Source organism: Furipterus horrens, unplaced genomic scaffold (genome assembly GCF_987537825.1).
Source record: "Furipterus horrens unplaced genomic scaffold, mFurHor1.1.pri manual_scaffold_6, whole genome shotgun sequence".
Classification (NCBI taxonomy): Eukaryota; Metazoa; Chordata; class Mammalia; order Chiroptera; family Furipteridae; genus Furipterus; species Furipterus horrens.
In genome coordinates this window covers 84,401,311-84,472,896 of record NW_028327176.1, presented here as the reverse complement: position 1 = coordinate 84,472,896, position 71,586 = coordinate 84,401,311, and the positions used below count along the sequence as shown (strand labels likewise).

The window sequence follows — 71,586 nt, the reverse complement described above, 5'->3', positions numbered from 1 at the left end:
CTGCCAATCTCCCTGTTTTTATTTTAATGTTCATATTTTAATCTTCTTTTTCTTAAATAACTCCCTTTAACATTTCACGTAATAAGGGTTTGGTAATGATGAACTCTTTTAGCTTTACGTTGTCTGGGAAGCACTTTATCTGCCCTACCATTCTAAATTATAGCTTTGCTGGATAGAGTAATCTAGGTTATAGGTCCTTGCTTTTCATCACTTTAAATACTTCTTGCTAGCCCATTCTTGCATGCAATGTTTCTTTTGAGAAATCAGCTCATATTCTTTTTTCCTTTTTTTCTTTTTTATCACTACTGCTCTTTATTGTTTAAGGGCACCTAGTTAAAGTAATTTATTCAGGAGAATGAAAAGAAGTACAATAAAATTTTGAAACAAGAGCACACAATATTGTTTGCAACTTATAAGGGGGAAATCCAAGAGAATTAATTGAATGGATTAGATGAGATAATAAAAAACTTAATCACTGGTTGAAAAATTAATATATAAAATCATTAAGCTGCAAATATGTAAACAATATCCACTTTTGTAAAAAAAGGAAATGATTTATTTTCAAGGACATGAAAAGCAAATATCTCAGATTTCTTATTTATTGTTTTTCTATTACAGTTGTCCCATTTTTCCCCCATTACCCTCCCACCTGGCCCAACCCTTCTCCCATAGTCAATCCCCACCCCGTTGTCCATACCCATGGGTCATTTATACTAGTTGCTTAACTAGACCCTTCCCCTTCTATCTCCCTTCTCCCTCTCACTTCCCTCCGCCCCCAGTCACTGTTAGTCTGCTCCTTGTTTACGAATAGCCACAGCAATCTTGAGGTAGAAGAACACAGTAGGAGCAATCGAAATACCTGATATCAAACTATGCTACAAGGCCACTGTAATCAAAGCAGTGTGGTATAAGCATAAGAACAGAATAAGATCAATGGAACAGAATAGAGAGCCCAGAAATAAACCCAGGTCTATATGATCAATTAATATTTGACAAAGGGGGAAGGAACATAAAATGGAATGAAAAGCCTTTTCAACAAATGGTGCTGGAAGAACTGGACAGGGACATGCAAAAAATTAAACTAGACCACCAACTTACATCATACACCAGAATAAACTCAAGGTGTATCAAAGATTTAAATGTAAGTCATAACACCATAAAAGTCCTACAGGAAAACATAGGCAGGAAATTTTCAGATATCCCATGTAACAATAGTTTTGCTGATATATCTCCTAGAGCAAAGGAAATAAAGGAAAGAATAAACAGACGGGACTACATTAAACTAAAAAGTTTCTGCTCAGCAAAAGAAAACATCAGCAAGATGAAAAGGGAAACTATCATATGGGAAAATATATTTTCCAATGATACCTCAGACAAGGGATTGATCTCCAAAATACATAAAGAACTTATATGACTCAACAACAAGAAGACAGCCCAATGAAAAAATGGGAAAGGACCTGAACAAACACTTCTCCAAGGAAGACATACAGGGGATCCATAGGCATATGAAAGAATGTTCAACATCACTAGCCATCAGAGAGATGCAAATAAAATCCACAATGAGATACCATGTCACACCAGTCAGAATGGCCATCATTAACAAATCAACAAACAGCAAGTGCTGGCGAGGATGTGGAGAAAATGGTACCATAGTGCACTGTTGGTGGGAATGCAGACTGGTGCAGCCACATGGAAAACAGTATGGGATTTCCTTAAAAAACTAAGTAGGGAACTGCCTTTTGATCCAGCAATTCCACGCTATGATTATACCCAAAGAATCCTGAAACACTAATTCAAAAGAACCTATGCATCCCTATGTTCATAGCAGCCATATTTACAATAGCCAAGTGCTGGAAAGAGCCTAAGTGTCCATCTGTAGATGAATGGATCAAAAAACTGTGGTAGATTTACAGAATGGAATACTATGCATCAGAAAGAAGGAAGGAACTCCTACCATTTGCAACAACATGGATGGAACTAGAGAGAATTATGCTTCATGAAATAAACCAGGCAACAAAAGACAAATACTATATGGTATCACCTAACACAGGAAACTAATGTATAACACAAACAAATGAGCAAAATTGAACCAGAGGCATGTAAACAAAGCAGACTAACAGTGATATTTGTATAGGAACCCCTTTCTAGGTAACTGTCTTCTCTCGCTGCTTTTAAGATTCTCTCTTTATCTTTAATATTTAGCATTTTATTTATTTTTAAAATTTTGATTTATTGTTTTTCTATTGCAATTTTCTCATTTTCCCCCATTGCTCCTCGCCACCCCCGCCCACCCCTTCTCCCACAGTCAATCCCCACCCCATTGTACATGTTCATGGGTCATTTATACACGTTCCTTGACTAGACCTTCTCCTCTTTTTACTCCCCTTCTTCCCCCCCCCATCCTCCCTAGTCATTGTTAGTCTGCTCCTTGTTTACATAACCTTTGGCATTTTAATTATGATGTGTCTTGGTGTGGTCCTCTTTGGGTCCAACTTGTTTGGGACCCGGTGCTTCTTGGGCTTGTTTGTCTATTTCCTTCCCCAAATTAGGGAACTTTTTTCGTTATTTTTTCACACAAGTTTTCAATTTCTTACTCCTCCTCTTCTCCTTCTGGCATCCCTATAATTTGATGTTGGCCTTTTTGGAGATGTCCCAGTCTTCTTATTTTTTCCTCCTGTTTTTGAATTCTTGTTTCTTCATTCTGTTCCAGTTGACTGTTTATTTCTTCCTTTCGTTTCAAATTGTTGATTTGAATCCTGGCTTCCTTTCCATTCACTGCTGGTTCCCTGTGGGTTTTTCTTTATTTCACTTAGTGTGGCCTTCATCTCTCCCTTATGCTTTTGCCATACTCAATGAGTTTCTGAGCATCATTATCACCAGTGTTTTTTACTCTTCATGTGATAGGCTGGCTATCTCCATTTTGTTTAGTTATTTTCTTGGGTTTTAGTCTGTTCTTTCATTTGAACCATATTTCTTTTTTTTTTTTAAGTATATTTTATTGATTATGTTGTTACAGTAGTGCCAATTTTTTCCCCTTTGCTCCGTCTGCCCAGGAACCCCCTTCCCTCCAGCAATCCCACCCCCTTTAGTTCATGTCCATGGGTCATGCATATAAGTTATTTGGCTTCACCCTTTCCTATATTATTCTTAACATCCCCCTGTCTATTTTGTACCAACTGATTATGCTTCTTAATCCCTGCACCATTTCCCCATTTCTCCCCCTCTCCGCTCCCGGCTGATAACCCTCCAAATGATCCCCATACCTATGATTCTGTTTCTATTCTGGTTTGCTTAGTTGGATTTTGTTTTTATTTTTTTAATTCAGTTGTTGATAGTTGTGAGTTTGAGCTATATTTATCTGTCTCCTCAATTTAGGCAGCCTCTCTGTGTTTGTTTCTGCATATTAGGTAGAGCTGCTTTGACTCCTTGTCTTAGCACACCTGTTAAGTTGTATGGGGCGGAGCCTTAGGTATTCCCCAGGGCAGGGCACCCATTTTGCTACTTTGTGGCTCTGTGTGTGGGTGAAAGATTGGAAAGGAGAGAATGCCACTGACTGGCTACTGGAGCTTGGTCAGCACTTGCCCATTTCCCATAATTGACTTCACCCACTTTCCATATGTGACTGGCACCCTTCTAGCTTTTGCTCTGGTGGTGGTTTCAAGATTGGGTGGATTTGTGTACATTCTAGGACTGCGTGGGCCCTTTATATGGACTTTTCTGTGAGATTGGCAGTTTCCTCCGCTGCCACAACCCCCACTGGTTCTTACAGCCAGAAGTTATCAGGCTTTATTTTCCCAGTGCTGGAAACTTGGGCTTTGCAGTCTGGCCTTTGGCTGGGATCGCTTACTCCCAAAGTGTCTCTCCTGATTTTTAATCACTACATACAAGTGTGGGACCACCTGTTTTACCAGCTGCTGCCACCTTGCTGCCATCACCTAGCTGCTGCCAAATCATGTCCTCTCCACTCCAGCTCCTCATCTTCGCCTCTTCTACCTGTCCGGATGAATATAGCTTCTTTAAATGCTTGGTGGTTGAACTTCCATACAACTTGATTTTCTGGTAGTTCTGGGTGTTTTTTGTTTTGAGGTTAGTTGTGATCCTTCTTAGAGGTGCAAAGAGGAGAAGTATGTCAACTTCCACCTCCATCTTGACTGGAAGTTCCATCTTCTTCCATTTTAACTAATAGCTCTACTTGGTGAAGTAGACTTGGTTTTAGGTCTACGCTTTTTGTCACTTTGAATATTTCATGCTCATTCTTTCTGGCCTGAAATGTTTCTGTTAAGAAAAATGCTGACAGTCTTATGGGAGGGGACTCACTTGTAAGTAATTAACTGTCTTTCTCTTGGTGTTTTTAAGATTCTCTCTTTGTCTTTAATCTTTGCCATTTTAATTATGAGGTTTCTTGGTGTGGGCCTCTTTGCGCTCATTTTGTTTGGGAATCTGTGCATCCTGAACTTGTGTGTGTTTTTCCTTCACCATGTTAAAATAGTTTTTGTCATTATTTTTTCAGATAGGTTCTTGATCTTTTGTTCTGTCTTTCCTCTTTTTGGTACCTGTATCATGCGGATGTTTTACATTTCATGTTGTCCCCAAAGTGTCTTGAATTATTTTTTTTTTAATTCTTTGTTTTTCTGTTCTGATTGGATGTTTTTTCTACATTTTGTTCCAAATGGCTGATTTTATCCTCTGCTTTATCCAACCTTTGGTTATTCCTTCCAGTGTATTCATATATCCTTCATTTCAAATAGTGTATATTTCTTTTTCTGTCTGGTTCTTTTCAATTTTTTTTTTAATGTTTTTTCCCTCCTTCTGTGAAGCATCCTTATAACCATTACTTTGAACTCTATATCTGATAAATTGCTTGATGCTATTTCATTTAGCTGTTAATCTAGAGCTTTCTTCTGTTTTTTTCTTTTATTTATTATTATTTTTTATTCTCAATTTTGGCCACTTTTTAAAATCCTTACCTGAGTGGGGAGGCAGGGGGAGAGAAATATTGATGTGAGAGAGGAACATCAATCAGTTGTCTCCCATATGTACCCAACTGGAGATTGAACCTGCAACCCAGGCATGTGTCCAGACTGGGAATTGAACCCACAATCTTTTGCTATATGGGACAACACTCCAACCATCTGTGACACCCAGCCAGTTCTTGGCTGCGTTTTTGTGTTAGCTTCCATATTAAGTACATCTACTATGTCTTCCGCCGCTGTTGCTGCCACCACTACACCACATCCTCTCTGCCCTGGCTCTGCCCCGGTTCTGCCCCTCCTACCTGTCTGGATGAGTATTTCTTCTTTATATCTTTGTTTGCTGGACTTCTATGCAGTTTGATTTTCTGGAACTTCTGGTTGTTTCTAATTTTGAGGTAGTTGTATTTTTTCTTAGTTGTGGCGGGAGACAGTGTGTCTGTCTACACCTCCATCTTAGCCAGAAGTCTTAAGATTATTTTCTTTCCATGAACATTTTAATTTTGTATCTGAATTGTGAACTAAGAAATCTAAAGCCTAGAAATGTTTGATGGTTGGTTGGTGGTAATGTTTTAAAAAGTTGTACCATTAGCTATATACAGCCAGTAATCTTAAAGCTCCATTAAACTGCAGATAGAAAGAGATATTGATCATCTTCAGCTGACAACACGGGATCCACTATCTAATTCCTGATTGTACTAGACTCAGTTTTTTCTCTGTTGACACAAAACAACACTCACCAAGGATAACTCAGATATAACTCAAGATAGTGATATTTGATCATCTAATACAGCAGCTTTCTATCACAGAAATTGTAGTATTTCCCCAACACAAATGCTCCTAAAAACACCAAGGAAGTTTACTGTCAGTTTTAAAGGAGTAATTTAGTACTTTGCTCTTGATAAGTCAAAAGTTCCACATAGCTCAACATATACTCAACAAATTCACCCAGAGTCAAATTCTATTTGGCAAGATAGGGTAATTATGATACTTTAAAAATTTTATCATGACTAAAATACCTTCACATCTTTAGAGGAGTTATTGTTTTTTAACAATTCCAGATGTTTATTAAAAAGTTTCAAGAGAAACAAAACATCCACATAGAACTAGCACATTTAAAAACCACCATTATTAGGTAACAATTTATAAAGAGTTGTAGTAATCCTTACTATTATTTCAATGTATTAAGATACAAAATAAATAATAGTTGGATTCTCTAAATTATATAAAGCAATCAATATCATATTTTTCTTTTTGCTATTTCCATGTTTTGAGGGGAGAAAAAACATTTTCAGGAAAGCACAGATCAATGATTTATTACTGGCATAAATTCAGACACCACGTACTCATATTAAACAAATGGAACATATGCCAAAGTTCTGTATGTAAGTTTCAAATCCAGACAGCATTTAACTCTGGAAACAATGTCATAAATGCAGTGTTGGTTTGCTTTTTTTTTTTTTTTTTTTTAAATCAAACCCTCAAATTCTATTTACACTATAGCATTACACTAACCTAAGCATTAGCCTAGAATTCTGGGTTCTGGAAACAAGGGTTGGGCCATTTCCTTCTGTTTCTGAATCATGAAAAAAAGCCTGAGTCCATTTTTGGAATATGTTGAGGTTCTGCAGAAATAGAATCCTCAGAACTCAGGGCCCCTTTCAAAGTCTTTCCTTCTTGACACTTTTCCTGCTTCATTTATACAAGCGAATTTCTGCTCTGAATCCCAAGTTTTTCTAGTCCTCTTATTGCATTTCTTCTTTCTTCCTCTTGTTATAATTATTTGTATAATGACCTTGCTCTCCCCTTCCCTTCCCACTAGAATCCTCCTATTAACACAAACACACACACCACAAAACTCCTGGACTGCAAGCTCTGTGTTTTAACTCATTTTCCTCATAATAGCCCCAATAGAAAGGACAACAGCGCAAGTAGAGCAGGTGTAATTATCTTCTATGTTGGCTATATTTAGTCCTGGCTGGTTTGGCTCAGTGGATTGAGCGTCGGCCTGCGAGCTAAGTGTCGCTGGTTCGATCTTCCAGTCAGGGCACATCAGAGAAGGAAAACTCTGACTCCAAAAAACCTCCGCTGCCTTGCGGCATACCTCTTCAGGGGAAAGGCTAAGGGAGTAAACCCCGACAGAAAATCCGGAGCCGGAGTCCCTAAGGCGGTTCGACGTTGTAGTCAACACCGGCAACTCCTGCGGCGCACCTAAAGCCAAGCTGTATTGACTCCGTCTTTCCCTTGGACCCTTCAGCTGCGAAGAGAGGGGGGGTCTGCTGCATGGGCAACAGCAGACCCTCCATATCACTCTGCCCAGGCTCTGTAGCTTCAGCTTCACTGGAGAGGACACTCCAGCGTCATCGCAAGATGTCGATTCAACACGGGAGGAGACAGATACTGTGTCACTCCCGAGTCGGACTGCACAACCATTCTCGGCGGTGCAGATAGACTCTTAGGAAGCTACACCATCGTCTCTCGAGACGGACGGCTGCCGATACGATACGATACTATGTCTTCCAATCTAGGTAGAGTGGTCTTTTGTACTAGTTGTCCTGTGGGATCCAGTGGTGCAGTCTCCTTGATCACCTGAAGTGGGTACTTTAAGAATGTTTGTTGTGTGGCTTATGTGGGCCGTTCTATTGTAATTGAGTCTTGATTACCATTTGTGCTTGGGATCAACCCTCAGGCTGGCTGACTGTGAGGCTGAACCCTGACCATGGTGTGCAAGCCACTGTGCAGATGCAGTATCAGTGTGGCTTCTTCCGTAAATTTTTTATTATAAGATTTCTTTTCATTTATTTTTCAGTTGGTTATTCAGGATGATTGTTCTATAATTTACTCGTAATTCCACTTTGTTCCTGGGAGGAGGTGAGCATAGCTTTCACCTACTCAACTTCCATCTTGGATCTCCCCATAACTGAAATAATTTTTTAAGTATATTTTATTGATCATGCTGTTACAGTTGTCCCAATTTCTTTTCCCTTTGCTTCCCTCTTCCCAGTAACCCCCTTCCCTCCAACAATCCCACCCCCCTTAGTTCATGTCCATGAGTCATGCATGTAAGTTCTCTGGCTTCACCCTTTTCTATACTATTTTTAACTTCCCCCTGTCTATTTTGTACCTACCAATTATGCTTCCTAATTCCTGCACCATTTCCCCATTTCTCCCCCTCCCCCCTCTGTGGGAGACAGGCAGGCATGGTTCAAAAGACTTTGACAACCGTGGAGCCTGGCCCTGGGTCTTAACCGGGTGGTTTTTGTCTTTCATGCTTACTATGAATCCCACCCTCCTGGGGGCGGGTGGGGTGGGTGGGTTTAAAGGTAAAATATAAATGCAAAGTGATTTTTAAAGAAAAAGGAACCTGCTCTGTTTTTCTCTGAAGAGCTCCAAATTCTTGTCAGTAGAATATGAAAGACAGAACAATTAAGTAAGAGGAAATGTTTTTGAACTTGTGTAAAATACATGGGCGTTTCAACCCTGTATTGATCTGCATTTTCCTTTGTTATTACTTCCAACCATTTGGTGAAGGGCTGCATGTTTTTCTTATGCATTTCTGCATGTAGAGAGTTGATAAAAACCCTGGCTAATAAAGAAACTGGGACGATTTTCCCCAGAAAGGCCCCCTCCCTTTCTTCCTCAGATGATGAGTGTCTGAGTAGTTTCTTCATCCATTCTGAGGGACCCAGAGTCTCTCACACCCCTCCCAGCTGATAACCCTCCAAATGATCCCCATACCTATAATTCAGTTCCCACTCTGGTTGTTTGCTTAGTTTGTTTTTGTTTTTATTTTTTTAGGTTCTGTTATTGATAGTTGTGAGTTTGTTGTCATTTTAATGTTCATTGTTTTGATCCTCTTTTTCTTAAATAAGTCCCTTTAACCTTTCATGTAATAATGGATTGGTGATGATAAACTCCTTTAGCTTTCACTTGTCTGGGAAGCACTTTATCTGCCCTTTCATTCTAAAGGATAGCTTTGCTGGACAGAGTGATCTTGGTTGTAGGTCCTTGCATTTCATCACTTTGAATACTTCTTGCCAGTCCCTTCTTGCCTGCCAAGTTTCTTTTGAAAAATTGCCTGATTTTCTTATAGGAACCCCTTTGTAAGTAACTGTCTTCTTTTCTCTTGCTGCTTTTAAGATTCTCTCTTTATCTTTCACAGTGGGCATTTTAATTATGATGTTTCTGGTGTGGTCCTCTTTGGATTCAACTTGTTTGGGACTCTCTGTCCTTCCTGGACTAATATACGTATTTCCTTTGCCAAATGATGGAAGTTTCCCTTCATTATTTTTTCACATACATTTTCAGTTTCTTGCTATTCCTCTTCTCCTCTGGCACCCCTATGATTTGGATATCAGCATGTTTAAAGTTGTCCCAGATGTTCCTAAGTCTCTCCTTGTTCTTTTTCAATTCTTGTTCTTCATTCTGTACTGACTGACTGTTCATTTATTCCTTATGTTCCAAATCATTGATTTGAATCCTGGTTTCCTTCCCTTCGCTATTGATTTCATGTGGATTTTTATTCATTTTACTTAGCATAGCCTTCACTTCTTCCCTTCTACATTTGCATACTCGAGAATATCTGTCAAGTCTGTGAGCATCTTTATCACCAGTGTTTTAAACTCTGCATCTGTTAGGTTTGCTATCTTCTCGTTCTTTAGTTCCCCACTGGAACCTTGATCTGTTCCCTCTTTTGGGCCATACTTCTCTGTCTCAATTCACAGGCTCTTGTGTTTGCCTCTGTGTCTTAAGTAGAGCTGTTGAACCTGTTATGTTGTAAGGGGCAGAGCCTTAGGTATTCATCAGTATAGGGCAACACATTTTACCATGTTGTGGCGCTGTATGTAGGGAAGGGGTCTGAAAGGGAACAATGTTGCTTGCTCAGCACTCATCCCTTTTCCAGGCACTTCTCCCACTTCCTGTATGGGACCGTTGCCTCTCTAGCTGTTGCCTTGGCTACGGTTTTCAGAGTGGGTGGGTCTGCAGATGTTCTAGAACCATAGGGGCCCTCTAAACAAGCAAGTTCTGCTGAGAGACTGGCAGCTTCTTCCTCTGCCCTAACCCCCACTGGTTTTCATAGTCAGAAGCAATGTGGCTTTATTTTCCCTGGTGCTGGAACCATGAGCTGCACAGTCTGGTCTGATATTGGGAGTGCTCCCCAGATGTCCCTTGCTACTTTTAAAAAATGTGTAACTGTGTTTTCCGCCGGTCTGCCACAGCTGCTGTCACTGCTGCTGCCACAATGCATTCTCTCAACCCAGGCTTCACCCCTCCTACCTGTCTGGATGAGTATTTCTTCTTTATATATTTGTTTGTTGGATTTCCATGCAGCTCAATTTTCTAGAACTTCTGGTTGTCTCTAACTTTGAGGTAGTTTTCTTCCTTTTTAGTGGTGGAGGAAGAAGCAGTGTGTCTACCTATGCCTCCATTTTGGCCAGAAGCCCTGGAATAATTTTCAAAAGGGAAATAGAATATTTCTTTACTTACATATGGATAAAATAAAAAATTCAAAATACTTCTTTTACTGGAAAACCAATTCGCTGATATATTTCAAATCTGGAGACCAGTTGCGTTTTCACAACGTCTAATGTGTAGATGTTATCAGACAGGGACTGACCCAGAACATGTCTGCCTCAGGCCAGCCTGTAGTGTGTGGGTTCTTGACTTAATGTAGGAAAGATTTCATAACATGAGTCCAGATGATTTTGAGAGTACATTTATTAAAGCTGAGGACAGTGAGAGAAAGGAAGGACTTAGGGTTGAATAAGCAACAGGAGAGAGCCTAGGTGGTGCTCTGCTTTGCCCAGGGTGCAACTGCTGTTAGCTCACTGGGAAGTGAAGGTCACAGTGACAGAAGTGAGCCAAGGCAGGACCATGTTTAATTTTCTTGTTTCAATGTCCTCATTCCACTGTCCCAGGAATTTTCCTAGCTTTTCATTGTACTATCCTGTCACATAGGTGGGATACTAACGTAAACTGATATTTTTGCCACATACCTAAGAGTAACTAAAGGGAGAAGGGATATGAGTAACTCAGCCAAAAGTGGTGACTGAGCCTGGCCAACTACTTTAACTAGCCAATCGTCGTTCCCATGCTGAGTAATATTTTCCAAAGAGGATGCTCTTGTGCAGTAATTCTGGAACTGTATCGTATTTGATAGTCTAACATGAAATTGTTGATGAATATACAAGGTCTTTTCAGAAGGTATCTAGCCATTTAACTTGAAGAATAGAGACATTTATTGAAGATGCAATATAAAAGAAATGTTGTACATGAAACAATGACACCTCAGACCCCTTCAATGTAGGCACCTTGGGACCTCACACAGTTCTCCCAACCACTATCAGCTGCCTCATTATATTTTCCTGAAACTCATTGAGGGTCTGCAATCTCTTCCTTTCAAAGGTGATGTTAGTTTTGGGAGAAGCTGGAAGTCATAGGGTGCTAAATCTGGGCAGTAAGGGGTTGAGTCACCTGAGTGATTTGGTGTTTTGCCAAAAATCTCTGCACAAGACATGATGCATGAGAGAGCATGTTGTCATGATGAAGCTGCCAATCACCAGTTGCCTGTAGCTGTGGACTTCTGAATCATCCAAGTAGTTTCCAGAGGAATGTTAAGTTTAATGCAATATTTGATACAGATTTGTTGCTCTGCTTGCCCAGTCATTTTGAATGTGATGACCACACAGTACACATGCTCACTCAATGACATATACTGCCCTCACTGACTAGTAGAGTGAAATTTTTATTGTTCACGCATGCACATTCCTGTCGACCCTCCTTGGCTGCCAGGTTACATCGATATCATGCAAACTGTTCTTGTTATATTAACAATGGCTGGCTTTTTTCTAAGCAGACCTTGTAAATGGACATATGAAAACTTCTTTAGAGGCTAAACTATGTTATTGAGTAAACTAAAGGGGAAATAATGCTAATGGCTAAAAATATGTTAATTCCAGAATAACGAGTGGAATGTATATAAGGAAAGAAGCAGCAATTCCAATAAAAGGTACAGAAAATAAAGGCAGCAAAAGATTTTTCCAAACTTATATTATGATCAGAATCATGAGATAGTGAGTTTTAAAAATTTTGTTCAGGGTCTTATTTTAAATGTCTAGAAACTACAGCCAGGAAATTTTTTTTTTCACTTCAAGGAAAGTTTTTATTGCTAATGATAAATTTCAAGCTTGAGAGCTTCCTGGTACTTCAAGACTTTTCTAATGATTTTGTTGATGATTTTGGAGTACATTTTAAAGAGGGTCAATATATATATATTTATAATTTCTTTTTAAATTGTTGTTCTATTAGTTGTCCCATTTCCCCCCACTGTTCTCCCCTGCCTCACCCATCCCTCCTCTCCCACAGTTAAGCCCCATCCTGTTATCTGTGTCCATGGGTCAGTTATACTAGTTACTTGAAGAAAATTCTTTTTAAGTAACACAAATGATTCTGATGATCAGCCAAAGTTGACATTCCTATAGTGGAAGGTTACTGCAGAGTTTTAGAATTCAGTATCTAATTTTTATAATTTAATATGCATTTTTAATCATCTAATTTTTCTATTTTTTTAGCAATTAGTTTAAAAAGTTTTTATTTATTTATTTATTTTTAGAGAGAGGGGAAGAGAGAAAGAAAGGGAGAGAAACACCAATGTGAGATTGAAACATCAATCGGTTGCCTCTCATATGCACCCTGACCCAGGCCTGTGGGCTGACTGGGAATAGAACTGCAGACATTTTGCTTTGAGGGACGATGCCCACCAATGGAGCCACACTGGTCAGGGCATCATTGCTATTTTTTTTTTTCAACAGTGAATAATAAGAAGCTTGGCAAGGGAAGGAAATAGAATCAATTGGGTGGCCAAAATGGATTCTACTATGTTCAAACCAGTTATGTGCATTAATTGGATAAAAGAATATCAGTATACTGTTTAAGATTCTAATATCAGGCAGACATTTCTTAACTAATGTATTTTAAAGGAAGGTGTTTTCTTACTCAATATGAATATGTAATACAAAGCAATTCTAAACACTAATGATATTTAATAGTAAGAAAATTTGTGTAATTCTTCAAAATAAATTTGTTTTTTAAAAATTCAATGTTCAAAAAAATATTTTATTTTTAAAGTATATTTTATTGATTATGCTGTTACAGTTTTCCCAATCTTTTTTCTTTGCTCCCCTCTGCCTGGTAACCCCTTCCCTCCAGCAACACCTCCCCACTTAGTTCCTGTCCATGGGTCATGCATGTAAGTTCTTTGGCTTTACCTTTTACTATACTATTCTAAACATCCACATATTTTGTTCCTACCAATTATGTTTCTTGATCCCTGCACCATCTCTCCTTCTCCCCTTCTTCCCGCTCCCAGTTGATAACCCTCCAAATGATTCCCATACTATGATTCTGTTCCTGTTCTGGTTGTTTGCCAGTTTGTTTTTGTTTTTATTTTTTTAGATTCAGTTATTGATAGTTGTGAGCTTGTTGTCATTTTATTGTTCACAGTTTTGATCTTCTTTTTCTTAAATAAGTCTTTTTAACATTTCATATAGTAAGGGCTTGGTGATGATGAACTTCTTTAGCTTTACCTTGTCTGAGAAACACTTTATCTGCCCTTCTACTCTCAATGATAGCTTTGCTGGATATAGTAAGTCCTTGCATTTCCTCATTTTGAATACTTCTTGCCAGCCCCTTCTTGCCTGCAAGGTTTCTCTTGAGAAATCAGCTGATACTCTATGGGAATCCCTTGTAGGTAACTCTCTGCTTTTATCTTGCTGCTTTTAAGGTATTCTCTTTATCTTTAACGTTTTGTATTTTGATTATGATGTGTCTTGGTGTGGTCCTCTTTACATCCAACTTGCCTGGGACTCATTGTGTTTCTTGGACTTGTATGTCTATTTCCTTTGCCAAATTAGGGAAGTTATTTTCATTATTTTTTCACATATGTTTTCAGTTTCTTGCTCTTCCTCTTCTCCTTCTGACACCTCTATGATTCATATGTTGGTACATTTAAAATTGTCCCAGAGGTTCCTAAGCCTCTCCCCCCTTTCTTTCAGTTCTTGTTTGTTCTTTCTATTCTGGATAAATATTTATTTCTTCACTTTGTTCCAAATCATTGATTTGAATCCCAGCTTTCTTACCATCACTGTTGGTCTCCTGTATATTTTTCTTTATTTCATTTCATATAACCTTCACTTTTTTCTTTATTTTGTGGCTATAATCATTTTTATGATCATCCTTATCACCAGTATTTTGAACTCTGCATCTAATAGGTTGGCTACCTCCATTTCATTTAGTTCTTTTCCTGGGGCTTTGTTCTGTTCTCTCATATTGGCCATATTTCTTTGCCTCTTCAATTTGGCAGCCTCCCTGTGTTTGCTTCTATGTATTTGGGTAAAGCTGCCTTGACTCTGTGTCTTGGTAATATTGTCTAATGCAGTATGTGTCCTGTAGGGTCCAGTGGTACAGCCTTCCCTAATACCGAAGCTGGGTACTCAAGGTGCACCCCTTGTGTGGGCTGCGTACACCCTCCTCTTGTAGCTGAGCCTTGGGAGTGAGCACTTCCTCTCCTTCCCAGGGCTGCATGTGCTGAACTTATCAGGGAGCTTGCATATGCTTCCTCATAATGCAAGCAAAGGGCCCAGCACATGCCCATCTGACTCCCCTACAGAAATCTTCCTGGGAAACAGTCATAAAAATCCATCTCTGTGTGGCTGTCTGGCACCCCAGCACCACCTAACCAAGCAGCAGGTATAAAAAAATCAGCCACACTTCATACTCCAATCTGTCTGCATGGCCATCCACAAAAGGCAGGGCCAAAACTCCTGGCTCTGCTGAGGTTCTAAACAGGTCAAATGTTCCACTCCCCAACGTTGTCAAAATAAGCAGAGTGCACCCAAATTTCCAATTCAGCACAGTACCCTTCTACCTCAAAACACAGCAGGAGGGGAGATCCAACTAGTTCAACAGGTGTGAGGAAAGGCACCACCTGTACGGTTGAGGTGGACAAGACTGATCCTGTTTCCCAAGCCACACAGTCCTGTTTCTGACTGGCTCTCTGCCCAAAGTCCTTCTAGAGAATAGAGGGCACCTCAAAGTCACTGCTGTGTGTACTGAGCAGAACTTTACATCTTCCCTGAACTGCCATGTGGATTCTTCAGCACTCACAGACTGGAGCAAACTTTATAGGCTAGTGTTTTAACAATGAGATCATTCCTTCCTTGGAACAGTGTGGTCTGAGTCTCCAAGGTGGAACAAATCCCCACTGATTCCCACTACCTGATGCATTAGTTGCTCCTCTTCCCATCTCTGTTGCTCTGGATTGAGGATTCTTGCATGGGGCTGAGGTTCGATACTCCTAGGGGAAGGTAGCTCTGCTGCTGCAATATCAATTTGGCTTTCTAGTCACTAAACATGCACAAGGGGGATCACCCTCTCCATGCTCCTTTTTATTAAATTTCAGATTAGCTACACTTCAACTGGTTTTTCAAGTTGATTGCTCTGCAACTCATCTGCAAGTCTGGTTGAGGGCTGGAAGCAAGTGGATGGTGCTTTCAGCTGTTCTGCAGTCATCTTGGAGTCTTGTCCCAGCAGAGGAATTTCTTCTGCCATTTTAATTCCTCCCTTGTTAAGTACTGGTTTCCTATCTTTTCTGCCTGCTTTGGAGACTTAGAAGCCCTGTAGGAAGTGTGTGAAGCTCTAGTTTCTTAGTGGAGAAGGGAGGCCCAGTGTCCAATTCAGCTCACTAGCTTATCATGCTTAATAATTTCTGATTCTCTTTGCTTCTCTTTTAAATTAATATATAGCTACTTACACTAATGGAAGGACAAGCTTTCCAATCTCTCCAGAGTACACTCACCCAGAATATGGGAAAAAGTAATAAAAAATAAAGTGAAAATTCCTCTGCTGGTTGCATGCCCAGTAGAAGCTGTGATGGTCCAGGAGGAAGTGCTTCTACTGTAAGGCATGCATGGTAGAAACTAAGATGGCAACCATAAGGATCAGAGCCTAGCTTGGGAAACAAAATAGATTGGATAGGGGACAAAGAACCCCAAAAGACCTAGGGAATGGATTGTTTAGAGGAACAATCTAAACAATCCATGAAGAACTGGAAAATTGGTTACTTTGAAAAAGCTCCTAGTCCTTCCCAAACCCAAGAAAATATAACCATCCTCACAAAAGCAGTCTCTCTCTCTCTCTCTCTCTCTCTCTCTCTCTCTCTCTCTCTCTGTCACTCAGAAACACATGCTTACCTTGTTTGTTTCTGTTGTTCCTTTCTCCCTTTCTTCCTTCCTTCCTTCCTTCCTTCCCTCCTTCCCTTCTTTCTTCTTAAAAAGATTTTATTTTTAGAGAGAGGGGAAGGAGGGAGAAAGAGAGGGAGAGAAACATAAATATGAGGTTTCCTCTCACATGCCCCCAACTGGGGACCTGGCCTGCAACCCAGACATATACCCTGACTGGGAATCCAACCAGTGACTCTTTGTTTCACAGGTCAGCATTCAATCCACTGAGCCACAACAGCCAGATGTTTTTTCTTATAGCAGCTATGTGGTCCTAGCAGCCACTTGGGTTAGTCAGCCATGCAGACTTCAAACACATGCTTCAATTGTGAGTCTGGGTAGAGCAATGCAGTGCCAGTTGGACTGCAGCCAAGAACAGACCGGGCTAGCCAGACAGAAACAGGCATGAACAATATCAATGGCACAGAATTTCTGGATCTTGACATTTGTTCTGGGTTTGAAGAAGTCAAGGCTGGACTTATTTCATAGCAGGCCAAAGCTAAACCCAGGAAAGTCCATTGTTTTTGTTCCAGCTCTACCGCTAAACTGTATCCTTCCAGAGAGAGCAAGATGGCAGAGGAGTGAGTAGAGGCTATGCTTGCTCCTCCCAAGACTAGTCTGGAATTTTGGCTTAATTGTGGAGAAATCATCTGGATTACCAACTTGACACTGGCTGGAGTTAAGCCTTGTAGCCATGGGAGGGCAGAGGAGGTGGCTTCATAGCGACATGTCTGGTGCAGATCACATAGGGGACATGGGAGACTCGAGTGCCACCTTGGCTCCAGTGGGAGGCACCTGGGTGTTTGGAGAGATTTTTCCAGTGTCTGAGGATTCCTCCTGAGAGGATTCAGGGGTGGAAATCAGGCTGGGCCCACTGACAGAGATGAATTGAGCCAGGTGGTGCCTGGCTCTAAGAGGCAAAAAACCTCATTTTTTATTTTGTTTTGTTTTGTTTTTTTGCTGACTGGGGAGGAATGGATGCAGATGGGGTGAGATTATTGAGGGGAGCACGTGCAGGATCACATTCATGTCCACTTGCCCTATGCTGCAGCCGAGGGAGGGCGAAGTGGTCTAGAGATGCTTGGGGAGAATTTGGGGTGGTGGTGTCAGAGAGAACAGCTGGAAGAGCAGCAGTCAAAATCCTAGTGCAGACTCATCCCTTGTGCTGTCGGAGAAGTCTTTTAAGCACTCTATTCCTATCCAAGTGGCATCAGCTGGAAGGAGAGCAACAGCTCCAAATGAAGAAATTACTCAGCCCCGCCCCATGGTGCTTAAGCTTGACTGCAGATTACAGAGGGACTAGAGTAAAAACCAACTGAGAAAGAGAGACTCAGGCAGTAGAATGCTGGTAGTCTCAAACAGGGTGCTTAGATCCAGACTAGGACATGATCTGATGTCACCAGGGGTGGATCCAGAAAGAGAAAAAAGTGGAAAAAAAACCCAGATACTATGGGGACAAATTCCACTGTGATCTTCTACAGGAGTTATTTGTCTCCTGCCTATCCTTTCAACAGTCTTTTCTTGTCCACCCAGTCTGTGCATTATAAGTAACTAGTCTTTATATTATAGTTTATTTCAAATCTCATATTTTGCTCCTCCATTTTTGTCATTTAATTTTACCATCTGATTTCCTCTTTTTTTGTTTTAAATTCTGTCTTCTCTCTTGCTATGACTCATTTTCAATCTGCATTCATTATTTCTCACCTCTCCAGCAACTTCATACCATTTTCCTTGTCATTAGTCACCTCACATTCTTTTTCCCATAATAAAATACACTTACTCTTTCCACCTTGATCAATCTGTGCCCACTGAGTTTGATATGGTGGTAGTTGTGGCATTCCTGCAACTTTATTTATATATAGATCTTCACTATTTTGGTATTTCAAACCTCAAGTCTTACTGTCCCCATCTCCTACTCCATTTGTACCTTTCTCCAGCCATTTCCTCCTTTCATTTTAAATTTGAATTTTTCCCTGTTTGAGCCTGGTTTTTATTCCTCACTTATTATTCCTTCTCTATCATCACAAAATCACTTTCCTTTCCTCTAGACACCTCTTAAGCTTCCTTTCCTTCTTTTTTACTTCTTACTCCCATCCTAGCTATATTAATCTTATCTCAAAAGTTGTTGATAGTGCTCTGGTGAAAACTTTTCTCTAATTTGGTGCCTAGTTTTTCTTCTTATTCATCTTCCTTATATTCAATAACTCTTGTTTAAACATAATACTACATGCTTCCCCTCTCTTACTTCATTCTGCCTTCTTCCATCCCTTTTTTATATACGATAAAAAGGCGGTAGTCATTTTGGAGAGAGTGATCCATGTGGTTTTCTAAGAGGAGATTCTCTCTTTCTACCTTCTTGCAAACTGTGTGGAACTCTCTCTGCAAACTACGTGGCTCTCTCTACTCCCCAAAATGTCTGCTGCCTTATTTTTAAATCCCTGACTGTGGCCTGTGATGCAGTGGGTGTGGTAACTTGTTCTGATCATTCACAGAACCTTGCACAGGTCCCATATGCTTTTCCTTCACCATTCTGTAGTCAAAACCCCTCCCATCTCCTTGGGGCCTTGGAAGAACCAAATCTATTTGCATAACTAAGACACTAGCTACCAGCCATAGACATGCAAAGGCATCTTGAAAGCTGTCCCCTTCCCCCATTCTCAAACCACAGCCCCTGGGGATTTTGGGGGCCCTGCTCAGTAACAGTAGGGAGAGTTCCATGCAGCTTTGAAAGGAAAGAGGAGAGAACCATGCATGATCCAGTGCAACATGGCACATGTTTTGCTGGACTGTTATATGGAGGCTGATGACATTGTATCCCGGATCCTGAAGGAGACAGCTGACAGATAAGGGATGGGAAACTTCTGGGCATGTTTTTGGCTTCTAGCTTTTTGGGGAGCAAGGGACGTGCTGGGTCCTGTGGGAGACTAACTGCCTTTCCTAGGTTGGAATATTTTAAATAAAGACCTGTTTTCTTCAACATTAATTATTGGGTTTTACACCAAGGCCCCATGTGAAAGAAATCTTTTTCTCTATGTAACCAGCATAGTTGTGCATTAGTGTAAGAAACAAGGACATAGTGACTCCCAAACCAGTAGAAAGTCATTAGTAACAAAGGGCAAATGTAATTAGAGGGTCTTAAGGGGACATTCTGAAAGGGAAAGGTAGTTATCACCAGACAAAGGGAAACTGGGAGAAGGGAGTTGACAGTAGTAACATATTTATAAATCACAATAGGGGCATTTAGATAATCGCGTTAGATTGTAACTCCGGAGTAACCAGTAATGGAGAAACGGGGGAGAAGGAGAGGGGAGGGGGAGCTAATCACATTACTATAAAACCAGTTTTCTTCGTCTACTTGGGGTGCACATTCTCCTGGCTGAGGGTGCACCCGACTCTGCAGACTCGAGAATAAACGCCTCACTTTGCTGCTAAAGTCCTGTGTCCTGGTTTTTATTGTAAGAATTTCTCACATTAGCACAGCCAAGTCAGGCTCTGGGAGAAGAGGAACAGGATTTAAGTTATTGTTTTCAGGGAGACACTGAGTGTCGGGAAGAATGACTTGGTATTTGCCCACTCTTCCAGCAGTGAGTCATAAATTTCCCTTTTGCTCCAGCAGGCTCAACTCTTGATGGGGTGCATAAATAGTGATAAGCTGTCCCAAGAAAGATTTTTAGCTTCCTATAAGAGTTTGCATGTGGCTGGTACGGCTCTCAAGCAAGGTGGCCATCCTTGGACAGTATGATCTAGTTTCCTGGACAAATAAGTGATGGGTTGTGAAATTTGGGTGAGAATTTTTAAGGCAATGCCTTACTTTCATGAAGGTATAACTGAGAGGGCTTTAGTAGGTTTGGAAGCCCCAAGGCTGTTGTAGAAGCCAGGTGTGTCTCCAGGGACTACAAAGCCTAGGTACACTCTTTCATCCATTCCAAAGGGATGTACTACAGTAGATATTTTAACACACTGATTTTTTATAACTTTAATTCTTACAGTAATTCCTCTCTATATCACAGTTCATTTATTGCAGCTTCACTGTGTCATGGGATTTTAAAAAATATTATATTTAATTATTTATCGTGGATTTTTCACTATATTGAGGGATTTTGTGGTACTGTATACGTATGTTGTTAAAGTCACGTAGGTTTAAGAGTGTAGAATATGTTTAAGAATATAAGTAGTGTTTATGTGTGGAAAAGGTTAATAAGGGAGTGGGAAATGTTAATAAGGGACTGGGAACGGTTTATAAAGCTTTAAAATATATATAAATACTAAAATAAATGTAAGGTTCCTACCTCGCGGATTTTCACCTATCACGGGGGCTCTAGAACATAATACTCATGATAAGTGAGGGAATACTGTACTCTGGTCCTTTTGTTACAGAGTGAAAGGGGGTTCTTTCACATGGCGCCTTGGTGTGAAATCCAACAACTAGTGTTGAGGAAAACAGGTCTGTATTTACAGTATTCCACCCTGGGGAGGACAGTGAGCACTTAAGGTCAGAGTCCTGTTCTCCCCACAGGACCCAGCACTTCCCTTGCTCCCCCAAAAGCTAGAAGCCAAAAACATGCCCAGAAGTTTCCCATCCCTTATCTGTCAGCTGTCTCCTTCAGGATCTGGGGTATGATATCATCAGCCTCTGTATAACAGTCCAAGAAAACATGAGTCATGTTGCACTGGATCACACATGGTTCTTTCTCTGCCCTTTCAAAGTCGCATGGAGTTCTCCTCTGCCCTCCTTGCAAACCGTGTGGATCTCCTTTACTCTTCTCAAGCTGCATTGAGATCTCCTTTTCTCAAAACCGCATGGAGAACTCAGCTAAAATGTCTGCCACCTATTTTTAAACCCCTGACTGCGTTCTCTGGTGCAGTGGGTGTGGTAACCAGTTCTGACCATTCACAGAACCTTGCTCAGGCTCTGTGTGCTCTTTGTACCATTCCATGGTCCCAAACCCCTCCGATCTTCTTGGGGCCTTGGAAGTATCAAAGTCATTTGTGAAACAAAGACACTAGCCACTAGCCACAGGCATGTGAAGGCATCTTAAAAGCTGTTTCCTTTCCCCTTCCCCAATCTGCAGGCTCTGGGGATTTTTGGACACTCTCACTCTGTAACACTTTCAGAGTTTTTCCAGTTTAACAGATCGGATGGACACAACAGAGTATGTGCCTAGTAATATCTGGCAGGCTGCCCTCTGGCCCTACTCCCATGGGGAAGTTTTCGCAAAGGGTATTGCCCTGCCCTGGTAGGAACTTTTCCTCCACTGAATTTGGTTCCCTGGAGGGTTCGAGATCAGTTGAGGCTCATTTTACCCAATTTTCTCAGCCAAGTAAGGATGAAGGTCCCCCAGGGCTGGAGGGGTTGTGGGAACACTGACCATGCTCATAGCAGCCGTAAACTCTAGATCTTCCTGGTCCCTCTCCTCTGAACTTTTGCTGTCTGTCACAGGCAAGTTCCCTTTTCTCTGTGCCATTAACGTAATTCCCTTTAATCCTGCATTTTATTATGTAAATTTATGCAAGTTTCTAGTTAAGACATTTTGTCCAACTTCCCTGATATTTGACAAAACAATTTTAGTTATAGTATAATAGAGTAATTTAAAGACCCATTCAGCAGCCAGCACTCTCCTGAGTCTAGATTATACAATATATAAGCCAAACAGTATTATAATAAAAGAATTTTCTTTTTAGTCATAGGTTTATAAGCATAGGTCAACAAATTAGCCAAAATTTACCCCAAGGGCTGTTCCCTGGAACAGAGGCTCTTCTCTCCATTCCACAAAAAATATCACAAAAAACAGAAGGCACCGTTTAACCAGACAGAGCTCTGTAAACCAGATTGTCAGGGCTGCCTTGCTTTGAGAAATTGCCAAGACTGCTGTGGGAACAGATAACTGGTTTATTGAGGAACCAAAGGAAGGGGCAAGGGGATTAGGGGGAGAGGCAATTTCCTGGACTGACTCAACGGTCTGTAGGAGCAAGGGAAACAGCGGTAGAGGGGGTGCGGGTAACTCTCGGTCCTCCTCGTGGGCCCATAGGAGCAAGGGAATAGGGAGAGGGTGATTCCCGGTCCTCCTAGTGGGCCCATAGGAATCGCCCCTGGCACTTCTGTAGGCACCTTTTTTTATAAACCTTTCGGTAAGGGGGAGTTTGCTTATTGACATATTCAGTAGGTTATTTATATCTCATTGTTTTCCCCCTCCCACACCAGCTTAGTTAACATATCGGGCTAAGTCTATTACCATTTCCTCTGGAAACAAGTTCAATGTATTGACATATCCTTTGGGAATGGCTAAGTCCATTAGAATTTCCTCTGGGAAAGTTTCAGTCCATCAACATATCTTTTGGGAACTGGTAAGTCCAGGGTCAGGTTGATTAGCATATACCAAAGTCCAGGTGTACACAATCTGACACAGATGGCACCTTATGGCACTTTAAACCAGAAGACGCCTTTTTACCTAATAATCTTAGTTGTGACTCAGGATTGGAACCTGAACCTGAAAGTGTGAGAAATGTTCACAATAAAAACTGTGACACAGGACTTGAGCAGCAAAGTGAGGCGTTTATTCACGAGTCTGCAGAGTCAGGCACATCCTCAGCCAGGAGAATGTGCATACCAAATAGACAAAGAAAACTGGTTTATAGTAATGCGATTTGCTCCCCCTCCTCTTTCCTTCTCCCCTGTTTCTCCAATACTGGTTATTCCGGAGTTACAATCTAACTCGATTATCTAAATGCCCCTACTGTGATTTGTAAATATGCCACTACTGTCAACTACCTTCTCCCATTTTCCCTTTGTCTGGTGATAACTATCTTTCTACTGGTTTGGGAGTCACTATTTCCTTGTTTCTTACAATTCTCCCTGTCTTCTCTTGGGAAATTGACTACTCAAACCATTCTATTTATCCCTTCAAATCTAAGGAGGATTTCTCAACTTTCTTCCTCATAGTTAGGATTCCCTTTGGCCTCTAGGAGGAGGAGATTATGAAAAGTTGCTGGCATTTGTTTAGTTAATGCAGTCTCAATTAGTCTCTGAACGAAACCTCTGATGCAGGGAATAATACAGCAGCCTAAAGCTGTGAGGACGCCTGCTACCACTACAAGAGATATGAGAGCTGATGAGATCATTCCTTTCCAGTTGCCAAACAAATTTTTTAACCATCCTGTTATGGGATTGTCAATACCTGAGTTTTCCTCTAGTTCATTTGCTAAGGTAGTTAGTCCCTTCAGGGCCTTAGTGATAGATCCATCAGGGGCTGTATTATTAGGGATAAAGGTGCAACACTGCCCCCCGAGCATTATACATACACCTCCCTTTTCTGCTAACATCATATCCAGTGCCATCCTGTTCTCCCAAGCCACTCGACCGGTGACATCTAGTTGTTGAGCAATTCCTTCTATAGCATTCCTAGTATAATTGATAAACCTCTGCTAGTTATAATAAATAAAATTTATCTAGTCAACATTTTTATTAATAATCGACCACCAAAAGAGCACTGACTCAAACCCTGCTGCTATCTGATTTCTAGCTTTAAACTCATCTGGAACTCCTCTAGGGACCCCAATGGCATCAATATAGATACTCATATCTATATTGGGTCCACCAGGTGCCATTGACCTCTTTTTCCTAGCAGGGGCAGTCTGGACCAGTTTTGGAAATGTTAGGGTAAATGGGATAGCCAATTGAACCAGGGCACAGGTTCCATTCCACCTGTCAGGTAGGATTTTCCAGAGACTCCTCTGCCCACAATACCACTAGACATCTGCTCTGGGGATTTGGAGGGGAATATAGTTGCCGGCCCCACTGTGAAGGTGGCTCGCATTTCTGGTATGAGTGCGTGTTAGGAATTCTCCCACATGGGTACCAGAATTTGCTTCCCACCTAGAGAGGCAAGAAGAGTAATTCATGGGCCCCACTGAGTATGATGGGAGGGATAGAGTCCCATTACTCCTTATAGAGGGAAAGAGGAGAGACAAGCTTCTGCAAGTCTCATTTCTCCATGCATTCTCATCCTGGGAGACAGCGAGCATACAGGCCATTCCCGAGGGGTCAGAGTCCCAGCCTAGTGGAAATGGTACGACCTGAGCCTGGGGTCTCCCTGTGGTACAAGCACAACAGTTGCTTTTATTCAGGGATTTAATGGTAAATTTGAACCATTCTACCCAAGCATTTGCGTCCCCATACCCAGTCTCTATCTCTAGGGTTTGTCTGAGATCTAATACCTCAACAACTTTTACCTTGGCTGGATCATTCTGGGGTCTTTTCTGAGGTGTTTCTGGGGTCTGGCTGGGACAAGTTAGATTTCCTAGGGAAGGAGTAATTGTCACTAAGTGAAGACCTAGCCACCCTACTGGATCTATGCCAGATACGTCAGCTCCTAGGCCATAACTCTGGTAGCCACATGGGGTTCCTGACTTAAGGCCTGTGGCTGGTTAAGTGTTAGAAGAAGAGGGTTGCACTGGAGGCTGGCAGTTTGGGGGAGGAGCTCCTTTCCTTAAAGTTATTTTAGGCAGGAGCAGTTTTACTTGCTCAGGGGGAGTGGCCGTTTGCCCACCAGGTTTTGTTGTCCACCAGATATCTTCCCAGGTAGGACAAGGGCCGTTCACTAAATATGTAAGAATTCCATTATTTCCTAGATAGGGATAGAGATATTTTTCCTGAGACGACAGCCAGCGTTGATAAGTAAGATCCCCACAAGACAAAACTTGGCATGAATCAAACTTCAGAGTTTGGGAATTTGTACTTTCAGTTACATTAATAATTAGGGTTATTGGCCTGACCCAGCCCAGAGTGCCCTGGAAGGAGACTGTTATCCAGCAGAGCATTATAAAGGGCCTACACCCCCACCTAGGGGACATGAGTTTTTCCTGAGACTTAACTTCAGAGGGTCCCTCCCCTGCTCTGAGGTTACTTCCCACTTAGCCTCTGCCTTTTCTTCTAGGGGGTCCCTTTACCCTAGTGTAATGAGTCCACCCCTTTTCAGCAGTTCTCATGGCAGTCTCGGTGATCAGGAGCACCTGGAATGGTCCTTCCCACGTGGGCTGAAGTTTCTCTTCTCTCCAGGACTTGATCAGGACCTCGTAGCCAGGCTGGGACCGGTGAACCAGGAACTGGACAAGGAGACCTTTCACTTTGAGAGAGGCAAGGGTAGATGAAATAGCCAATATATATTTCTTTAAGAACTGATCCTTGGTCTCCAGGGTGGGGAGCTCAGTCCTCTTTCTTAGGTAAGGGAGTCCATATAGGAACTCATAGGGTGATATTCCAATATCCTTCCTAGGAGCTGTCCTGATCCTGAGGAGAGCCAATGGAAGACACTTGGTCCATGGTAACGTGGTCTCCAAGATCAATTTACTTAGCTGTTTCTTTAGGGTCTGGTTCATGCGTTCTACTTGGCCTGAGGAAGGAGGGTGCCAGGGTGTATGATATTCCCATTTGATGTCTAGAGAATTCATAATGCCCTTTAACACCTGGGAGGTAAAATGACTCCCATTATCTGAGTCAATATTGTCAATATTTTCAACTAAGCCAAATCTGGGGATAATGTGTTCAAGGATTATTTTAACCACCTTGCTTGCTGTGGCTGATGGAAGTGGAAAGGCTTCTACCCATCTGGAGAAATGATTTACTATAACGAAGAGAAAATTTTGATGTCCTACCTTTGGCATTTTAGTAAAATCAACCTGAATGCTCTGGAAGGGACTGAGTCCTGGTGGCCTTCCCCCAGCAAGCACCTTTCATACTGCCTGTTTGTTTACCTTCTGGCATATGAGGTATCCATGGCAGATCTGCTTAGCTACAATGTAAATTCCAAATCCCCCACATTGTCTGAGGACTGTGTCACAGAGGGCCTGAAGTCCCCAATGGCTGCCTTGATGCAGTGTTATCATAATTTCTCTGAGGACCTGCTTATTCAGCATCTCCCTCCCATCTGGGAATTTCCACTTCCCAGTCGCATCTTTCGAGGCTCCTATCTGAGTTAATCTCCTTTTTTCCTCCAAGGAAAAAGTAGGAGCTATTGACACAGGGGTGGGGGTGGGGGGAGGCATGGAACCAGATAGAGGACTTTACTTTTTCCCTCTAATGCAGCCGGCTTTGCTGTATTATCAGCCAGCCTATTTCCTCTAGCTTCATATGATTCCCCAGTCTGATGTCCATTAATGTGGACTATAGCAATTTCTGCAGGAAGGCCATCCAGGACTGACTTGACTAGTTTTTCATGTACTAGTTCTTTCCCCCTGCTATTTATTAGTCCTTGTTCTAGCCAAATTCTTTCCAAAGGTATGGGCTAGCCCATAGGCATATTTAAGGGTCCGTATAGATGGTTCCTTCCTGGTTCTTTAGTAATTTCAATGCCTGCCCTAAAGCATAGAGTTCACATGTCTGTGCAGACCAATTATTAGGCAGCCTCCCTCCCTCAGAAAGCACTTGAGAATCCCCATCAATAATGGCATATCCATTATGCCTTTTCCCATTGATTACTAGGGAAGAGCCATCAATGAAAAGGGACTGTCCACCCTGTAAGGGCTTTTCTCTCAAATCTGGTCTGACCTTAGTCTGGTATTCTATGACATCAAGGCAGTTATGCTCTAAAGCCTCCCGAGTCCCCTATTCTCCTGCCCAAAGGAAGCTAGCAGGGTTCAAATTTGGGCTTTTTTTTTTTTTTTCAGATTTAATGTGTTTTATTGATTAAAATATTACATTTGTGCCAATTTCCCTTCCCTCTGCTCCCCTCCACCCGGTGGCCCCCCTCCCTCCAGTTGTCCCCCCCCTTTTAGATTATGTCCATTAGTTGTGCATACAGTTCCTCCCAACCTCTCTCCGTCTATTCCATTCCCTCCTACCTTGATCCCCAATTCCTATATCATCTCCCTCCCTTTCCCCATTCCCCCTCCCTGTTGACCTCCCCCCAATATGCTTCCCGTACCCACAGTTCCTCTTCCACTCTCGTTGCCTATTTAGTTTGCCTTTGTTTCATCTCCCTAGCTTCTGTTTTTTTTTTTTTTAAACCAGTCCCTTTAACATCTCATATAACAGTGGTTTGGATCTAATGAACTCTTTCAGTTTTATTTTGTCCTGGAAACACTTTCTCTGTCCTTCTATTCTGAATGACAATTTCGCTGGATAGAGTATTCGTGGTTGTAGGTTTTGGATTTTCATTACTTTGAATATTTCTTGCCAGTCTCTTCTTGCCTGTAGGGTTTCCCTTGAGAAGTCAGCTGATAGTCTAATTGGGACCCCTTTGTATATAATTCTTTTCTTCTCTCTTGCTGCTTTTAAGATTCTCTCTTTATCTTTAATTTTTGACATTTTGATTATAATGTGTCTTGGAGTGGTTCTCCCTGGGTCCAGTCTCTTGGGAACTCTCCTTGCTTCCTGGACCTGCAGGTCTATTCCCTTCCCCAAGTCTGGGAAGTTCTCCTTTATTATATTTTCACTCAATTTTTCAAGTTCTAGTTCATCTTCCTCATTCTCTGGCAAACCAATGATTCTTATGTTGGGCCTTTTATAGCTGTCCCAGAGGTTTCTGATCCTTTCATTGTTGCTTCCCATTTCCTCTCGCTGCATTGGTTGACTGCTTGTTCCTTCTCCGTATTCCAGTTTGTTGAAATGAACTCTGGATTTTATTTCCTTTCCTTCTCTCTCATATGCTGTTTTGTTCTTTTCGTTATGAAAGTTTTTCGCTTCTTTCATATCTTTTTCCTGCTCTTTTGTGAATTCCGTAAGCCACCTGATAACAATGGCCCAGAACTGAGCCTCTGACAGGTTTCTTATCTGTTCATCTGTCAGGTTCTCTATCTGCTGCCTGGTGAGTTGTGTTACCGGTATTTCTAAAGTTGCCTGCCTCATTTTGACAGATGCGTTTTGTTTTCTTGGGCTGGCTGTCGGGGGCAGTGCCTGTGTACGCGTCACAAATCAGCGACCGGCCGGCGCCTGCCTGTCCGCGACCTATTTCGCAGCTCTGTGGTGTTCTTTGGGGGCGGGGGTCCAAGATGGATTCACACAGTTATTCAGCTAGGAGACCGGGATCCGTCCTCCCGCCCCCCTGGGCCTCACTGTTCAAGGCGATGCGGCGGCCGCTCTCCCCAGCTCCGGAGTCACGCACCGCCAGGGGCTTGGCCGCCGGGACTCCTCGCCGAGGTCGCGCACCGCCAGGGGCTTGCGCAGCCGGGATTCCTCGCCGCCCGCCGCTGTCCCAGGTGCGACCGCAAACAGCACTGCCCACTTTAACTCTTACCTGCCCAAATGGCACCGCTGGTTTATAACTTCATATGTTGGACTTCCGTGTAGTTTTATTTTCTGGAATTTCTAGTTATCCTTTGTTTTGAAGTAGTTGTATTCCTCTCTAGTTGTAGAGGGAGACCTAGCGTGTCCGTCTAAGCCTCCATCTTGGCCGGAAGTCTTCAAATTTGGGCTTTGAGAGAGAGAAAAATCATCCTTTTCTAGGAGGATGGCCTCATACTTAAGAATCCTGGAGTCGGTTAACCACCGCCCTGCCTTCTGGTTTAGACTTGTTCTGACTTCATGAGGGGAGGTTACAGTGAGAGGCCCCCCCAAAGGTTAATTTCCTGCTTTCTTCTACTAACAAAGCTGTAGTGGTCACCATCTTTATGCATTCTGGCCACCCTGAAGAAACAGGATCGAGGAATTTGGAGAGATAGGCAATAGGTTGTTTCTTTCTAGCCCACTCCTGAGCCAGAACCCTGAATGCCGTGCCCTGATCCACCATGACAAAGAAGTGGAAAGGTTTGATCTGTGGACTTCCGGCCAAGATGGAGGCTTAGACGGACACGCTAGGTCTCCCTCTACAACTAGAGAGGAATACAACTACTTCAAAACAAAGGATAACTAGAAATTCCGGAAAATAAAACTACACAGAAGTCCAACATATGAAGTTATAAACCAGCGGTGCCACTTGGGCAGGTAAGAGTTAAAGAGGGCAGTGCTGTTTGCGGTCGCACCCGGAGGGGCGGGCGGCGAGGAATCCCGGCTGCGCAAGCCCCTGGCGGTGCGCAACCCCGGCGCTGGGGAGAGCGGCCGCCGCATCGCCTTGAACAGTGAGGCCCAGGGGGACGGGAGGACGGATCCCGGTCTCCTAGCTGAATAACTGTGTGAATCCATCTTGGACCCCCGCCCCCAAAGAAAGCACCACAGGGCTGCGAAATAGGTCGCGGACAGGCAGGCGCCGGTCGCTGATTTGTGACGCCAAACGGCGCCCGCCGGTCGCTGGGTCATTACGAGTACACAGGCACTGCCCCCGACAGCCGGCCCAAGAAAACAAAACGCATCTGTCAAAATGAGGCAGACAACTATAGAAATACCGGTGGCACAGCTCACCAGACAGCAGATAGAGAACCTGACAGATGAACAGATAAGAAACCTGTCAGAGGCTCAGTTCTGGGCCATTGTTATCAGGTGGCTTACGGAATTCACAAAAGAGCAGGAAAAAGATATGAAAGAAGTGAAAAACTTTCATAACGAAAGGAACAAAACCGCATACGAGACAGAAGGAAAGGAAATAAAATCCAGAGTTCATTTCAACAAACTGGAATACGGAGAAGGAACAAGCAGTCAACCAATGCAGCGAGAGGAAATGGGAAGCAACAATGAGAGGATCAGAAACCTCTGGGACAGCTATAAAAGGCCCAACATAAGAATCATTGGTTTGCCAGAGAATGAGGAAGATGAACTAGAACTTGAAAAATTGAGTGAAAATATAATAAAGGAGAACTTCCCAGACTTGGGGAAGGGAATAGACTTGCAGGTCCAGGAAGCAAGGAGAGTTCCCAAGAGACTGGACCCAGGGAGAACCACTCCAAGACACATTATAATCAAAATGTCAAAAATTAAAGATAAAGAGAGAATCTTAAAAGCAGCAAGAGAGAAGAAAAGAATTATGTACAAAGGGGTCCCAATTAGACTATCAGCTGACTTCTCAAGGGAAACCCTACAGGCAAGAAGGGACTGGCAAGAAATATTCAAAGTAATGAAAATCCAAAACCTACAACCACGAATACTCTATCCAGCGAAATTGTCATTCAGAATAGAAGGACAGAGAAAGTGTTTCCAGGACAAAATAAAACTGAAAGAGTTCATTAGATCCAAACCACTGTTATATGAGATGTTAAAGGGACTGGTTTAAAAAACAGAAGCTAGGGAGATGAAACAAAGGCAAACTAAACAGGCAACGAGAGTGGAAAAGGAACTGTGGGTACGGGAAGCATATTGGGGGGAGGTCAACAGGGAGGGGGAGTGGGGAGAGGGAGGGAGATGATATAGGAATTGGGGATCATGGTAGGAGGGAATGGAATAGACGGAGAGAGGTTGGGAGGAACTGTATGTACAACTAATGGACATAATCTAAAAGGGGGGGACAACTGGAGGGAGGGGGGCCACCGGGTGGAGGGGAGCAGAGGGAAGGGAAATTGGCACAAATGTAATATTTTAATCAATAAAACACATTAAATCTGAAAAAAAAAAAAAAAGAAGTGGAAAGGTTTATCTAAGGAAGGAAGGGCTAAAACTGGGGTGGTTACTAGAGCTTGTTTCAGCTCATTAACCATATTTATCCCCTCAGTTGTCCACTGAAGAGGATCTGGTTCTTGTTCTAACAGTTTTGAATACAATAGTCTGGTTTTCTGAGCATATGACAATCCAGAGCCTGCAATACCCTGTTATCCCTAAAAATTTCCTTAATTCTCACTTAGTCTGAGGTAGGGGAAGAGTTTTAATAGCTGTTGTCCTCTCAGGACTGATTTTTCTCTTTCCTGCATTTATTAGATGGCCTAAATATTTTACCTCTTGTTCTACAAATTGCAGTTTCTCCTTAGACACACGCAACCCCTTTAGTTCAGTGTTTCTAGTCCTTGCTTCCCCTGGATAACTTTCTCAACAGTTCAGACCATGATCCGGGCCTTCTGTTTCTCCTTCTCTCTTCTAACATACACTTTCTGAGCTTCCCTGAAGAGCTCCTCTATCGTTCTTTCATCCCATCCATCTACCTTCTGTAATTTCTTACTAACATCTGGCCAGCTTTTTGTTACAAAGATGACCTTTAAGAGTCCCTGCCCTACAGCGTCCTCTGGATCTAGACCAGAATACTTTCTCATCTGGTCCCTGAGCCTCTGTAGGAACACAGATGTAGCCTCATCTCTTTCTTGCTGTATCTTGAATGTGTTCTAGGGATGGGCTCTTTAATTCCCCTGATGATGAGACTCCTAAGGTCTCTCATCTGAGTCCTATCTGCTGGACTGTTATGATCCCACTCAGGATCTACACTGGGGAACTTCTGTTCAGCCGGGACAACTCCTAGACCAGGAGGGTGTTCTCTTTCCCATATCCTCATAGCAGCCCATCTGATCATTCCCCTCGCTTCTCCACTAAATAGGATGTCTAGAATAGACATTAATTCTGTCCATGTGTCTGTGCAGGGTTCAAGGAACTGGTCTAGTTGTTCGACCAGTCCAAGGGGGTCCTCTATCAAGCGCTTCATCTCACGCTTGAAATTTCTGACTTCAGTGCTTGTTAAAGGAGCATTGACATATCCAGTTTGCCCTGGACCTATGGGGACCTCCCTAAGGGAAAACATGGGCTGCTCTGAGGGAATGGGGAAGTTCTTTAGGTGTTGCTTACATTGTTCTAATTCCTTTCTTAATCTAGAATAAGTTCTCACCAGTGCCGTAGGTGTCATGGGGCTGGATACTGGTGGGGTATCTGCTAGGTGTTCCTGGCCTCTTCCATCTGCACTGTCTGTCTGCGGTGCCTCTGCCCAGTTGGCCATTGGCTGGCCAGGGCCATAAGGTGGCGGGAGACAGGACAGAGGGTCCCAGGCTTTATCTTTTTTTTTTTTCTCCGTTTATAGGGAGGAGACCTGTAGACCTGCTGGTAGGTTGCAACCAGCAGAGAGCATATTTCTTCTCTTCCTTAGAAGCTGATGCCTGATCACTCACATTTAAGACCAGGGCTTAACAAACCCAACAATCATCAGACCCAAATTGGGGCCAGAAGACAGATTTCCCTTAACGGGTTCCTTTGGCCAAAGGGGACAACAATATTTTACCATTGTCTGTTTTTCCTTACTTTTGGTCCGGGGATCTTCTCCCCAGTGCTCTAACATTCTCCCTAATGGACCATTGAGTGGAATGTCTATGGGGCCTTCCTTGGCCCCACCCCTTTTAATTTCCCTAGGTCTAGAATTTTAATTTCCCATTCTCAGCTGATTCCTGTGGTTGAATCTGGTTGTGTTCTCAACCTCCTTTACCAGAGATTTATTGAACACAGACCCCATGAGCTCAATCCCTCTATACCAGAGAATTTTTACCCATGCCCTGTATTCTCAACCTCCCTAACTGGAAGTTTCTTGTATACAGTCCTGTGTGCTCAACCCTCTTACCAGAACCTTTGCACACAGCCCGAGACACTTCATCCATCTCCAGCCGCTTCCCTCACAGGAGAACGGAACCGCGGTTCAGGACTCCACGCTCGCTTTGTGTCTTGAGACACGTCCCAGCCATACACACAATCAGCTTCCCGAGGATGCCCAAACACCAAGGCAGTACTTAAGTCCAATTTTCTTACCTTGGCCCGTGCACGAGGTTGCCTGGTTGCCGCAGTGTTTGCTCTTGTTTCCCCCTTGAGTCGATTTACTGCTGTCCCAACAAGAAGTCTCAGATCGTTTCGGACACTGTGAGGCGGGTGAGCCCTGGGTCAAGCGAGCCACCCAAAATCAAGTAGGATGCGTTTTCCCGCCTCGGCTCAGAGCCTCTTCCCGCACACAGGTGGAGGATCCCAGACAAGCCCCCAAATTGTGAGAAATGCTCACAATAAAAACCGGGACACAGGACTTGAGCAGCAAAGTGAGGCGTTTATTCATGAATCTGCAGAGTCGGGCGCACCTTCAGCCAGGAGAATGTGCGTGCCAATTAGCCAAAGAAAACTGGGTTTATAGTAATGTGATTAGCTCCCCCTCCTCTCTCCTTCTCCCCCATTTCTCCATTACTGGTTACTCCGGAGTTACAATCTAATGCAATTATCTAAATGCCCCTACTGTGGTTTGTAAATATGCTACTACTGTCAACTACCTTCTCCCATTTTCCCTTTGTCTGGTGATGACTATCCTCCCCCTTCAGGATGCCCCTTTTGTGATTTGTAAATATGCTAATACTGTCAACTCCCTTCTCAGAGATCCTCTAATTACATTTGCCCTTAAGACCCTTTAATTACATTTGCCCTTCCCTACTACTGATTTTCTACTGGTTTGGGAGTCACTATTTCCTTGTTTCCTACAGTGGTCCTTGTTCCCTGGGCAATGGTCTTTGTGTCCTGGGCAGTGGTCGTCTCACCCTGGAGTACAGTGTGTCAGAACATGGAGGCAGCTAGAATGCACACCTGGACTCTTGGTATATGCTAATCAACCTGGCCCAGGACTTAACTGTTCCCAAAGGATATGTTGAAGAACTGAAACCATTCCCAGGGGAAATGGTAATGGACCTAGCCCAATATGTTAATTAACCTGGTGTGTGTGTGGGTGAAGCAACAAGATGTAAATAACCTACTGAATATGTTGATAAGCAAACTGACCCTTACCAAAATGTGTGGTTGACAAGTATAAAAAAAGTCCCTGCAGAAGTGCAGGTGGGACTCCAATGGGCCCACGAGGAGTACCAGGATCCCCATTCCCCATTCTCCTTGCTCCTACAGGTCCTTGAGTTGGTCCAGGAGCTGCCTTCCCCCTTCCCTCCTTTTCCCTCAATAAGCCCATTGTCTGATCCTACAGTGGTCTCTGGGTGATTTCCCAGAGCAAGGCTGCCCTGACACAATGGCTCAGATACCTTGCAGTCCTTCTGAGGTGCAAAGGTGGAACTGGAGTCAAGGTGGGTCACACTGCCAGTTCCTGAAACAATAGCTTTTTACATACATTGATTACTAAGCTTACTAGCTGTTACCTGAAACTAAAATTTCCCAACATTTGAGTCCCCCATCACAGGGGAAAGAACAGGGTATAAAACATGGTCCTGGGTTTCTTTTGAATACCTCACCCCATCTATGACCACACAATAAGTATTGAGTATTCACTTCAAATTCCTCTGCCCCTGTCAGGGAAGGGTGGAGGCCAGGTAGCTTTTCAGGGTTTAGGTGAGCTCATTCTGTCATATATACTCGCCCCAACAACTGCAACTTCCCTCCCTACCCCCAGCTAGGAGGGTGACCTGTGGCCCAAGGTGGATCTCCCCTCCACCCTTAGGGGCTGGGAACTAACTGAGCTAGAGAACCTTCACTGTCCCTTCCCAGCAAGCCACCACCCCTCAGCTCCACAAAGGGTCTGAACTCCAAGAGTCCCACAGGCTGGGCAGACTGGGGTACTGTAAAAAGAGACAGGGATTAAATCTTTGTGGGCACTTTATTCAGATGGCCTGTGATCTGAGAAGATGGTGTGTTTGCACCCTAACAAAGTGTCTTAAATTCCATTATAAATGGACCGTGTAGGTAAGGGGTTTGGAATTCAGGGACAAGTTAATCAGATGAAAGCTATAGTATTCTTTCATCTATGTTCTAGGCATTGCATTGGTATTTTTGTCCTGAGTGGTGGTGGTCATCTCATCCTGGAGTACAATGGCTCAGATACCATCTTGATTGCTTGCAGTCCTTCTGAGGTACAAAGTAGAACTGCTATGGTCTCCTGGAATCAAGGTGGGTCATATCTTCAGTTCTGGAAATGATAGCTTTTTACATCCATTGATTACTAAGCTTAATAGCTATTACCTGTAACTAAAATTTTTTCAACATTTGAGTCCCCTATCAGAACTTTTGCATGGTCAGTTTCCCCGCCAGGGGGCGGCAAGGATGCAGGGGAGCTTCTGGAAACCTTCCCTACGACCCTGGGAACTGGAGTCTGGGCCTGCTTTGTGGGCTCTGTGATTTCTGAATGCTACGCTCAGAGGGCAACTGGCCCACTGAGTCAGGCTCAGGCCCCTAAATTATTGGAACCTCAGTTCCCCATCTTTTAAATTGGGGACATTAATGTGTGCCTGGTTTAAGGATATTTTATGTAAAACCTCTTACTCATCGTAGGCATTTCAGAAATGATAGATAATTTTTGGAAATAGCCCACTGGGATAATATTTGCTTGCTAAGATCCTGCTTACACCAGGAAGCAAATTTAGGCCACCTAGGGGCAGGAAGTCCTATTTCATTGAGCACCCTGGGAGCGCCCACCCACCCTGATAAGCCGGGCCGAGAATTGGGAGGTGCGGGGTCGCGGCTCGAAGGGAGGAGACTCTGGTATCCCAGAGCCCCACAGAGCGGTTTCATTAGACTTCAGCTCCGGACTCTTCCACCGGGTAACGCCACGGCTCGCACTAGAACTCCGGCGCGGAAGCCAGACTTCGGTTTCCTTTTCTCAGGCTTACAGCCCGAGCCCCGCAACGGCCAAGAGAGTTGCCCCGTGACCAGTGACGTAGACGATCATAAGGTTCCCATTGGGAGGCGGAGCTCGGCAGGGGCCAATCCGGGCGCTGGTCCCGCAGAAATCTCGGTGGAGGGCTCGGAAGAGCTGGTAGATTACCGGCAGGGGACGCGCAGTTGTTCTGTGTGCTCGCGGAAGACCCAGACCCGGAATTGACCGCCGCGGGAGACAAGCGAGGGCAGGCCCCGACTCGCGGTCCGGAGCTCGGCACCGGTGAGTAGGGGTGTCGGATGAGAAGTGCAGCAGAGCAGCCCTTACACACGCGCCGGGGTCTGGTTGGCTCGGGAGAGGGCGTGGTGTTCCCGGCCTAACCCGCCTGCGTGCTGGGGCCCGGTTCGCTCCTCGCGGGTCTTCCTCGCTGCCCCTTGCCTAACGCAGGCACCGCGTCGGTAAAGCCAGAGGGAAGCGGGGTCCGATGGCGATCTGGTAGCTTGGAGCCGAGCAGGCCGCGAATCCTTTACCGTGACCAAAGTCCTGTGTTCGTTCATTTCCCTTCCCCCCGCCTTTTGGTCCTTTAGAATAAACAGGTTTAGTCACTTGTACTTGAAGCTATGTTGCTCCTCCCTCTTTCGACCTGTTAGAATATTAGTGTTTTTCCTGCCGTTTTTCTTCCCTGTTTTGACTTTAGAAAGAGTGAGGAAATGTATCTGTGGAGCAGATGGGTGGCAAACACTTCCAAATTCCCAGTACATTTCAATTTTTTTAAAAGTATATTTTATTGATTATGTTGTTACAGTAGTTCCATTTTTTTCCCCCTTTGCTCCCCTCTGCCCAGTACCCCCTTCCCTCCAGCAATCCCACCGCCCTTAGTTCATGTCCTTGGGTCGTGCATAGAAGTTCTTTGGCTTCACCCTTTCCTATATTATTCTTAACTTCCCCCTGTCTACTTTGTACCAACCGATTATGCTTCTTAGTCCCTGTACCATTTCCCCATTTCTCCCCCTCCCCCTTCCCAGCTGATAACCCTTCAAGTAATCCCCATATCTATGATTCCGTTCCTATTCTGGTTTGCTTAGTTGGATTTTGTTTTTAGTTTTTAGATTCAGTTGTTTATAGTTGTGAGTTTGTTGCCATTTTAGTGTTCATAGTCTTGATCTTCTTTTTCTTAATTAAGGCCCTTTGACATTTCATATAATAATGGCTTGGTGATTATGAACCCCTTTAGCTTCACCTTGTCTGGAAAGCACTTCATCTGCCCTTCCATTGCAAATGATAGCTTTGCTGGGTAGGGTAATCTTGGTTGTAGGTTACTTTTCATCACATTGAATACTGCTTGCCAGCCTCTTCCTGCCTGCAAAGTGTTCTCTGCGAAATCAGCTTATAGTCCTATGGGCACCCCCTTTAGGCAACTCTCTGCCTCTCTCATGCTGCTCCCAGGACTCTTTATCTTTTACCTTTGGTACCTCAGTCATGATGTGTCCTGGTGTGGTCCCCTCTGGGTCCAGCTTGCCCGGGACCCTCCATGCTTCCTGGACCTGTATGTCCATCTCCTTTGCAAAATTTGGGAAGTTTTCCTCAGTGTTTTCAATTCTTGCTTCCTTATTCTGCACTAGTTAACTTTTTTCCTTCCTTATGTTCCTAGTCATTGATTTGAACCCTGGTTTCCTTCCCTTCATCATTGGTTTTGTGTGGATTTCCCTTCGTTTCACTTAGCATAGCCTTCACTTCTTCTCTTATTCGTTTGCCGTACTCAAGCATATCTGTCAAGTCTGTGAGCATCTTTATCACTGTGTTTTGAATTCTGCATCTGTTAGGTTGTCTTATCTCCTTATCTGTTAGGGTGGCTATCTCCTTGTTGCTTAGTTCTCCCACTGGAACCTTGGTCCGTTTCCTCTTTTGATCCATACTTCTCTGTCTCCTCATTCTGTCTCCTGTGTTTCTTTGCCTCCGTGTCCCAGGTAGAGCTGTAGCTCCTGTTACATTGTAAGGGGCGGAGCCTTAGGGATTCGTCAGTACACGGTGACCTGTTTCACCACATTGTGGCACTGTATGTGGAGGAGGGATCTGAGAGGGAACAATGCCGCCTGCCCAACACTCGCCTCTTTTCTAAGCACCTCTCCCACCTCTGCACCGGACTGGCACCCCTCTAGCTGCTGCCCTGTCCATCATTCCCAGAGTGGGTGGGTCCACGGACATTCTAGGATCATGGGGGCCCTTTAAACAATCGGACTCTGCTGAGACCTGCAGTTTCTGCCTCCACCCCAACCCCCATTGATCTGCACAGTCAGAAGCAATGAGGCTTGATTTTCCCTCCGAGCTGGGACTGTGAGCTGCTAGGTCCGGTGAGGAGCTCCAACACTCTCCAGGTGTCCTTCCTGACTTTTTAAAACATGTGACTGCGCTTTCTGCTGGCCTGCCGCTGTCGCTGCTGCTGCCACCACCACACCCTGTCCTCTCCCCCCAGCTGCACCCCTCCTACCTGTCTGGATGAGTATTTCTTCTTTATATCTTTGTTTGCTGGACTTCCATGCAGTTTGATTTTATGGAACTTCTGGTTGTTTCTAGTTTTGAGATAGTTGTATTCCTTCTTAGTTGTGGAGGGTGATGCAGTGTGTCTGTCTACCCCTCCATCTTGGCCAGAAGTCCTCCATTTCAATTTTGACATCACAATTATTTGTGTTTTTTCAGACGATGGGAGGACAGTCCTTCATACATGCAACAAATTTCAGTGTCAGGGACCCTGCCCAAGCCCTCTGTTTAATTTAGCCAAAGTCATAATCCCTAGAATATTTTCCCCAAGTTTAATCAGATTTTTAAAAAATAAGACTATTTTTTACAACAGTTGTATATTTTCAGAAAAATTATGAGGTGAGTAGAGAGTCCCCATATACCCAAAACCTTTTCCCCTTTTATTAATATCTTACATTAGTATGGCACATTTGTTACAGTTAATGAACCAATATTGGTACATTATTATTGACCAAAGTCCATAATATTCAAGTCTCCTTAGTTTTTACCTAAGTACTTTTTCTGTTTCAGAATTCCATCTAGGACACCACATCACATTTAGTTCCCCATCTCCTTATGCTCCCCTTGGCTGTGGCAGTTTTCCAGGCTTTCCTTGTTTTTGATGACCTTGATAGTTTTGAGGAACACTGGTCACGTATATTGTAGGATGCTCCTCTACTGGAATTTGTTGTTTTTCTCCCAAGACTGGGCTTATGGATTATTGGCATCCCAGTGCCAAAAGATAGTTTCCCATTTTCATCACAGTATATCAAGGGTACATACTATCAGCATAATTTATGACTTGATGCTGGTTTTGATGTGGCTTAGATACTGATTGTCAAGTTTCTATGTATAGTTACTCCCCCTTCCCCCCCATATTGTACTCTTTGGAAAATAGTCCAACTATATGCAGCCTCTGCCTAAAGCTTGGGGAGTATATTTCCCCTCAAGGGCAACTATAATCATATATTACTTGAAATTCTTTTGCATAGGGAATTTGTCTCTTCTGCCTTACTAACTTATTCAAGGAAGAACCTCATAGACGAGGGGGCATATCTAATTTAGGTGTTCAGCATGAGCTGGGGCTGGAAAAAGAATATGTACAAGGGCAAGGGGTGGGTAGTGGGGGCTGTGAGGAGGGGGCTATGTTCTTGGTTCACTGTATCTAGCAAGAGGGTGAGGCAGGGTGCAGGCTGGATGGGAAACTGGGGGCCAGATGAGAAGGAACCTGTGTACCCTGCTGTGCAATTTTGACCTCATTTAGGAGTTTTGAAGCAGTAGAGTAATGCGATGAGGCCTGTGTGTTAGACCACTCTGACAGCACATTTCACCAAATCTAAGATGCCGTCAGTTTATGTTCTGCATAGGAAAAAAATCTTGCCAGTCAAACTGTGATATACCATTGATCACACTCATTTCAGAGATACCTAATGCGATGACATGGATATCAAATTTGATGAAAAATGGTAAATCCATAGCTGATGGCTTAGATCCTTCCTTCGGGGAATGATTGGTTAGACTACGTCCACCTCACTAACCCATGCTTTCACTGACTCCATTTATGATGTAGAAAAAAACTTAATTTGGTAAACTGGCTTTTTTTGTTGTTGTTGTTTGTTTTTTGGGCCTGATATCCAAATTATCAAGCATCAGCACGATAAGACAGCATACCTGACCCAAAGATCTTGGCTATGTTTATTGTGCTCTGATTGCTCTTTATAGCAGTGACTCTATGTTACACATTAAATAGGCTGGTGCACTTGCCAGACCTTTATTTCAGTTTCTTCTGTTGTAATAGAAAAACTCAGTCCAACACTAACTTAAATTTACCAGTTTATTTAAAGATATGGTAAGGATTCAGATGAACAACCGGATGAAGGGTTATATAGGGCAAGGTCTGGAAGGGTCCCAAGTGCAGGAGCTTCTGTCCCTGTGGAGTTGGGGTGCATCACCTTCCCTCTGTGGATATGTTCACCCACCTGAAAGCTCCTGAACCTGATCCGATTGAGATTTTAAGGAGGCTTCCTCATGTAGGCATGATCAATTATAACTTCATTGTTAGCCCCTTTCCCCTGTCTTGAAATCAGGAGATGGGGCTGAAAATTCCAAGCTTCTAATAATGGCTTGGTGTGAGGACAGTGGAATGGAGTCAGGCTTTCTCACCCTGGATGTCCAGGGGTGGGCTGCTAGAGATAACATTAGATTCACTTGCACTTTGCACTCTCAGTTATATAAGCATTGATGTCATATTTTGGCTAGTAGCTGGCTTTGTCTATACATAATATGAAAGGGTCAAGAACCCCCATGGGAGTATTCGTGTTTGGTTGCAGCAAGGAGCAAGTTGTGGGCGCAGTGAGCGGGGCCTCCTGGCGCAGGAGTGCGGCTGGCAGCCCGTTGGTGGTCCAGTGCAATCCCAAGGGCGGAGGGCAAATATGAATGCTGTATTGTCTGCAATAAAGAAACTGTCAGAAATTCCAACCTTGCCTTGTCTATTCTTTTGAGTGCCAGACACAAGGAATCTGCATTCATTGGCATGACACTTGGCCTTTTTTTTTTTAAATCCTCTTTTTTTCCCATTCCTGTTCAGACAGAGAAGAAGAGAGGGAGAGAGAGAGAAACATTGGTTGCACCTTGTTACATGCCTCTACCCAGGACTGAACCTGCAACCTAGGTATGTGCCCTGACCAGGAATCGAACCTGTGACTTTTCAATTTATGGACAACACTCTGATTGTGCCACACCGGCCAGGGTGGCTTGGTCTTTTGGGTGATCAGGCCTCACCCAGGAGCCCACCCAGAGTTGCTTCAATAGAACAAAAGCTGGTCCTAGTGTTCTTACCACTCAGGAAATGGCAGGGGTTTCAGGAGCTCTGTGTCAGGAATGGGGGCATATATATTTTTCTATTATTTCATACCTCTGAATGGGCTGGATATTCCCTCCCACACTCATATCTTTGTGGTGATATTGTGACCTAGAAAGGTCAAGAAATCTATCCTAGGCTGCATAGCAGAGTAGAGGAGGCTGATTGAAACCCCAAACTTTAGTCCAAACCTAGAACTCTTCAGTTTAGACTTTGGTTAGGATGACACCTGGGGTGGAAAAAGATTCTGCCTGTGCTTCCTCACTCAGAATTTCTGTGAACTGTTGGGGAGGGTGCATGGTGGCTGAGCAATGTTGGGGATCTGTCAAGGCCTGTCAGGTAGTAGTCTTCAGGTGAGGGCCAGAGAGAGAACTGCCAGTTGGTATCTGTCTTTGTTACAAGACTGTTTAGATAAATAGGCCCATTTTTCTGCATAAGTCCTTTGTATATTTTAGCCTAGAAACCTTTAATAACTTTCTCTGCTGTGTCAGGATTCCTTTTCCTTTTTCCTTTCAGGTGACAGATGAGCCAACCTACCTGTGCCGAGAGGACATTTATTGGTTCACATGACAGAAAAGTTCAAGAGTAGGATAATTTCAGGCACAGCTTAATACAGGGATTCACATGATGGACCTGGTTTCTTTCACTGCACCTCTGGGTTGGCTTCATTTTCAAACAGGCTAACCCTTTGGTCAGCAAAATTGCTCTAGTAGCTTCTAACAATATGACATCAGCTCTTGCAAGTTCTCGAGAAAGCACAAGAATCTTTTTTTCCTCTGTCTCAACTAGGTCTCCTTGTGACTGGCTGTAGTAAGTCATATTCTCATCCCTGAAGGAAGCACTATGGCCAGGGGAGCTTAAGACTAATTCTCTTGCTCCACTCTTTAGCTGAGGAAAAGCTTCGCCTGTAGCACATGATCCCCAGAGAGGGATTGAAAGAATGAAAGCTGGCTGGACTTCTCTTCCCAAAAGATAAACATTTATAGCACTTATAAGTTGGATCAAGCAGCACCTGCTGTAGGATTCCATTGCCTGTTACTGGGCCTCTCTTTCCTTTTTTTCTTTTTTAAAGTGTTACACAAATGCACAGTGGGATTCTATTTCCCATCCACTAGATTGGCAGAAACTTAAAAGCTGAAAATATCAGGTGTGGGTGTGGCTGTGGAGCAGTGTGAGTGCTCCTTGCCTGTTGGTGGGAATGTGCATTGGTACAGACAATATGGAAACAGATTGGCCTGAGCTGCTCGAGGCTGCATCTACTTGCCTCTGTTGTACTAGGCAGAAATGAGCAGTGTTTGTAATTGTCCCAAACTGGAAACAGACCAGATGGCCATCAGAAATAGATTAGGTCAGATGTAGAATTCTTGAGTCATAAAGCAGTGAAAATGAACAAAAGCAGATCACAGTCAACATGACTGAACCTCACAAACATGATGTTGGTAGTACCCCTCCCAAAATGCAATATTCTTTTGTTAAGATTTTATTTATTTATTTCTAGGGAGAAGGGAAGGGAGAGAGAAAGAGAGGGAGGTATGCGAGAGAAACATGATCAGTTACCTCTTGTACATCCCCAACCGGGGACCTGGCCTGCAACCCAGGCCTGTTCCCTCATCGGGAATTGAACCAATGAATGACCTTTTGGTCTGCAGGATGACTCCCAATCCACTGAGCTACACCAATCTGCACAAAATGCAATGGTTCCATTCTGAAGCTTAAAATGAGAGAAAACGAGCTCTTTGCATACATAGGTGTACAGATAAAGGAGAAGGAACAGTGGCTATCACCAGTATAGTATATACCACAGCAGCCATTTTCTCCTCTCCTGATTTCTGTCTGTTTCTGTAGCCAAACCCTGGGCTCCATGACTGGTAGTGACTGCTCTTAATTGCTGTGAGGAGTATGAAGAAATCACCTCTCTAGTAACTTACCACCTTCCCGGAGAGAAAGGGCACGTGGCTAAGACTGCTTTCACAGGTTCTTAGATATTCAGGAAGCATTTTGTGGGCTTTGGTCCTCTGTGCCTGGGCTTCATCCACTTTCTCTTATGTCCTCAGTCCATTTCCTCTCTGCAGCATTGCACTGGATTCCGGGTAAGGTGGACACAGTCTGTGTGGCTTGGGAAAAGCTGGCATTAAATAAGTTAAGACTTGATGCAGAGAAGTACACTGTAGTTCAGGTTGCTCTGGGTGTGTAAGGAGAGAAAGATTTGCCAGAGGAGATAGCTTTCAGCTGAGACTTCAAGCTAGAAAAGGAGTTTGCCAAGCAGGAAAGGAACGGTGCTTTGTGCAGAGGAAGTAGCACCAGTGAAGGGCTCAGGCAGGAGAGAGTGATGCATTTTAAGGCTTGGAGATGGGTATGTTTTTCCTGTGGGGTGGAGTTTGAGGTGGGAAGTGGCAGAAAATGCATCTGGGACAATGACTGGGCCTCAGATCTGGGGCCTCACAAGCTTGGGAAGGAGATTTGACTATCTCTGGAACACTAGAGTGCCATTGAGGGGTGGTAAGCAGGGTGGTTACCTGAGTATACTCGCATTTTAACACACGGCAAGGTCTGTTTGAAGGACTGAAGGAAGACACCAAGCAATGGAGAGGGGAGGTTTAAGTAGATCAGAGACCCTTGAAGGTGGCACAGTCTCCACAATTAGCTCTGGTTTCAGCCTCTAAAGAAAAGTTTACATATGTCCCTAGATTTCGGCCCTGGGAGGATGGGGACTTTTCCATATCTGTTCCCTGCTGTATTTTCAGTGCCTGGCACATAGGAAGTACCCAATGCAAATATAGTAACATGTTGGGTGAATTAGGCCACCCTTCTACATCAGACCCTCAGTGTTACTCCCTTCTCTGGTGACTGCTGCCTCCAAGGCCCTCTTTGAGCCTGGTGGGGGTTGCCACTGGGCAGGGTATGGCTCAGCCTGTACTATGCTTCAGAGCACCATTGGTATTTGGTTCAGTAGGGAAGAGTAACCACATGTACCTCAGCAATGCAGTGTCCACAGAACTGGAATCTCCCGAGATGGCCTGGTGTCCAGCCCATAGCCACAGCCACGGTTGTAAAGTCTGGGGAGTCCAGGCCTTTGGTGTCATTAGAGGAGGGGTGTGCTTCCCCCCTCCCTCCCCCGCTGTGTCCAGATCCATATCACTTCCTTATTGCCGTGAAATTCCGTCCTCTGCAGTTTTGTTAGATGTGTCTCACAGAAGTTCACTTCTAGGAGAATTAGTTTAGTTTAGACTAAGAAATGGAGCATCACTGGGGCTCTCAACGCCCTTAAATGGGGTTTCTGTGGTCATGGAGCTCTCAGCCAATTGCTTTGGGATTACAAGGAAGAAGGGGCTCTTGTTTGGAGCTCCGAGGGTGGGTTTGAGAAGCACCCTGGGGGCTGGGATGCAAACACTGGCTCTCCACTTACTTCTGTGGGTCTCGGAGTCCATGTATGGGATTCATTGTCTTCTAAGGTTTTTTTTTGTGGCATGTAAGAGCCCAAGGTATCAGGAGGCAGGAAAGAAAGTGTGGGATGGCAGAGGCCACAGAAAGTTGAGAGGGAGTTTAGTGCCTGCTAGGGCAGAAGTTGGCAGCTGTTAAGAAGCAAGGGGCCAGAGTTGTGATCATTTCACTCTGGAACTTGTCCCAGGATAGGTAGGGTGGGGAATGCAGTTGTCTGCCCGCAGGTGTGGGCATTCTTGGTCGTGCCTCCCTCAGCGTGTTTGCAGCTTACAGTGGTTCTCATAGCCACAGATTGTTCATGGTGCCCACATCCTGAAATGTGCTGCAGGAAATTACATAGTGTCCCCTCAGCCATTCTGTTGATATGTGTCTAGGGGGTATTTATGAGATCCAATGGGTTCTGGGGAGGAGTGGTTTATGGGGAGAGGAGAACTCAGAAAGGTGGGGAGTATCTCCAGTTTTGCCTAGTTCTGCTGAGTTACAGCCAGCTTCTGGTTTATTGAAGGGAACAGAAGATCTAATGCCCTGGAGCCAGGAGTTTCACTCTCATTTGGGTAAAAGGCGTGGGGTGGCCTGTGTCTTTTCCGAGGTTTTTTCCAGCTCTGGCTTTCTGTGGTTTCTGTCTGCCCAAGAGTTAGGAATGGAAAGAATCAGTTTTACCCCTTATTGTGAAAACTCATTGAGATAATCAAAATATGCTGAAGGTATAAAGAATGGGGCAGAATCATTGGGGAGTGTAGTAAGTTGGGGAAGTTTTTGGAGAGGGTCGCTTTTGTACCGGACCAGAAAGGATTGGGTGTGGGGCAGTGAGCTGCTTTTCTGATCTACCATGTCTGCTGTACTCTAATCTTGTCCCCTGTCTTTTAAGACAGTGCTAATGGTCAGTGTCAGCAGTAAAATGTGCCCCTTTACTGTTGTCAGCACTCTGCAGCTTACAGAGCCCTTCAATATAGGTGACATCAGAGCTCCTGATACTGGAGCTGCTGTTAGACTCCTTTGACAGTTTGCCTGGGTGAGGAAGAGAGTCCTGAATGGGGCTGAGGCATGAGGACCAGACACCACTTCCTAGACATGTGTCCTTCGACAAGTTGCTTACCCTGCTTATCCTCAGCTTCCTTAGAAGAGCGTCCTGAGCACTAAATAACATAAGATGTATAAATGACAGTAAAATGGGTCCTAAATAAACACTGTCTTGAAGAAGTTGTTAGTCACCTGACTTGGGTTGCAGAGCCTAAACTAGAACCTGGATTGCCACCCACAGATTGACACCTAGATCGAACATGTTTTGAGCAATACACTGAGACATCTTTCAGCATACTTTATAACATGTTCAAGGTAGAGTCTGTATAACCTAATAATGAACTTGAGCCCCAAAATGGTAACACATTTCATTCATCTCCTTTGGTTAAGGCAGAGTCTCAGATGGTGCTGTACAGATAACTTTGTCTTCAGTTTTTCCGGATGCATTCATTGCTTCAACACATATGCCTTGAGCTTCTACAAGTTGTCAAGCACCATGGTCTCTCTATTAGTGATTTTTAAATCTTTGGTAGTTACAGACCCTTTATAGAAAACTGTAGCGCCTCTCCTCTAAACCTTTTTCTAACTTGTTATTTTTGTTGAACCATTTAGAAGTTGTAGTCATGCAGCCCTAAGTACTGCAGCACGCATTGTTTAAACATGCACACCCTCACAGTCTCAATAAATACCATTTTAATTTATATATTTATTTGGTTTTTTAAAGTGTATTTATTTTTTAAACATAACGCAAAAGTGGTGTTAAAACTGGTGTAATAGCTCAAATGAATATGTTTTCCAGATTTTGAGGAGGGATGAAGAGGGAGATACTCAGACTCTTCACCAGAAGAGCGGACTAATGTGCTTTGTGGATGTGGTTAGTCGATGACACCAGCCTGATGGATCTTTCTTTATGTATAAAACCCCATTGAGTTATCTGATCCCCGTTGGCTGATGAAGAGCCATTAGGTGAGGTGCACTGACGTCATCCAGGGTGATGTTCTTCAAGCAATTGACTAACCTATCAGGTTCTAGAGCTGCCACTTTAAATATTAACAATAACTTCATAATATGATACAATACCCAGTCCTTTGCTAAATTTTCTTAATTGTTTAAAAACAATTTTTATGGAATTTTTTTTTTTTAAAGAAGAGCCAATCAAAGTTTTTGCATTTGGTTGTTACTTTTCTTTAGTTTTTCTAAGTCAATAAAAGTCCGTTTTTATTTTTTATGACATTGACTTTTTAAAAGACCAGGCCAGTTATCTTGTGGAATGTCCTGTCTTCTGGACTTGTCTGATTGTTTCCTCATGGTGTGATTTAGCTCATTCCTCTTTCCTTCATATTTTCTATAAACTGGAAGTTAGGTCTAAAGGCTTTACTCAATTCATTTAGGTCAAACATTTGTGGTAGGACTACTTCAAAGGTGATGTGTAATTCATATGATGCCATATCATGAAGCATATGCCAGGTTGTGCTGTCAGCAATGCTGGGTTTGGGCACTGGTTAAGGTGATGATAGATCTCTCCCTTAGCAAGATACATTAGGAAGTAACCCATTGGGAGATCCTTTGGTTCCATGGGACTATCCTATCCTATCCCTCAATACCTTTCACCACATGGTTTTAACATTCATTGAAGATATATGTCTTTTAGTGAAATCGCAAGATGATGTTTTTCTAATTTATTATCCCTCCTGCACTTATTTACCAGTGTTCTTCTGTAATCCCTACAGAATTTTATTTATCGATTACATGAGTGATCATACAGTTTCAGGTGTTTAAAGATGCAGCAGAGCCCAGCAGGGCTCCTGGGTTAAGAATGCCTGCTCTAAAAGAGGGACATGCCTGATGATCAGGTTGCTGTGGATGGGGGGCTGTCGATGAGCTCTTCATAGCCCTTTTATCCCTCTGGGAAATTGCAGGAGAATGAAATTTCCCAGTCCCAATGATAGCTCATGCCACCCCGAACAGCCACAGAGGAAACAACCTCAGCTTTTAAACTTCTAAGCCTTCAATACAGTGACTTGGTAATGGACTCCAAAGTCCCAGGAGTCTCCTCTTCTCTTTCCTGCCCTTTGTGTCTGTTACAACTCATTCTCTCAACAGGCAGACCAGGGAGCTGGCCCAGGGAATTCCTAACATTTTTACTAGCCTTAGTTACCTTCTAAATATTGTTAAATTACTTAACCTCCCATCCCTTCATTTGAGCTTTGTTTTTCACACTTATTATGTCTTAAAGTCACACTGTTCTAACTCCATTGGAGCAGCCAGTGGAGTTTATTGTTGGCAGTGTGATAGTCCCTTACATTTGTGCAGTACTTGTACTTTATGAAGCATTTTTTAAATGTATCACTTTATTATATCCTCAAAAAGTAGACATAATATTCTTGATTTGTTTTTTCTTTGTGTCTTAGAGCCTGGGGGTCATTTCTACCTCATTACTGTCACTATCATGAAAGGGCATAAAAATCACTGAGTTCTGTTGTGTTGGACTTTTCACTGGACACAGTCTGTAATAGCATTGATGTCCTGTGGCTCCAGGTGCTCTGTTCCAGCCTCACAGTGGCCCATGTGCACTGCCATATCCCTGGCTACTGCTCCAGTTGCCTTCAGGATCCACAGCAGAGCAAATTACCCATCCTGCCCCTTGAGAACTGTGTGTGTCACTACTGTTGACTCTCCTTGCTTCCTCTCTTGCTGCCACTTCACATCTTTGCTCTGCATCTGGTGCTTTGACCACTGGATTTGGGAACCACGTGTTCTGGGTTCTCTCCTAGATTTCTTTCTGTGTACTGTGCTTATGCTCAGTATTTTCAATATAATTTTTTCACTCAACCCACTTAGAAAACCTTGAAGGTAACTGTCACTCTCCCCATTTTATGGATGGATAAACTGAGGCTCAGAGTACTTAAAAGAGTTCTGTTGTCACAGAGGGGCAGGAAGCAGCTGTTGAGTCAGTAAGTGGGCCAGAGCAGCAAAGGTAAATGGACTAAAGTTCTCTTATGTTCATTTTCTGTGCTCCTTCTGGGGGCCAAGCCCTCATGAGCACATTGCAGTCACAGCCAGCTGAGTGTTCCTGCACATTGATTTCTTTGTGAGCCCAGCTGAGACAGTCCACCATTGCTGGTAGCAGAGCAGCCAGGCCAGCTACATGGCTAGCTTGTGCTCTGCCAGCAGGCTGAGCTTGGTAGAGCCTAGTTGTCCTGGAGACATGAACCAAACCCAAAGCACAGCACAGCCCAAGGAAACATCTGTGAAGGGAAATATCAGAACTCACACTGTGGGTGTTTCCTATGTCTTGGTAAAGAACCTCAATACTCTTAGTCTTTGAAACTTGGAGGACCAAACAGAAGGAGTCTCTTAACTGTCCAGAGCCTGTGCCATGCAAAGCTGAGAGCTTTGCTCCATGATGGACATTGTGGATGTGTGTATTTACTATCATAATGTTACCAAGCAAAGGGGGGCTTATTCACGTGTCACCTTGGTGTAAGACCCAACAATTAGTGTTGAGAAAAATAGGTCTTTATTTACAATATTCCAACCTGGGCAGGTGGGGTACACTGTGAGCACTCCTGCTCAGAGCCTTATTCTCCAACAAGACCCAGCATTTCCCTTGCTCCCCAAAAGGCTATAGGCCAGAACCATACCCAGTAGTTCTTCATTCCTTATCTGTCAGCTCTCTCCTTCAGGATTCTGGGGTACGTTGTCATCAGCCTCTGTATAAGAGTCTGGAAAAGCATGTGCCGCATTCCACTGGATCATGGTGAAGTCCAGGAAAGGCACAAGTCCTAAGAGAGTGTCCTCTTCGCATATCTTGAGTTCCGAGAGTCCAGATAGAGTCTGGGTCTGCAAGGCAGAGTCTTTGGTGGCTTTGGAATCAGCTGGAGCAAGCATGATCAAAGCAGTAGCATGCCTGCTTTATTTTCTTTCTTTCTTTTTTTAAAGCTGTAGACACACCAGACACTTATTTATTTAACACATATTTACTCAGTGCCAGCTACATGTCTGATGCTGCGAAACTTAAGCCATACAGACACAGTCACACATCCCTGGCCTTGTGGTGTCTGCACTTCCAGCAGGAAACTTGGTGTAACTGAGCACACAATAGTTTTTTAAAGCATTACTTTTCATTTAGGGTAAGGATAGGTTGCACACTGTAGAACCTCCCAACCAGGGAAGACTTCCCCAGGAAGTGAAATTCAAACAAAGAACAGGAGACAGGTGACAGGAAGGAATAGTATTTTGGAAACTTGGTAGTAGAATGAAGAATACTCAAGGAACTAAGAAGTTCAGCAAGACCAGAAAATATTGTTTGAGGGGAGGCATGCTGAAATATGAAGACAGAGGTCAGGAGGACCCCAGGTCTGCCTCTTGGAAGCCACAGTAAGGAATCTAAACTGCATCCCAAGGCAGTGTGTGTGTGTGTTTGGGGGGCGGTGGTGGACGGGGACACCTTGCTGCAATGCTGTCCAGTAAACTTTCGGCTTTTGGTAAAAATGGTTTATATACATTCTGTTCAAAACGGCAGCCCCTAGCTTCATGAAAGTCTTGAGCACCTACAACATGGCTAATTGAATGGATGTATTGAATTTTTAATTTTAGTTAATTAGATTTAATTTAAATAGGCAAATTTGGATAGTAGCTACCCATATTGGACAAGCAGCCCCTACAGTGTTATAACCACAGGACGCTTACATACATATTAATTTGTTGATATATGTATGGACACCTACCTACATCAACAGTTTTGTATTTGCACATACACCTGCATACCTTAGAAATGTACATACAGCTACAACTAGACACAATTGCATAAAACAGATCCTCACCTATTACGAAAGGATAAGAGCAATTGAAATTGGAAGTACTGCATAGGTTAGTATAAGGAGATTTGGGCACAGGAAGAATTGGAACAAGAGATATGGGTGGGTGGGAAAACAAAGTGAATTTTGGGTGACACTTTTTTTTTAAGTATATTTTATTGATTATGCTGTTACAGTTGTCCCTATCTCTTTTCTCCTTGTTTCCCTCTTCCCAGTACCCCCCTTCCCTCCAATAATCCCACCCCCTCTTAGTTCATGTCCATGGGTTGTGCATATAAGTTCTTTGGCTTTATCCTTTCGTTTATTATTCTTAACATCCCACTGTCTATTTTGTTCCTGCCAATTATGCTTCTTAATCCCTGCTCCATTTCCACCATTACTCTGCCTTCCCCCTCCCAGCTGATAACCCTCCAAATGATCCCCATACCTATAATTCTGTTTCTATTCTGGTTGTTTGCTTAGTTTGTTTTTGTTTTTATTTTTTAGATTCTGTTGTTGATGGTTATATTTGTTGTTATTTTAATGTTCATAGTTTTGATCTTCTTTTTCTTAAATAAGTCCCTTTAACATTTCATATATTAATGGCTTGGTGATGATGAACTGCTTTAGCTTTACCTTGTCTGGGAAGCACTTTATCTGCCCTTCCATTCTAAATGATAGCTTTGCTGGATAGAGTAATCTAGGTTGTAGGTCCTTGCTTTTCATCACTTTGAACACTTCCTGCCAGTCTCTTTTAGCCTGTTAAGTTTCTTCTGAGAAATCAGCTGACAGTCTTATAGGCACCCCTTTGTAGGTAACTGCTTTTCTCTTGATGCTTTTAAGATTCTCTCTTTATCTTTCACCTTTGACATTTTATTTATGATGTGTCTTGGTGTGGTCCTCTTTGGGCCTAGCTTGTGTGGGACTCTCTGCTTCCTGGACCTGTATGTCTATTTCCTTTGCCAAATTTGGGGAGTTTTCCTTCATTAGTTTTTCACATATGTTTTTAATTTCTTGCTCTTCCTCTTCTTCTGGCACCTCTATGATTTGGATGTTGGCACATTTAAAGTTGTCTCGGAGGTTCCTAAGCCTCTCCTCATATTTTTTCAATTCTTGTTTCCTCATTCTGTACTGGTTGATTGTTTATTTCTTCCTTATGTTCCAAATCATTGATTTGAATCCCAGTTTCCTTTCCTTCACCATTTGTTTTGTATGGATTTTCCTTTGTTTCATTTAGCTTAGTGTTCACTTCTTCCTTTCTGCGTTTGCCATACTCAAGTATTTCTGTCAAGTCTCTGAGTATCTTTACCACCAGTGTTCTGAACTCTGCATCTGTTAGGTTGGCTATCTCCTCATCGCTTAGTTCTCCCAGTGGAGCCTTGATCTGTTCCCTCTTGTGGGCCATATTTCTCTGTCCTCATCTTGACAGCCTCCTATGTTTGCCTCTGTGCCTTAGGTAAAGCTGTTGCACCTGTTATGTTGTAAGGGGCGGAGCGACCAGTTTCACCACGTTGTGGCGCTATATGTAGGGGAGGGGAGTGAAAGGGAACAATGCTGCTTGCTCAGCACTCACCCCTTTTCCAGGCCCTTCTCCCACTTCCTGTATGGGACTGGTGCCCCTCTAGCTGTTACCCTGACTGTGATTTCCAGAGTGGGTGGGTTTGCAGACATTCTGTTACCATGGGGGCCCTTTAAACAAGAGGACTCTGCTGAGAGATCAGCAGTTCCTTCCTCTAGCCTAACCCCCACTGGTTTTCACAGTCAGAAGCAACGAGGCTTTATTTTCCCTGGCACTGGAGCCCTGAGCTGTGCAGTCTGATCTGGGGCTGAGATTGCTTCCCTGGTGTTCCTCCTGGCTTTATAGTGTGTGACTGGCCACAGCTGCTGTCACTGCCTCCACACCATGTCCTCTCTGCCTCGGCTCCATTCCTTCTTCCTGTCTGGATGAGTATTTCTTCTCTATATCTTTGTTTGTTGGACTTCCATGCAGCTAGATTTTCTGGAACTTCTGGTTATATCTAGTTTTGAGATAGCTGTATTTATTTTTAGTTGTGGAGGGAGGTGCAGCGTGTCTGCCTACACCTCCATCTTGGCCAGAAGTTGTACTTGCCTGCTTTCTTACTAGCCCAGGCTGTATGGCCAGATCCTGACTACAAACTACACAGCTGCTACATCATGGCTCTTTCTCCTACACATCAGTCCTTATGGTGGACCACAGGGCCCTTCTTCATCTTTATAAACAGCATGGCCCCCTTCTTTATGGCTGACTCTTTATGCCTGCTCCTTTCCTTCAGGAAAGGCTCGGGGCTATCACCTTGTCATTGTTATGAAAAGTATCTGAAGCCATATTATCTGCCCTTTTATGAGCCTTTTACCTGGGCAGCAGCACAGATATTATCTAGCTACCAGCCTGCCACAGTTATGCAAAGTACCTTAAAAGCTGTACTATCTCCTTCTCCCATCCCCCAAACCATGGGCTGTGGGGAATTTGGGTTTGGCCACTCTGTTACAATAATTGATATATCAGCTGATGGAAGGAAGGGGCCTTGAGGCAGGATTGCTTTCCCAAACCCACAGCCTGGGCTTGCGGCAACTCTGCCTGCCACTCTACCAAGCTACGCACTCTGGGCCCCAGTTTCCTCTTCTGTACAATGAGGGGCTTGGACTAGGTGGTCAGTAAGGTGCTTTCACTTTGCGATTAACTCCTCATAAGAGCTGGTCAGTGTTTGCTGATTGCTGGGGCTGGCAACCCTGTGTAATGCTGCCACCTCTGCCCTCTGCTGAATCTGCTCTTGACTCCATGTCTGGTCTCCAAGGAACAGAAGCCCCCACCAGTGAACAGAGATCCATCTGAGCTAAGGACATCATGGCCACGTCAGCACCACTGCGGAGCCTGGAGGAGGAGGTGATCTGCTCCATCTGTCTTGATTACCTGCGGGACCCTGTGACCATCGACTGTGGCCATGTCTTCTGCCGCAGCTGCACCACTGAAATCCGCCCTGTCTCAGGGGACCAGCCTGTCTGCCCCCTCTGCAAGAAGCCTTTTAAGAAGGAGAATATCCGCCCTGTGTGGCAGCTGGCCAGCTTGGTGGAGAACATTGAGCGGCTGAGGGTGGACAAGGGCAGGTGGTCAGGGGGTACAGCCCAGGCGCAGCAGGATGTGAAGCTGTGTGAGAAGCACCAAGAGAAGCTGCACTATTTCTGTGAGGATGATGGGCAGCTGCTGTGTGTGCTGTGTAGGGAGTCCCGGGAGCACCGGCCCCACAAGGCTATTCTGCTGGAGAAGGCCGCCCAGCCCCACAGGGTAAGCCCTTCTCAACCCTGGGATGTTGAGCTCTGCACTCACCTGGAGGCCAGGCCTGGCTGAGATGCCACTGAAGGCTTCTAGCCGGCCATGGACTCAGCCCGAGTCGACCTTGTTACTCCACCCCAGAGCGTGCACCTATCCCCACTCTGTCTTTTTATAGGAACAAATCCTGAACCACCTGAGCACTCTAAGGAGAGACAGAGACAGAATTCAGGGCTGTCAGGCGAAGGGAGAAGCTGATATTCTGGCTGCACTGGTAAGTTTGGCTGTTAGGGGGAGCCCAGAGGTGACAAGCTGGTGCAACAGGAGCTCCTGGGCTTACAGAGATGCAGCAAGAGGCCTGCCTGAGGCTCAGCCCTGTCAGCTGAGCTCTGTGGCTTTTGCTTGCATCCTGGTCTGACAAGTGAGTGGGGTGCCTAGATGTTGGTTAAGGTCCTTCCTTCTTTGTAACTCACCTCAGCTGAAGAGCCAACTCTGCAAGGGAGAGCCAGAGTGTGAAATGCCTGTCTCCATTCTTGCTTTCAAACAGGAGGAGAAAGACATAATTCCTGTGAGAGTGGGAAGGCAGAGGGCTTAGAAGGAGGGCACTGGTTCCAGAGTAAGAACTGAGGGGAGGGCTGAGGATGCTGTCTGGGCCCCACACTCACGGCGGCTCATCTTTGGGAAAGACAGCACCTTATGTACTTCAGTAGAAACGGTATCAGGACAGAAAACTGAGAAGCAAGTTTCGGTTTTCTTTGGGAAATTGACATTGCAGGGATATTGGGGCCAGGCCTGGCCGTGAGAGATCGGGCCCTGGGAGAGGGAGAGTGAAGCAGGAAGCAGCTCAAGTTCAAGGAGCCATGTCTAAGGCCACAGTGTGTGTGGATGCAGCTCAACCTCAGTCAACCACGGCACCAAGGTACTCTTCAGCAGATCCCAGCCTGGACTTGGCAGTGAAATTCAGAGGCTGGAAAAGTCATGGTCCCTGACCACAGACCTTGCACAGTCTGATTGAGGGAGCAAGATACAGCCTTACGTGGCAGGGATTGGACACACAGTTATTTTATACATCATAGGGTTGCTGAAGAGAGTACTGGTCAGGCTTGCATGAGAGTAAGCTTCCTAGAGGAGGTGACATACAGAGATTGGTGTTCAGGAGGGAAAACTGTGTTAGCTCACAGTTCCTCACCTCGAACAGATAATGGGCTGACCAGTCAGCAGAGTCAGGGTTCCAGTCTTGCAGTGGCTGGTTGAACTGAACTGATTCACAGACTGTGTCTTCAAGGAGGGCAGGTTGGACCAGGAATGCCTGAAAGCACTCCCCACCCTCCAGGCTGAACACTAGAATATGTGAGTAGGGGTAGCCGCAGGAGAAGAGCCAGCCTTGTGCACTGTTAACCTCAGGTCCTGGAAGGATTTCCCACCACAAAGCAGAGGCATCATTCCTTTCCCACTTCTTACCTGCAGAAGCAGCTCCAGGAACAGAGGCAGCATGTCATGGCTGAGTTTGAGCAGGGCCACCGGTTCCTGAAGGAGCGGGAGCAGCACCTGCTGGGCCAGCTGGAGAAGCTGGAGCAGGAGCTCATGGAGGGCAGAGAGAAGCACAACAGCAGGGGTGTCATGGAGCTCGCCCGGCTGGCAGGGCTCATCTCTGAGCTGGAGAGCAAGGCCCAGCAGCCAGCAGCAGAGCTCATGAAGGTGAGAGACCTTCCTGATCAGGGAGCCCTGCCCTGCCATTCACCTGCAAGACCTTGAGAGAGTCAGTCACTTCCCCTAGGGGCCTTTGTTCCTCATCTCAAATTCTCAAATATAAGGATGATAATTCTGCTCTTCCCACTTACTCTGTTGTTGGCTTGAGCATAAAATGAGGTGACTGGCATGGTGTCACTTCAAAAAGGAAATTTTCTACAAAAAAAACGTTTAAAAATATTAAAATGGAAGGGAAGGTTATTATTTTCATTACTAACTTCCATTCTCATCACTACCATCATGAGCCTGTCTTCTAACAAGTTACTTGCAGAGACCTGTCCAAGGGAAACTCTTTATGGTTCTGGAGATAAAACTGTAGAGGTTGGGGGTGGCTAAAAGAGGGCCATTGGCAGCTTCTCTTGGGGACCCATAGTGTCAGAGTAGTGAGGTTGTCTCTGGGACTGTGGAATTACCCTCAGGGTAAAGGGGAAAACAGGTGAGTTGCCTCTGGAATGCTTCCTGATGGAGACAACTTTGATGCTGAGAAAGGGGAAGTCTTAGACTGGAGAACAGGTCTCCAAGTTGAAATGGCCCCACAAGTTCATCTTCCTGGAGCCTCCCAGAGGAGTCTAACGATGCAGAACAGGGCTCAGCAGCCTGTGGAGGACCCTGCTCAATCTTCCTGCTCTCGCGACCCAGGAGAGGGCCCACATTATGGTCTCCTTCACTTGTATGGTTGGGATGCCTGGGCCTGTCTGTCAGCATCATAAATGCAACCCTAGCCAGTAGCAGGGCAAGTTGGTAGCTGGCAGAGAATGACAGGGCACAACATTCTTCAGGGTTCTGTGCCAGCCTAGACCTCATAGACAGGTGGCTTCCTCCTGCTCCATCATTGTGCATTCAGACTAAGGACTAGCAGGGATTTTAGAATGCTTGCAGTGCTGTACCACACCGATGAAGTCACTGAGGGCCAGAGTGGAAGGGATCTGTCCCAGGCCATAGGGCAGGCCAGGAGTCAGTCAAAGCTCCAGCCCTGAGTCCTCACTCCCAGGCCTCTGTACTCTTGTTCTTTTCTCTCATTTTATCCGGTGTGTTTCTCTGGCTCTGTCCTTCCTTCAGATGTCATTCTGCTCCCTCAAATTTCTCTCTCAGACGCTGACTGGGTCATTTGCTGCCTCTTCCCTTTCCCTTCCTCCTCTTCTCCTCCCTGTTCAGGGACAGGCATCCTTACTTCCCCCACGACTGCCACTGGGCAGATGTGCACTTGTGTGCGGTGGAGAGGGACATGACAGGGTGCTGGTGGACTGACATGCAGTTGTGTGTGCCCTGAGGGGAGCCTCTCCCCATTCCACTCAAAGGAGCTGCATGGGCCAGCAGAGGCCCAGCATTCAGTGCCTGCAAGACCACTCAGATTGAAGACTTCCCTGGGGTAGGTGGTAGGGAAGAGAGAGAGTTGGATGTCTGCTTAAAACTAATACATAAAATGTTGTACTGGTGGGTTTTGTCTGTGTTTGTTTGATTTTACTGCAAGGAAATTCGACAGCTAACTCCTTAATTGTCATTAATATTTTCCCAGAGATTATTTGACTGTTGATGGACAGTAAGAATGAGATCCGATTAAGTTAGGGGGTCTGATACAAAAGTCCACTAGAGAAATATAGGTGAGAGGGAAGCAGCAGGACAAAAGATGTATAACAGACTTTTTGACAAAGGAAATGGAAAAGGAAAGGAAGATCTCTGGACTGGGAATTTCGTGAAGATGTTAAAGGGGACAGGGACATAGCAGCAGCCAAAGAGACTAATATCCTGCCATTTCAGCTCTGGACAGTCCTTGCAGGGTAGGGTGGCTGCTCACACCTCTGCCTCTCCCACTGTTGGTCACCTCGCCTGTGAAGAGTCCCTTTGTGAGTGCTCTTTGTTAGTGCCCCGGCGTGTGCTGGGCCAAGAGTGCTATCATTTGTTGCCTCTTCCATGATGGCTCCAGAAGCCTGGGTGGAGGCCTGCGAGTGGCTGCGGGTTGCCTTGGATTCCTCAGGCTCCCCCTTCTGTGTCCTTTGGGAGAAGGCTTCCCACACTGGTCTCCGGGTCCCGCTCTCTCTGAGTCACTCACCCCCTTTATCCCTTAGACAGCTCCACTGCCCGTTTATTTGCTCTTTTATACCACGTATCGCTGCAGACTTGTTGGCACACACTGCCTCACGCTTGTCCCCCAGTCCTCAATCTGGCTTGGACTTAACTTGTTTTGAGGGACAGATTAGAAGAATTTTCCAGAAACTCAAATGCCTTTGGGCAGTTGCTTCCTAGTAGGGGCACATGTCCTTCCCTGCAGCAAAGCCCACTTCTTCCTGAGACTTTTTGAAACAGTCGTCAGCTGCCACAACTTGGCAATTCCATTTGGTTCCCCAATCTCACCTCATCCTGTCCCCTTTAACTCCTTCTTCTTTCTGTAACTCTCATGTGTTTTTATAATATAATGTATTTGTTATGTTGACTGTTTGCTGACTGCTTCTCCTGCTACAAGGGCAGCTCTGACTAGGGTAGAGATTTGTACTGGATTGGCCGAAAAGTCTGTTATTTTATTTTATTTTTTTTAAATAAAGACACTTTTTAAATTTTCACCAGTAACTTTATTAATTTCGATATTTTAAGTATGTCAGCTCTTTCCCATGTGGAGCATCATCTAGCGAGAAATCTCCAGCATGAAACTTTGTGAACCACTTTTGACAGGTTCAGTCAGTCACAGCACCTTCTCCATACACTGCACAAATCTTTTTCTTTGCGTTTCAGTTACATTTTTACCTTTCTTGAAATAATAAAGCATAATATGCCAAAAATGTTGCGTATTTTCTTTCATCTTCAATATTAAAATGGCTACACAAAAATTCAATTGTGATAAGTTTTTTAAATGCATGCTGATATGATAGCTATCACAATCCAATCTAACAGTTGCTTCAAATGAAGTTAAAGACAACTAAACGCTACTAGAACCATCTTACAGAGAAAACAAACTTTTTGGCCAACTCAGTATCTTTTTTTACTGCTGTATTCCAGGCTTCTAGAGCAGTGCCTGATATGTAAGACGCAACTAATTAACATTTGTGAATGAGTGAAAGGAAAGCAAAACTTAATAGAGAGTGTACGGAGCCTTTAGATTCATAAAAGGGGAAATAACCAGCATCTCACAAGAACCCCCTCCCATCCACCCTGACCCCATCACACACATGGTAGCACTTCTCCTCTCAACTCAAACCATGGCCCACCCTTGATTATCCTTCACGGCTGTCTCAGGCATACCTGGTTCTCTGTCTCTACTGCTGCTGCTGTGGCTCCAGGCCATTTTCTCCTCTCAGCTGGTCCACAGCAACAGCCTACTCACTGGCTCCCATGTTCACATTGCCTCCCTCAACTGGTGCTCTCAAGAACAGCCAAGTGATTGATCACTCAAGATTTGGGCCAGCAGTGTCAAACTCAAGTACCCAAACAAGAACAAGATTGTCTCAGTAACAATTCAGAGTTTGGGAGTCGAGCTGTCAGGGCAGCCGTCCGTTAGGTCAGCAGAGAGCCAGGTTACTTCCATCTGGTTTCACTAACTTCAAAGGGTGTTATCAGCTGTGTAGTCAAAGTTGGGCTCACCACCATCATATCTAAAATTCAGCCAAGGAAGGACATGACGCCCAAGGTGTAGTCAATGCTTCCTTTCACATCCTGTTGGCGGACCTTAGCCTCATGACCAGACCTGGTTACAAGGGAATATGGGAAATGCAGTTTTCTGCCGAGTTCTACTATTTAAGGGAAGAAAGGGAGAATGGATCCTGGAAGTCACAGCCACATGAAAGCAGATGATGCATATCACCCCCTGCTTGAAGCCCTTTGGTGCTTTTCTGCTACATATTAAATGAAGTTTAAATTCCCTACTACACCTGTTCAGTCCTGCATGACCTGACCCTCCCTCCTTTGCCAAGTGCTTTTCCAACTTCCCATTCTTCACCTGCCAGCGCTTTCTCCTTCAACTCAGCACAAGTGTCATCACCTCCGAGAAGTTGGCCCTATCATCTCTGCCCTGCACCCCTGCCCCTGGTTGCTCTCTTATTATTGAGTTTTTCTTTTTGTTTTTTAACCCAATGCTGCCACTAGAACATCAACTGCATCAGGAAGGGACCGTGTCCCTGCCTCTGATACAATGTGGCAGGTGAGTGAGGTTTGATTCGCATTGATCCTTGTGCTTTCTTCCCTTCTAGGACACCAGAGACTTCTTGAACAGGTAAAAAAGCTTCCTCTCATGACTGCCTCACTCATTCCCCTGTGCCTGTGCCCCTTCCCCTTTTCCTTGACCATGATCCATTTGAATTTCTGGGAAGTGAAATGGTGCCGAAGGTGCCCACAGATCATGGTTCCTCCTGGAAGCAATAACAGCCTTGAGCTAGAGATTTGCTGTCCACTGGAGCAAGTTCTCGGTGGAGTCCCAACTCCTTGGCCTGCTCTCCTTGTCTGAGACTAGACAGGTGGTGAGGGCAGAAAGGTGGCTCAGTAAACTGAAGTGTGCTGGAGGTTGAGTCTGCTGATGGTTGCAGTTCACTTAGTGTTTTTGGCCCATTTCTCTGACAGGGGCAATCATACTTCTCCCTTCCCCGCTTCGTACTTGTCATGAGGATTGAGAGAAATGCAAAAGGAGCTAAGGTTATGTCTGTCATCTCAGGTATCCACAGAAGAAGTTTTGGCTCAGAAAACCCATTGCTCGGGTGGTTAAAAAAAGGACAGGAGAACTCTCAGAGAAACTTCTGTGTTTGCAGCGAGGCTTGAGAGAATTCCAGGGTAAGGATTGGGGAAAACCTTGAGGTGGGAGCCAGAAGCCAGTATGGTACTCTGAGGGTGGGTACCTGTCTCCTTACTGTCCCATTCTCCTACCTCGGTCCTTGGAGGGCCTCAGTTTATGTGAGAAATGAACCTGTAAATTTGCTGGGCTTGAGGGTCATTGCTTTCTTTTTTTTCTCCCTAGGGAAGCTGCTGAGAGACTTGGAATATAAGATGGGTGAGTATCTAAAAGCTTGTTCCCAGATTTACCTCAAATAAAGAATATTGTCGCCACGGAGGTTGTGAGAGTCCCCTGGTGCCCCAGGGAGTCCCTTCTCTTATGCCACAGGGGAAATTTCCCAGCTGCTAATCTCAAGACCCCTGCCCCTTGCATTTTCTGACCAATCATTACTTTTCAGGTTGTAGGAGAGGCCTCCACATGGTAGTCTGGCCCTTCTTGCCCTGTGTTTGGTTATTCTTGCCTCACAGGTCCTGCAACCAGTGTTTTCACTGTAACTGAGTTTCTTTTCATCTGCCTGATCACATGCCTCCTGTTTTCAGAGCCAGCTACGATGGCATCCTGAGGCCAGAGGCCATCTCTGTTCCCTCTTGGCCCTGCTGTCAGGTTGTGCCCTCCATGCTCTGAGGGGCCCTGTGTAAGTGGAGCAAGATGTGAATGGCTCCCTGGGATTGTGCGGTGTGGCAGCCCTGCTGTGGACACTGGAGACTGGTGGCCCCTTCTGGCACACTTTTGACAGTTACTTCTTTTGTTCCCCCAGTGAGTGTCACCCTGGACCCGCAGTCAGCCAGCAAGTACCTGCAGCTATCGGAGAACTGGAAGTGTGTGACCTACAACAGCGGCCTGTACCACAGTGCTTACCTGCACCCCCAGCAGTTTGATTGTGAGCCGGCAGTGCTGGGCAGTAAGGGCTTCACCTGGGGCAAAGTCTACTGGGAAGTGGAGGTGAAGAGGGAGAAGTGGTCTGAGGATGAAGAGGACATGGATGAGGAGGAAGTTTGGGAAGAAGAGGAAGAGGAGGAGGAGACCGTCTATGGGGACGGAGATGATTGGGGAACAGATGAGGACGAGGAGTCGTCCTCAGGGGATGAAGAGCAAGAAGAGGAGGAGGAGGAGGAGGAGGAGGAGGAAGTTCTGGAAAGCTGCATGGTGGGTGTGGCCAGAGACTCTGTGAAGAAGAAGGGAGAGCTCTCCCTGCAGCCAGAGGATGGGGTGTGGGCACTGCGCCTCTCCTCTGGAGGCGTCTGGGCCAACACGAACCCTGAGGCTGAGCTCTTCCCGGCAGTGCGGCCCCGGAGAGTGGGCATCGCCTTGGATTATGAAGGGGGCACTGTGACTTTCACCAACGCGGAGTCTCAAGAACTTATCTACACCTTCACTGCCACCTTCACCCGGCGCCTTGTCCCCTTCCTGTGGCTCAAGTGGCCTGGAACACGCCTCCTGCTGAGACCCTGAGCGCCCTGCCTGATGCCTCTCACTGGCCCCCCACACCTTTTGGAATTCCAGGACTGAAGAGGGGGAAGGAGGTGTCTGAATCAAGGGAGAGAAAGCACTCCGAACCCTTTGCTGGTCCCCTTTCAGTGGACATGGCTTCTGAGACCTCACTCAGTGCTGCTGTTCCACCCATACTGCTATGGCTGGCTCTTCTGCCACCTTCTGGGGGTCCTGTGCAAAGGTACAACCCTGAAGTCCACGTGGGCTCCTTTCTTCCTCCTGCCCACTGCCTTTGACCCAGCCCTGCACTCTTGTTGAGTAAGAGGCGAGGCAGCATTTTCTTGCCCCGCATAGCAATCCCTTGCCAGATGTCCTTGGGAAAAATCAATGGACTGTTCCATCCTGGCCATTTTGCTGTCCCCAGATCCCATAGTTTCCCCTCACACAAATCTGCTGCCTTTCCTGGTACTTTAAATAGAGTTGTCCCAACTCAGTGAAATATGTATGAATAGGCTGAAAATGAACTGAATGAAAACCCAGTGAGGCTTCCCTGGCACTTCGGTAAGGCGCCTGGAGTCCAGTGGAAGTCATCTTTCTGTAGTCCAGAGCAGAGGCAGGTCTAAAAATCTGTGGCTTTGGATGACAGTTAGAGTCAGTGATCAGTAAATTATCTTTATGGGTTGGCAAGGAGAGATTTTTAAAGAATCTAGAATATCTTGTTTGTTTTGGTCCATCTGAAAACACCAGGGTGGATACCCAGTCAAGCAATGCCTCCCCTGCTTTGGAAGCTCTAATCATTTTTTCCAGCCGTGCCTTTAGTTTCTGACACTGGCCCTATCAATTTCCTAGCAGAAGGGCTGGGGAAGGAGGGCAAGACCGGCTGTGGGAGAGGAAAGGAAGGTAGCAGGAGTCCACAAGCCCACCAGGTCTTCATTCATGTTAAGAGAGGAATTAAAGTAGATTGGCAAACAGGCCCACCTTGAATATTAGCCTTTGTCCAGGTCCCTAGTGCCCACAGGTTAACATACCTCCCTGCTCCAGCCAGACCACTTTGCAGCCGTGTCCCTGCCCTGCCTAAGGGACTCCTTCCGGCTGCTGTGGACTGCACTGTTCCCATAGCCAGCATGCTGTGTATGTCACATGCTCCTTGAGTCACAAATATCTGACTGATGCCTCTAGTTTTGTAGGCTCCTTGAGGATGGGTACCATATCTTGTATTCTCCATGGCACCTAGTGTACTACTGGGTGCAGAGTTGGTGCTCAGTAAAATCTTGGTGAATGAATAGCCTGGATTTATGTATATTTTATTATAACTCAGATATCACTAGGCCTTCTCAGTCTGTGACTACAAAGGTTCCACTGATGGAAGTGTAGCCCAGGGCTTTTCTTCTGGGTCTTTCAGTACTCTGACTTTGCTTTCTGTCTTTCATACGTGCTGCCATTGCGCTTTCTGTCTTTCATACGTGCTGCCATTGCTGGAAGTCCCCAAAGAGCCCTCCATGGGACCCAGACCAGCCAGTGCCAAGATCCAGCATTTGTATGTGACAGGGCTCTGGTGAGAAGGGTGTTAAGTCTACCATGGCACTCCCCAAATCCTTTGGAAAATAAACAGTACCCTTGAGGAAATATAACCTAGAGATTCGATCAGCCTCCTGACACCACTGACCATTTCTTGTCTGTTCTCTTTTTTTTTGTTTGTTTGTTTTGTTTTGTTGCCATGTTAAAGATAGAAATGAGGGATCACAATGTACATCTGAGATTCACTGCACAAACAGCATACTTCTTACCTGGACTCTCATTTATGACTTTCACATTTTTATTGTTTCTTTTCTAAATACATATATGCAAAATGTGTCAGTTATTAGAAATAAGACATGCATTATCAGTTATAGAGCCTGTTAATCTATATTTGAATCCTGATAATAATCACTAGTATATTCTTAAATATGTAAATATATTCTGTTGATGTGGATTGCTTCCTAAATTTGTGTGCTCTAATCTTATTTATGGAATAATTTCATAATTCTCAAAGTGCCCTTTATCCTTTTTTGAAATAATTTTTATATACGAGATTTCTGAAACTTTTAATGCAGATCATTGTATAATAAAAAGCTAATAGTTATTAAATAGGGAACATTTTAATTTGAACAATATATTTAATGCTTTCAGGTCATTGTTGCTTTAATGAGTTTTATGAGCGTCATACTTCCAAAATAAACTGGAGAAGATCAAATAAGTTTCAGCATGAAAGACCATTGCAAAATAATAAAAGTTTTCTGTATGAATGTACCACCTTAGTATACAAATTTACCAGTAAGATTTATTCAAATTATTTTGAAATTTATTTTTTATAGTCATGTTTTCAAACTTGTGCTTTTTGGAATTATAGCTGCACATATGGTCACACATCTATAATGATATTGCAAAAAAGAAAGAAAGAAAACAGGTCTCCTGTCCTATTTCTTTCCCCAGAGGTCCAGTTCATCCTTGTAGCAGACTATTTTGGTGTTTACCTTCATTTTTTCCCAGATAACACGAGTTTGGGGCATTATCCTCTGCTTCCCATTGTGGGGAGGGAAAATGGAACACTGATCCTGTCACTACACCCTACCCTTCAGTCCTCCTGAGTACTTGGTAGGTTAATCATTATATTGGTGTGATAACTCCTTGTACAGCTTTGTCATCTCTGGAGTCAGTAATTGCCTTTTCCCTTCCTTTGCTTTCTCTCCTGCACACATGTCACCAGTTGCCCAATCTCAAGATGTGCAGTCATCAGGGACTCTGAACACTGTCCTCTTGGTGCTTTCTGCAGCCTTCTGATTGGTCTGCACAGATTTGTGGGTCTTGCTTCACCCTCAGGTCAGGAGACCTGGGTTGGTTCTATTTCTTCATCCCGTGTTTTCCCTCTTCTTAATTAACTTCATTTTGGTGAAACATCATCCAGTAGCTTCTGAGAAATGGTGCCTGGAAGGTGAATTTTTTAAAATTTTATTTATTAGTTTTTATTTTTAGAGAGAGGGGAAAGGAGAAAAAGGGAGAGAAACATCACTGTGTGGTTGCTTCTCACCCACACCCCCAACTGGGGACCTGAGGTGCAAGCTAGTCATGTGCCCTGACTGGGAATCAAACCAGCGACACTTGGCTCACAGGCCGACGCTCAATCCACTGAGCCACAGCAGCCAAGGCTTTTGGAAGGTGAATTTCTGAAATCATAAATATTTGGAAATGTCTCTTCTACATTCACCCTTACATGTTAGGTTCACTGAGCATAGGAATCTTTGTTGGAAATCATTTTCATTCAGAATTTCAAAGGCATTGTTTCATTGTCTTCTAGACTCCATTGTTGCTGTTGCCCAATCCTTTGTATGTGGCCTGATTGCTTTCTGGAAGATTATAGGGTCTTATCTGTGTCCTTACTCTTAAAGTTTTTGATATGCTTTTGCATAAGGTCCCTCCTCCCACTGTGCTAATTAAATGGACCTTGTCATTGTAGAAATTTATAACCTCTCAGTTCTGGAAAACTGAATTATTTCTTGATGCTTTTTCTCGTCTTCATTTTTTTCTCCCAGTCCATCAATGTCGCAAAGGGTGAAACTTTTTTTTTTTTTATGGTGAGAGTAGTAGTCCATTGTGTAAATGTCCTGTAGTTGTTTTATCCACTCATCTACTGATGGACACTTGGGAGGCTTCCATATCTTGGCAATGGACATAGAGGTTCTTTCTAATTACTGTATTGGGTTCGTTTGGTTATATTCCCAGAAGTGGGATTGCTGGGTCAAAAGGCAGATCCATTTTTAATTTTTTGAGATATCTCCATACTGCTTTCCACAGTGACTGTACCAATCTGCATTCCCACCAACAGCAATCGGACAAAAAGAAGAAATAAGCATCCAGGTTGGAAAGAGAAGTAAAAGTGCCTTTGTATGCAGATGATTTGATACTGTACATAGAGAACCCATGATATTCCACCAAGAAACTACTAGGACTGATAAATGAAATAAGCAAAGTAGCAGGATACAAAAAAAATATCCAGAAATCAGTTGCATTTTTATATTCCAATATTGAACAAACAGAAAGTGAAATTTAAATACAATCCCATTCATAATTGCTCCAAAAAGAATAAAATACCTAGGAATAGATCTAACCAAGGATGTAAAAGACTGGTACTTGGAAAATTATGACACTGTAGAAGAAATAGAAGAAGATACAAATAAGTGGAAGCACATACCATGTTTATGTGTAGGAAGAATTAACATCATTAAAATGTCCATACTACCCAAAGCAATCTATAGATTCAACACAATTCCTATCAAGCATCCAATAACATATTTCACAGAACTAGAACAAATGTTTCAAAAATTTATAAAGAACCCAAAATGCCCTGCATAGCAACTGCAATTCTGAGAAAGATTGTACAAAGTTGGAAGAATCATGCTACCTAATACGAAACTATTTCGTTCGTTCGGCAGCCGTCCGTCTCGAGAGACGATGGTGTAGCTTCTTAAGAGTCTATCTGCACCGCTGAGAATGGTTGTGCAGTCCGACTCGGGAGTGACACGGTATCTGTCTCCTCCCGTGTTGAATCGACATCTTGCGATGACGCTGGAGTGTCCTCTCCAGTGAAGCTGAAGCTACAGAGCCTGGGCAGGGTGATATGGAGGGTCTGCTGTTGCCCATGCAGCAGACCCCCCCTCTCTTCGCAGCTGAAGGGTCCAAGGGAAAGACGGAGTCAATACAGCTTGGCTTCAGGTGCGCCGCAGGAGTTGCCGGTGTTGACTACAACGTCGAACCGCCTTAGGGACTCCGGCTCCGGATTTTCTGTCGGGGTTTACTCCCTTAGCCTTTCCCCTGAAGAGGTATGCCGCAAGGCAGCGGAGGTTTTTTGGAGTCAGAGTTTTCCTTCTCTGATGTGCCCTGACTGGAAGATTGAACCAGCGACACTTAGCTCGCAGGTCGACGCTCAATCCACTGAGCCAAACCAGCCAGGGTAAAAGTTAGTCGTCCCACCGAGCCAGCCAGGAGAAACTATAAGTCCATACGAAACTATAAGTCCATAATAATAAAAATAGCATGGTGCTGGATAAAAACAGACACATAGATCAATGGAACAGAATAGAGATCCCAGAAATAAACCTACACCTTTATAATCAATTAGTATTCAACAGAGGAAGTAAGCACATACAACAGGCTAAAGATAGTTTATTCAATAAATGGTGGTAAAATTGGACAGATATGTGCAGTAAAATGAAACCAGACCACATTACAACACACAAGAATAAATTCAAAATGGATTAAAGACTTAAATGTTAATCCCTAAATTATAAAAATCCTAGAAGAAAACATAGCAAAATCCTGGCCATAACTCGTAGCACTATTTTATCAGATATATCTCCCCAAGCAAGGGGAACAAAAGAAAAAATAAACAAATGAGACTACATCACACTAAAAAGTTTTTTCACAGCAAAGGAAAACAGCAACAAAAACAACCCACAGAATGGGAGAACATATTCCCTGAAACATCTGATGATAAGTGGTTAATATCCAAAATTTATAAAGAACTTAGAAAATGCAAAAACAAAAAACAAAAAAAATCTCAATTAAAAAATGGGTGAAGGACCTGAACAGACATTTCTCCAGTGAGAACATACAGATGGCCAATAGACATATGAAAATATGCTCAGCATCACTCGTCATCAGAGAAACGCAAATTAAACCCACAATGAGGTGTCTTCTCACACCTGTTGGAATGACTGTTATCAATAAATCGACAAACAGCAAGTGCTGGTGAGGATGTGGAGAAAGAGGAACCTTTTTGCACTGTTCACCTTACATTTTAAATGAGAGCCTTGCTGGATAGAGTGGTCTGTTGCAGATTCTTGCTTGTCATTACTTGAAATATATTGTTCCAGTTCCTTCTAGCTTGTAGTGTTTCTGTTAAGAAATCAGCTGATAGCCTTATCTGAGCTCTCTTGTATTTTATTAGCTGTTTCTCCCTTGCTGCATTTAAGATTCTCTCTTTGTCTTTAAACTTTGCCATTTATTTGCAACGTCTTGGAGTGGACCTCTTTGGGTTCATTGTTATTGGGACTCTGGCTTCCTGAACTTGTGTGACATTTTCCTTCACCAAGTTAGGGAAGTTTTATGTCATTATTTTCAAATAGTTTTCCTATCCTTTGCCTCATTTCTCCTTCTGGTATTCCTATTGTGAGAAATGCTCACAATAAAACACTGGGACACAGGACTTTAGCAGTAACTGAGGCAGTTGTTTATTCACAGATCTGCAGCTCTGGGCGCAGCCAAAAAAACCAAGTCAAGGTATGCGCGGAAAAGATGGAGCTGGCTGTTTTTATCCTAACACAGGTAAAGCAACCTCCTTTCCCTCTCCTCCTCCTTCTCCTCTGTTTTTCCATGCTGGATACTCTCGAGTTACAATCTAACATGATTAACTAAATTAACTGAGGGTGATAATTAACTAAAAGTGATCTGGTTATAGGTGTATCTCCAGCTCTTTTTTGAAATTTCCCTATCTTGTTTGCTGGGCTGTCTGGCTGGCTACATTTTCCCATTTCCTGGAGTTTGGTGATGATTATCTTCCCCACTTTGATCTCAGATATCCTTTGTCCTCAGAAGCATTTGTGCTGACCTGTGGGATGCCCCTTTTCTGATTTGTAAGTATGCTAATAATGTTAGCTCTGGCTCAGAGATCCTCTAATTACATTTGTCCTTTGCTGCTAAATATTTTCTTTTGTTTGGGAGTCACCAGTTTCCTTGCCCCTTACATATGATGCTAATATTTTTATGTTTCATGTTGTCCCAAAGCTCCCTTAAACTATCCTCTTTCTTTTTGAATCTTTTGTTTTGTTTCTCTTACTGGGTGTTTTTTTTCTACCTTGTATTACAACTCACTGATTCAATCCTTGGCTTCATCTAGGCTGCTTATAATCCCTCTAGTGTATTCTTCATTTCAGATATTGTATTATTTATTTTCAACTATTTCTTATTCAAGGTGCTATGTCTGCTTACATGGTGATGTAAGTCCCACTAAGTTACTTATAGCTCCCATAAAGTTCCTTACAGTTCTCAACAAGTTCCTTGAACATTCCTATAGCCATTATTACAGTTCTCAACAAGTTCCTTGAACATTCCTATAATCATTACTTTGAACTCTATGCCTGGTAAATGGCTGGCCTCAATTTCATTTAGCTCTTTTTTTTTCTTGGGGTTCCTCCCTTCCTTTTGATTGGGGGTTGTTTCTTTGCCTTCCCATTTTAGGTGAATCTTTTTGTTTGTTCCTACACATTAGATTGATCTGCTTTGACTCTATGTCTTCATGGGGTAGTCTTCTGCGGTAGGAGTCCTGTGGGACTCAATGATGCAGTCTCCTTGATTGTTTGAGTTGGATGCTCTAGGGATGCCCTTTATGCAGTTTATGTGGGCCATACTGTTGCATTTTGGCTTTGACTATTATTGGCCCATTTGTTGGTGGGCTCTCCGTCCATCTGGTTGACTGAGAGTCTCAATCCCCACCACATTTTATATGCTGTTGTATAGGTGCTGGCAGAACAAAACAACAAATAAAAGAAAACTCACACCAGCAAAAATACCCCCAACAACAGCAATATCAATGACATTGAGCAAAGATTAATAAAGGTGGAATGAGAATAAGAATATTATAAGAAAGAAAAATAGAATATGAGATGACTAAAGGAAAGAAAAATGATTCTGAGAGGATAGAAGGAGGAGAAATAAGAGTATGGAATAGAAGCAAGGTGAAGAATAGGGAAAAATAAAATTTAAAACAATAAGAAAGAGAAAGAAGAAGGCAAAATGGAGTAAGGAAAGGGAAAGGTAACGAGATTTAAAAGTAGTGAAAAAATAGAAACAGAATTGAAGAAAAAGAAAAATGTTAAAAAGCTGTGTGAAAGAAAAAACACAAATAATGAAAAAGATCAAGGTGGAATTCCTCTCAGAAGTTCAGTGCTTGTCTGCTGGCTTCTCCTACTGGATACACCTCTGGTATTCTGAAGCTGGTGTAAGCTTATGTTGATGCTGTCCCTGTCTAGCTCTAGGCAGTCTGTTCAAAGCTATAAGCAATCCACAGTCTGTGGCTCTCTTAGGTGTGGCAGTACCTGCATCCAGGGTGGTCCTTGCTGCTCTGCACTGCTGGCTTTTTATCAGTACAAGGCCCAGGGATGTCTCAACTAATGACTGAAAGCAGCGCAGGTACTGCCGCCACCTGCCTCTTCTGTGGTCCTTCCATTAGTCTTATTCTAGATGCTTGTTGGGGCAAGCAGGATTTCAAAGGGTGTGGCAAGAGAGCTTCCAGAGGATGGGGCTAGGAGGCATTCAAAGGCTGAGGTAAATGGTTTCCCCACAGGATGGGGGTCATTGTTTTCCCTTTGGAAGGGTTTGCTTTTTCTCAGGAAAAATGGCTGCTGTGCTATGGTGTTATATCCTAGCAGCCGTTCCCCCATTCCTCTCCCCAAGACTCCCACTCCAGACTCTCTTTGCACAACCGAAAACTGTGCTGCCCTCGCTTCTCCCAAGCCTAAGGTGAGAGGCAAGGAATACTGCGTTGTGGGTGATCTCAACACTGGTGCTCTGTGCTTGAGAGCCTGGTCTGAGGTCCAGGCCTCATTCTTCTCCAGGGATGCTCCCTCAGCCGTGTGAGTATTATGTCCACCTCCCGTGAAAGCGTTGCCAGACCCTTTTGCATCCCTGCCCTTTCTACCAGTCACAAAGTGGTTTCTGCCTGTCTTTGGTTAAGTATCTCCTTCTCAGGTAGTCCTCAGTTGTTTATTTTCGGTGGGTGTTCCCCTCTTTATTTTTATTTTCAACTTGGTTTCTCTAGGCAGGGAGAGAGAAACTCTCCTACTCTGCTGCCATCTTATCACTCCAGATGTTTACTTTATAATGGATGGTCAGAAAGAATTCCTTGGAGAAGGTGGTATTAAAGCTGAAATTCAAATGATGAGAAGGAAGGTCTAAGATCATACCAGTCAGAGTGAATGGCAAAGTCACAGGCAGGACAAGCTGGGTACAGAAAGACAGTGTGTTCACATTACACTTATGGGGAGCACAGGTGAGCAGGGAAGAATCATGTTGGTCTTGTGGAGCATGCTATAGAGTTCGGTGTTTTCTAAGTGCTACTGAAGTATTATGAGCAGAGGGATAACAATTCAATTCAGTCAGAAAATGTGAGCACCTATGATTGTGCCAGGCATTGTTCTTGGTACTTGTAATGCATTCTAGAAGGGAAGGACAAAATAAGCATAGCAAATACAAAATATATAGTGAGTTAGAAAATAAGCACAGCGGACAAAGAGAAATATGATTACTTTATAAAAAGATTTTTATTATTATTATTATTTTACTTTTGGGGGGACCCCCACTCTGTAACAATTCTCAGACTTAAGACCCTTTATAAAGAACAATGGGCAAAGGTCTCATGCTCCTCTAGCTGCTTCAAGTGGGACATGGTCATCGTCTTACCTACCCTTGAGTCCAGAACTCCCTAATAAGAGTTGGGGTGTGAAGGGGAGGTTGGCCTTCCCACATGGGGAAGGATTTTGCAGAGTTCAGGTCATTTGGCTGTTTCCGGGCAACGGTGTGCTTGGTTTAACAAGCTGGCATCCTTGTTGTATTCTGGGGGCAATGGATTTGGCAACAAGGTTAAAAGGCATCATTAAAACCACAACCACTAGATGACAAAAGGCAGGGATTAATTTTTCAATGTCCCACATTAGGAAAATAAAGGCTTATTTGGAGGAAGGTGTGCAAGGTGTGTCGCACTTGTCTGAAACCCTTTTGCCCACTAAGTTTGTGCCAAGGGAAATATTTTAGGTTTCCCCCCTCTCAGACCTCTGGGTCCCTTCTGTCCAAGCCATTAGGAGAGAAAAGAGAAACCAGTTTTAAAGTGAAGCCCACAGACCACCCCATACTTCACCAATGCAATCACTTAGTTCAGCCAAACCATTGAATCTCAGGAGGTGGCGATGCAGACAGGATTAAGTGAGGCCTATATGTAGACAGTCACTCAGGTAATGAGATCATAGGCTTATGACCTATGAAAACGGAACACATATGTTAATTT

At 44.0% G+C, this 71,586-nt stretch overlaps 1 protein-coding gene across 3 annotated transcripts; it reads left to right on the top strand.

Moving 5' to 3' along the window:
- Positions 1-35,745: 35,745 nt before the first annotated feature.
- Positions 35,746-62,102, top strand: TRIM26 (tripartite motif containing 26). 3 transcript variants are annotated; one of them, XM_090281990.1, is made up of 9 exons: positions 35,746-35,916; positions 40,739-40,822; positions 53,088-53,575; positions 53,739-53,834; positions 55,028-55,258; positions 59,488-59,510; positions 59,946-60,061; positions 60,246-60,278; positions 60,820-62,102. In XM_090281990.1, exons 3-9 carry the CDS (start codon positions 53,138-53,140, stop codon positions 61,512-61,514), a joined length of 1,632 nt encoding a protein of 543 aa, XP_090138116.1. In that variant the 5' UTR covers positions 35,746-35,916; positions 40,739-40,822; positions 53,088-53,137; the 3' UTR covers positions 61,515-62,102. The 3 variants fall into 3 exon arrangements, with proteins under 3 accessions (XP_090138116.1, XP_090138117.1, XP_090138115.1); XM_090281991.1 differs by lacking the exon at positions 40,739-40,822 and having other exon boundaries at positions 53,094-53,575; XM_090281989.1 differs by lacking the exon at positions 40,739-40,822.
- The last annotated feature ends 9,484 nt before the right edge of the window (positions 62,103-71,586 follow it).

Excerpts from the sequence above, each read along its gene's own strand:
- TRIM26 (XM_090281991.1), top strand. The coding sequence starts at position 53,138 with ATGGCCACGTCAGCACCACTGCGGAGCCTGGAGGAGGAGGTGATCTGC. Across the intron at positions 60,062-60,245 it reads AGGCTTGAGAGAATTCCAGG|GGAAGCTGCTGAGAGACTTG; the intron begins GTAAGGATTGGG and ends TTTTCTCCCTAG. Across the intron at positions 60,279-60,819 it reads AGACTTGGAATATAAGATGG|TGAGTGTCACCCTGGACCCG; the intron begins GTGAGTATCTAA and ends TTGTTCCCCCAG.